The sequence below is a fragment of the Manacus vitellinus genome, unplaced genomic scaffold (assembly GCF_001715985.3).
Source record: "Manacus vitellinus isolate BGI_N305 unplaced genomic scaffold, ASM171598v3 scaffold_17_pilon, whole genome shotgun sequence".
Lineage (NCBI taxonomy): Eukaryota > Metazoa > Chordata > Aves > Passeriformes > Pipridae > Manacus > Manacus vitellinus.
Genome location: NW_021939256.1, coordinates 3,782,181 through 3,854,269, shown reverse-complemented (window position 1 = coordinate 3,854,269; position 72,089 = coordinate 3,782,181). Strand labels below are relative to the sequence as shown.

The 72,089-nt window shown below is 39.4% G+C and overlaps 1 protein-coding gene across 1 annotated transcript; it reads right to left on the bottom strand.

Moving 5' to 3' along the window:
- Nucleotides 1-27,346: 27,346 nt before the first annotated feature.
- ELP2 (elongator acetyltransferase complex subunit 2) lies at nt 27,347-65,098 on the bottom strand. The gene is made up of 22 exons (XM_029958895.1): nt 64,973-65,098; nt 64,842-64,914; nt 63,027-63,112; nt 61,151-61,301; nt 59,856-59,933; nt 55,195-55,259; nt 49,379-49,445; nt 48,338-48,472; nt 47,301-47,396; nt 45,422-45,522; nt 44,151-44,282; nt 43,523-43,672; nt 40,085-40,273; nt 37,948-38,014; nt 35,629-35,724; nt 35,443-35,500; nt 32,281-32,353; nt 31,660-31,846; nt 29,920-30,041; nt 29,277-29,419; nt 28,623-28,736; nt 27,347-27,654 (listed from the first exon to the last, which is right to left on the bottom strand). Exons 1-22 carry the CDS (start codon nt 65,096-65,098, stop codon nt 27,498-27,500), a joined length of 2,466 nt encoding a protein of 821 aa, XP_029814755.1. The 3' UTR covers nt 27,347-27,497.
- Nucleotides 65,099-72,089: the final 6,991 nt, after the last annotated feature.

Sequence of the window (72,089 nt, the reverse complement as noted above, 5' to 3'; positions counted from 1 at the left end):
CCCAGCCAGTTCTTAACCCAGTGGGGAGTGTACCTGTCCAAGCCATGGGCTGCCAGCTTTTCCAGAAGTATGCTGAGTAATGAAGGTTTTACTGAAGTCCAGGTAGACTACACCCACAGCCTTTCCCTCATCCACCAGACAGGTCACTTGGTGATAAAAGGAGATCAGATTGGTCAAGCAGGAACTGCCTTTCCTAAACCCATGCTGGCTAGACCTGATCCTGTGGTTTTCCTGTACATGCCATGTGATCACACTCAAGATGATCTATTCCACAACCTACCCCAGCACTGAGATCAGGCTGACAGACCTGTACTTCCTCAGATCCTTTTTCCAACCCTTGCAGATGGATGTGACATTTACTAACCTCCAGTTGTCTGGGACCCCCTCATTTAACCAGGACCGATTATAAATTATGCAGAAAGGCTTGGCAAGCAATTCTGGCAGCTTCTTCAGCACCTTAGATGAATCTCATATGGTCCCATAGACTTATGTGTGTCTAATTGGCTCAGCAGGTCATCAGGTCACTAACTACTTCCTCATGGGTTGCAGTGAGTCTATTCTGCTCCCTATCCCTGTCTACTAAACCAGGGACTGGTTGCCCTGAGGATAACCAGTCTTTCTGTTAAAGACTAAGACAAAGAAGGCATTTAATACCTCAGCTTTTTCTCCATCCTTGGCGACAACGTTCCTCCCTGCGTCCAATAAAGGATGGAGATTTTCCTTGGCCTTCTGTTTATTGTTAATGTATTTATAAAACCCCTTTTATTATCTTCCACTGCAGTGTTCAGATTGAGTTCTAGCTGAGCTTTCACCTTTCTAATTTTCCCTCTACATGACCTTATGACATCCTTGTACTCTTCCTCAGTTGTGTGCTCCTTCTTCCATAGGTCATAAATTTTGGGGGTTTTCCTGAGTTCCAGCAAAAGCACAGTGTTCAAGCAGGTTTGTCTTCTTCCCCACCAGCTTACCTTTCTGCACAGAGGGATGGCATGCTTCTGCGCCTTTAAGATTTCCTTCCAAAAGTATGTCCAGTCTTCCTGGACCCCTTTGTTATTAAGAACTGTTTCCGAAGGGACTTTCTGAACCAGTGTCCTGAGCAACCCAAAGTCTACTCTCTAAATGCCTTTCCTTACTTCACCAAGAATCAAAAACTATCATTTTGTGGTTGCTGTGCCCAAGATGGCCTCCAACCACCAAACCTTCCACCAGCCCTTCTCTGTTTGTAAACAGCAGATCTAGCAGGATACCACCCCAGGCTCACCAGTTGTATCAGGAATTTATTTCACACACTCCAGGAACTCCTAGATTGCCTCCTCTCTGCTGTGTTCAGTTTCCATCAGGCATCCAGCAAGTTTAAGGTTTCAATCACCCTGTATTCTTGAGCTGATAAGACATTTTGCAGTATTTATACTATTTTGATTTATCATGTAAGAAATTTTTGACAGGATGTTCTGGGCTCATACATTTTTTAAAAAGTTATTGCTGTTTTGGTAAAGCAGAAATGTGGGGTGAACAATGGCAGTAAGTGGCTACAATTTCCTGTATTGCTACTATGCATCGTACCAGGATTTATATCTAACTTCATCATTAGCTTTCATTGCCCTGCCTTTGTACATTTTCCTTACTTTGTTTTTGTTGGTGTTTTTTAATCATTAAGTTTAAATTGACACCCTTGGGCCAATCCAGTTTTAATTTAGGAGTGTGAAACAAAAATAACTTCATGAGTCAAGAATTGAACAAATGAGAAATGAGCATATGGCAAAACCCAAGCACTTTTAACTGCTCTTTGAATGTAATATGATTTATAACAGTGAGGTTATGTGGTAAAGTTTAGAGTGCAAAGCTTACTAAATAATGAATACAGTGCTTCCATATAATTTTGTTGGCAATAGCCCTAAGCAATTTTAATTAGCTTCACCTCCCATTAACTGCAAGGACAGCTGTGGATGTGCAGCCTTCCTACAAGAGTTCTGCAAGTTCTCTTATCTAGATTTAATTTTTTTGCTATCAAAACACATTACTAACAAAAAGGAGCATGGAGGAGTGATGACAAGCAACCAAAGCCTAATATCCTAATCAGACAGAGAGGAGCACCTTGACCTGGCTATTGTTAGGCGCATCGCAGGAGGATGCTCAGTCCACTGTCCTGGTGGGAAACCCATCATCAAGATGAGTTTTTGTGGGAAATCCGCTCTGGATGGCCTTACAGACTGAGGATGTGTTACTACCTTAAGGGATGTGGGATTCATTGAGGAATGCATGGGAAGAACGCTTGAGGATTTTGTGAGACTTACTACAGGTTGTAAGGAAGGGACAGTGAGGGATTAATGTGGTTTTGGAGCAATAAGCATGGCAAAAAAGACAAGAAATGGGAAAAAAGTAACTGATGGTGTGTAAACATTGCTAAGCACGTTTCTGTGGCCACGCCATGTGCCTGACTGCAATAGCCTGTCCTGTCTTCTCATTAAACCCCATTTCTATTTTCCCGAGTGAGGGGCTCTCTGCTCTGTGTGCATGGAGGTCCAAGTATCAGCATTCAGGCTAGAGGACCATGAGTAAGAGAGCCCCTTTTTCTGTGGTGCCAGCAACTGGAGAAACTGGCACACATGGAGGCATGCATGGGTGTGCATAGTGCTGTGTAATCACTAGCAAACCTGGAGCCACACTAGCCAGTAAGCAGGGTGAGAGTCCTGGGAGCCAGATATTATAGCAGCCAGAACTATGGGTTGAGAAGTAGAGACCAGAAGGTCTGAGAGCTGGCTGCTGGAGGGACCAGGAGCCCAAAACCAGCTGTTGGAAAGATTTTGGCATCTGGAGGTTGGCTCAGACAAACCTTTGCATATTGTGTGCCTGAGGTACTGGAGAGCAGAGGATCCAGGGGCCATCTGCTGGGTAGGCTGAGGGTCTAAGGCCAGTGGCTGAAGAGACCTACAGTGTGCCTCTGTTTGTCATAGCAACTGGAGTGGGGTTGGAGGTCTCAGGGGCTTGGATGTCCAGGTGTCAGCAATCAGGCAGTGTCCAGGGACACTGAGTGTCAAAGTCCAGCTACTTTAGGGGTTCATATTGTCTATGTGCATATGTATATATATGTATGTGTATATATACATATATATACATATATATATGGGGGTTTTTCCACTAAAGAACTTTCATCCTGATCAGCCGGAAGAGGAAATAGGATGAAGCCACTGGTACACTCCGTGTTTTTGCAAATGCTGTGTTTTCTGCCCATGCTGATGTGTGCAGCCAGCTGTGTTTGTACATGCCTGTTATGGTCTGATTATTGAGATATGCCTCTGCCCAAACTAAGGTGTAAACAAGACCATATGCCGAAGTCAATAACAAGGCTTTTATTTAACAATGAATATGAAGGAAAGAGACAGAAAGAAATAGAAAAGAGGTGCGGAAGAGAGAGAGATCAAGTGGAAGATAGCCATCACCCATGGATCCAGCAGCATCCCATTGCTCCTTCACCCTGGGATTCTCAGTAGTGGGAGTCTCGAGATCATTCAAGACTTTTCACTATTTATACATTTTAGCAAACAAAGGAATTAATGCTCATTGGCTAAACAGTTCTCTAATGCTAATTATTCTGCATGCTGACTCTTTCTTTCCTTTTGAGTCAGTGGGTTTCTTGGGTCAGTGGGCTGTGAGTCAGTGGCCACAATCTCCCTCTGCCAGAATTACCTTTTACCCAGCTGGAACTGGTTTCAGCACAGTTGCTGAGTTGGCTTTCTCTGTGGTGTGTAAATTCTGCATTCTTCATGCGAATATTCAGTGATATATTCTCCCCCAGCTTTGTTTACTTCCCACTAGGTCTAATATAACACCCAGACAACAGTACCATCTTATCTCAGTGTCTCACTGTGGGGGTTTATCCATGGAGGCATATTTGGGGGACTTCAGGGGTCGTTGGTGGTTCTAGATGCCATCTGTCCCATAACTCGGGGTGATATTTATTTGACCAGTGATATGCGTACAAGCTGTTGCTTCTTTACATAGTTTACCACAGTGTGGATTTTTGTCTGGATCCCTTATCCAGGATGTGCTAACCAGACTTATCTCTGCTGGGCCTGGACTTAGCACCATCCTGTCGCTCCATTCTGTGCTTACATCATGGCAAATTCCTTCTGTGGCCTTAACAGTGTTTAACACAGGCAACTGTGCTCTTTAAGTCCTTACAATGTCCCTGTGTGCCTGTGGGGCCTACCTGCTCAGCCTGGCTGCTGGCTGCAGCAGCCTCACCTCTGCCTACCTGCCTGATATGGCAGCTCCTAACAATTTTCTCACCAGCTTGCAGCTGAAGGGTGCAAACAGCCTCCCATAGAATTTCCTCAAGGAAGGGTTAACAGAACATCTTGCTGCTACCTCAAGGTCAGACAGCAGCTGTCTGTCACCTGAGACAGCAACATCCAGATGCACTTATGTCTGTTGCTACTGTCTGCTTTCTGAAGCCTTGTGTTCACCTACGCCATTGGCCTCAGATACAGTCTCAAAAAGGCATGGCTTAAGGAACCAGACATGGGTTTGGTACTCTTTGGTTTTAACCACTTAGCTGCTGCCATATGAAGGAATTGCATCATTTATGTTCCTCTGCCCATTTTTTTCCTCTGCCCCACTAGCCAGCTTCTGGCTTGATTTGTTTTCCTTTCTCTGCTGAAGCCTTCTGGCAAATCATTTCAATGAGTTCAAGAAATTGTTGTAACACCCAGAGAGCAGCATACCACTAGGAGCCCCTTGCCTCTTCGCTGCCTCTGCCTGCCATGCTGATGGCTGGAAAGCAGACCTCCTCCTCACTTATGGGGCACAGATCCCTACCTACTTCGTAACAACAGGAAAATTTGGAAAGACAGCAGTAAACAGAGGTATCTTGCCTCAGGACCAGAGGCCTGGTGATTAGATGATGACTATGTCTAGGTTTGCCCAAAGAGTTTTAAACCTTCCCTTCCTTGAAGCTCAAGCACTTTCCATCCTCAACAGCAGATATAACGAATTTCTCTAGTGTGTGTGTGAATAACCCAGCAAACAAACATATTCCAAAATGCAAGGTGGATAACCTGTTCCCTGCACGTACCAATTTTCACTTACATTAAAGAAGGAAAAATTAATAGGGTTGGTTTTTGTTGTTTTTTAAATAAAATCTAATGTGATGTTTGTATCATTACCAGAGAAGTGTTACAAGGAACATAAATCTGACCACATAGTACTTTATCTTCTGTTGTCTAGTAGCAATTCTTTGGAGTTTTTATTCCAGTTAAAAAAGGAATAAGAAAATTGGACCTATTCTGTTTCACTGTACCAATTTGCTACAAAAAGTTGATAATCTTAGACAGCAGATGCTTGGAGTCTTGCCAAATGGGAGAAGAAAATCGACACAGGTTTTCGGTTGTTATTACAAAGAGTACTGTGTATTTATTGGTCTATAACATATCCTCACCTCTGTAACAACCTGTCAGACAGCTGGAAGGTTTCTAAATTACATGAAAATACCAGTTTTAGTTTCTGTCACTATAGATACTTAGAGCGACCGAATCCAGAGAACGGAGCAGAAGTCTACACCAAAAGGATAAGCCAGATGGGAGGTCTCTGTATGACGGCAGACCCCACAAAACAGTCTGACTGCTCAGTGAAAGCTGAATGAATTACTGGAAAAGTTTTTCCTTGACATCCATTCATGTTTGCTGTGGTACATGTGAGCCCAGATGTCTTCTCCTGTTGTGTTTTAAAAGAACTCTTACTGCAATGGATATAACAGCATATATGTTTTAATTCCTTTAGCATCTGTTGGTGAAGAGTGCAATGGCTCCAGCTACTCTGTTGAGGATGAGAAACGGCCAGTGAAACTAATGAAGAAGAAAGACCAAGTGGGAAAGAGACTTAGAGATGAATTAGTGCCTTGTACCCTTTGTTTTCCATAACATTTTCCCCCCCAACCAAACCCACCATCAAATCAAGAAGTGTTAGCCAGCAGGAGATGCTCAGGTGATGTCTTCACAGCCGACACTTTCTCCCCATAATTACAATGCTGCTGGAGCACACATGCATGAGGCAGCTTTGGCAGCACCAGACATCCTCAGAGCTACGTGCAGCAATACCAGGAGGAGAGGTAACCAGGTCTTAGAGCTGGTTCATTTGATGATGTCTCTGCTATTTCACTGCTGACTGTACACAGCAGGTTGCTTGAGCCTTTAGAAAAGTAGCATTCTGGAGTAGCAGGCTAGTTTTTGCAATATCACAGAGGTCGTCTTTATTTAGGGTACTTTTGAAACCTGAGGTAAGAAGTAGACTATTCCCCAGTAGACAGAATTAGCAAAAAGGACAGAGCACATTCTTGGAGCAAGTGAATTACTCAGTACAAGACAAAAGCTAATAGCCATGAGAAAAGCTGTTGAAGGGGCTGACTGATCAAAGTATTTAAGGGATTTCCATTTTCAAAAACACTTGGCCCTCAAAGTAGTCTGTAATCTGCATCTGTAACATGCAAAACAGAGGTGTCTAAAATCACTGAATTTCTGAAAACCTAAGGCAGGAGGACTTCCGCTCGAGAAAGGGAGGATGTGCCATCTCTAAATAGGTTTCTAATTTAGGAAAATAAGTTCTCTTTACACGAAGATGTTGGCAGTCCTACCTAGCTCTTATCAACTCTGCTTAGGCTCATAACAAGTCACCACATGGTGTCTTTACAGAGTTAAGAGAGTTTCTAGCTAAATGGCTCACTGACAAAGATATCTGTTTTTAAACTACACATAAAAATAGGTAAAGCCTTTGGGCTCAGAGGTAAAATACACTAAAAGAAAACAATCACACATTCATGAACCCCACTCTCACCCATTGGCTTCTCCTGACCCACCCCACTCTTCTCACCCAGGAAATTTTGCAGCAAAACCTCCAGATGCACAAGTATAGACCCTGGAGAACAAGCACAAAAGCCATTTTCAAGGTCAAGGTCTCTTCTGTTCAAAATACCATGTGTCTCACCTTCCTTCAGCTAAGCTGCCAGTTTTAATGCTTCAGGCAATTGTAGCTGCTGCCAAATGACTCAAGAGGAAGTTGGCCTTTAAGATATTTGAGAACTTTAACTGCTTTCTGGAGTACTTCAATTTGCAACAACAAGAAGTGAACTCAAGGTCAATATGCAATGCAGAACATGGGTTAATCATAATTTTACTGATGGGCTCATTCACACAAGGAAAACCAGTGCATTTGGAGAAACAGGGTAAGTAATGGCTTCTAGAAAGACCAAAGCTCTCATACTGGGTACTGGTTGGCAGAAATAGGGCTGGCTCTATTCCAAGAGGTCTTCACCAAAAGGTTTACACTTAGATATTTGGAATTTAAAATGTGCTTTCTGGGGGCTCGAGAGAAAGCTGAATGCAGAAGTGGTATTTTATAAATGAGTTTTAAGCTATCAGAAAGAGAGAATAGGAGGGACAACACATTGGTATGGAAAAACTGAATCAATCCTAAAACCCAGAGCCATTGCTATCCTCTTCCCATTACTACTTTACAAGCAAACAGTTGCCTCATCTTCCTCTTCATAAAACAGTCAAAGTGGGAAGCAACATCTGGAAGTCATCTAGTCCAACCTTCCTGCTCAAGCAGGGCCATCTAGAGCCACTCACCCAGGAGGAGGTGCAGATCACTTGTGAATATCTGCAAGAAGAGAGATTCCACAATCTCTGTCTGGGTCCTCTTATGCCTATGTTTGATCACCCTCACCATAAAGAAGATCCTCCTGACATATAAGTGGAATTTTCAATATTTCAGTTTCTGCCCGTTGCCCCTCATCTTTCCACTGGAAACCACCATCCTACTTCCAGAGATTACATTGAGTCAAGGCCTTTGCTGTGTCGAAGATACTTTTTTGAGTCTCTACAAGAGACCATGTCATGCAGAGCAACACCTGCCCATGGCCCCAAGCAGATTCTGTTGGCTGCCTCCATCAGTGCCACTCCTACTGTCCCCCTGCATTTTCAGCTTCTCTTAAACAGAGAGAAAAAAGCCAGTATACAGGTGCCTCCCCACATCCAATTTTCCCTTCCCCAGTCTCCTTCCCTGTCACATTGCCTGGATTATTCCTGCTCAATGCCTGTCCCCACTCTGCTACACTTTCCTCCCTACACCCTACCACTTGGACCTCTGCACTGTCTCTTCTCCATTACTACCTGCATCCTCACATCAGCCCCTCCATCTCTTACCAACTGTTCTAGGCAACCAGAGGTGAACTTACCCTTGCTTCCAGGCAACCCAGGTCTTCACAGATCTTTAGGGAATTCAAGAGGATTATACTGAGCAGTCCAGTCTTACCCACCACGCTGATACACATTTATGAGAGAGGACTCAGGCACAAAGTCACACTAACATTTCTGTTTGTCATTTTTACTGCCTGTCCACTAATTCTCTTACTTTTATAGTTCCTATTAGTTTTCCCATGGAAGTGTCAAAATTACCATCAAACTGGTTTTAGACAGGAGTTTGTAAGCTGCTGCATGCAGATCAGCTCTTTCATCCTTACATTCTCCTTTAGGAGACTTGAGTGAATGTCTTCCAGTCCTGGTGATCTGATAATACTCATTTTGTCTATTCCTTCCACAGTCTGTTCTGCAGTCACTTAGGACTGGGCAACTCTGCGTGACTTCTTTATGATGCACTAATCAAAGATGAACTCTGCTGTCAGGATCCTTTCCCCTGAAACATCCACCCTTTTTGAGATGGTGGGAAAGGAGTGCAAACACTTTGCTCTCTCACACACCCACTCCCTGCCTACTGAAAATGTATTTTTTAATGCCCACACTCAGAAGGAAGAAATGCTGCAAATTTAGTACACTCATTTTGCTGAGAATTTATACAACCTGCTTGCTTTCTGCTTCCCCCACCCCAAAGGCTCAGAGAGCCAAGCAAGATGCTTTCAGCTGCTGCTGGTAGCTGACCCCAGTCACCAGCATCGGTCCTGCATTCCCCTGATGCTGCTCAGCCTGGACCAAGTGTGACGTGGGCTGGTGGTACAGTGTAGTTAAGTCCTCTTTACCAAAGAGTAAACCTTAGCTGTCACATAAAATACATGGATTTCCTCTCCCTTGCCAAAGATGTCTTTGTTTAGCTCTGATTCCTGCCCTGGAGGATTGCACAAATGAGATGTAAATCCATTCTTGTTGCACCAGCAGAAGAGGTGGATCCTGCCAGCTCTCTGTTTCAGAGGACTAGCTCTCACATGCCTTTACACACTTGCAATTGGGGGTGGGTGGGGGTGAGGTGTCTGCCTCCCTCACGTCACTGCAGCTTACATCTCTCTCCTTCCTTAGAGGGCTGTTACAGTTTTGAAAAGACCTAGCTCTGCTCCACTGGCTTTGACAGGAGAAAAAACCTCTTTTCCCGAGCCTCATGCTTACAGGAAAGCCCATGTAGACTTTTAAAATATGTATAATCCCACTGTCTTTTATCAAGGAGGATTGCTGTGGATTTCCATTGCTTCATTATGCAAAAAAATATATAATCAAATATTCTGCCAACCAAACTGGCTGTGAAAATTAAATGTTACAAGTGACCCAAATAAAATTTAACCACTATGTTTCTCAGTCACTCCAAGCAAAGGTACAGCCATCACCAACTCTAATCCCTAACTACAGATAATGGAAGCAAAATTCCCCATGTACTTCGTCTGTTTATGTATTTTTAAAGAAAAGCAAAACAATTAATTTGGTGTAAAGTGATTCAGATACAGCATTCTAATCTGCATTTCTATAATCTTTGAGAGAAACACTTGTTCCCGCCTAAATGGGTATAGATTTGCCACCTGGATGATAATCCTGATGCAATTTCACACTGATTATCAAGGACTTTTACTGTGGCATAGCTGACTGGAGGAGAAGTGGGGTCATAGGTAATTCTGTAGCTGTCTAGATGGTCTGTAAAAGCATCTTACTTCCTTACTTCTTTATTTTTAATACTAACCATAATTGTTACATATAACATGGTGAAACAGAATAAAGAAATAAGAATATTAAAAATTGGTTTATGTAGTATAAGCAGCGAGGTGGTGAAGGTGGTGATGAGATCTGAGAGGAGCCTGCTGATCGATTCTGTTGTCAGAGAGTAAGACAATTTCATTGCCAGGAAGCACTGCTTAGGAGGGGGGAATTCCTAATAGCACAGCAGTTCCACATAGCATCCATCACTTCTGCTTAGCCATGTGCTTGGGCAGACGTACATGTAGCAAAGCATAGAGACATCACTGGTGTCCCCAAGATCAGCTGATGGTAAAGTCACTATATCCACAATAACCATGAGGGTTACTGGAGTACAGGATTTAAATTACATAGAACAAAATTTTGTCAGGAAACCCTTATTTTGAAAAGCAGTGGTTGCAGTTACTTTTCCTAGACCTAATCCCTCAACGCAGGGAGGGATTCTGCTACAGACAGGGAGTCTGTGGTCAGCTTTGTATCAGCCTGCTGTGGTCAGATTTGGGTGCTTTAAGTCCTCACTTTGAGATGATTTCTGTCAGCTCTGATCCCACCACAAGTGGAGAGTTGTAGAGACGATCACAGCGAGTTCCCCACCAGTCATTAGCCTCTGCCTCCATCAGACCTTCCCCCCTTGCTCAGAGTGCCTGGTGCACGGCCACTGCTGTGGCTTCTCTCTCTTGTCAGCAGCTGTCCCAGCAAGAGGCAGGTTTATTTCCCTTTCCTTACTCTTTTCTCCCAGAGTGGAATCCCGGGCCGTTTCTCTTCTCTCTAAACACAAAGAACTTTCCTGAGCACTGTAGAAATGAAGCTGATGATTTTCACCCTGCACACTTGGGACTTCAGCTTCATGCCAAACATTGTCTACTAGGACTTACAAGTGCCCACCCAATGCATCTGTTTAAGTCAAATAAAATCTAGGTACTTGTTCCATCATTAAAATGGAAACACTTTTTTGTACTTTCCTACAAGAGCATCAGCTGTTTCATAAACTCAATATTCAGCTTCTTTCCTCAGTCAGTTAACAACGTTTCCAGAAATGCTCATTCACAGAACCATCAAATAATAAAGGTTGGAAAAGACCTCTAAGATCATTAAGTCCAACCATTAACCCAGCACTGCAAAGTCCACCACTAAGCTGTGTCCCTAAGTGCCACATCTATACATCTCTCAAATACCTCCAGAAATAGTGACTCCACTGCTTCCCTGGGCAGCTTGTTCCAACGCTTGACAATCCCTTCAGTGAAGAAATTCTTCCTAATATCCATTCTAAACTTCTCCTGGTGCAACTTGAGGCCATTTACACCTGTTCTGTTGCTTTTTATCTGGGAGAAGAGACTGACATGTACCTCGTTTCATCATCCATCAGCTGGTTTTGAGGGACAGCTAAAACACAGCAGCAGTGGCAGTCAGGAAGCACCAACCTTCAACCAAAAATAGGACACCCTCCTAGCAGTAAATTTTCTTTTTTGCTTAATTTTGCAGTTACACTGATTTATTTTTTTAAAACAGTTTGGGCCACTGCTTGCATAAAAGATGTTTTAGAAAGTTACATTGTATTGGTTTTCAAATAATTTGGCAATGCACGCCCATATCTACTTCTGCTATCTTTGCAGTCTGTCCCTCTATGTAAGTGTGTCAGGGGTTAATTATGCTGGTCTGTGTTTGGCCCCGCCACCTGTGAAAATTTTGCTCTTTCCCTGCCAAGTTATGGGAAAACAAGCACTAATAAACGGGAAAGTTGTCCTTGAAGAGAGCTTCTTGTATAAACTGTTTTAACTGGTATTCTGTGATTGGCTACTTGTCCTCCAAGGTCGCTTGAAGGAGAGATTGAGGAGGAGGAGGATGAAGTAGCGCCCCCAGACTCAATTAAGAAAGACCTCCAAAGCATACTGCACGTGCGTGAGGGGATTTCCAAAGTTCTCATGGATGCGCAGAAGAGATGTGCTTACATAACCGGGAGGTGGGACTGAGGGCCTCTGGCTGGTCGGTGCTGGCCACACCTGGGAGGTCGTGGTCACTCAGTTAACTGTATAAAAGCAGATAGTGCTTTCTTGAGGGGAGCTAGCTTTACCACAAGGACAATGTTGCCTTTTGGCAGGGATGCCTGCCAGTTTGTGAACTTACTGATTCTCCAAGGATTCAGCTTCTGCTGTGGGTAATTATAGGCATGCTAGGTCGGTAAGATAACTTTATGGGCAACAGCTGGGTAACTGTTGAGGTCATGCTGGGGGCTTATTTCTCTCCTCCTTTCTCCCTTTTGGGTTTGTTCATTTTTGTTGGCCACCTCTTGGTAATAAATATTGGGTTTTGTTAAGCTTTTAACAGTGTCATGGTTTCAAGATTCGGTATGTTTCAAACCCTCCCTAATACAATAAGGAAGGGACTTTAACAATTATTCTAATTCTAGAACAAATAAGATAAGAATGTCAAGATGTATTCCTTCTGTCCACTCCTGACATTCTCAAAATCACTGAATTGTCCAAATTCATTGCTGCAATATTTTTTCAAAATCTCATTTCACAGTTTCCATTGGGTTTCTCAGATGCACGAGTGACTTTCTAGTCAATGCTTAGGCACAGAAAAACATTCAGCAAGAACACCCTACTCATCCTGTGCTCCTAATGAACACACAGCTTTTTACCTGTCCTCTGGTAGGTAGATAAACAAGACTCAGTAGATAAACAAGACTTCTCCTCTTTCAAAGCCCACTGCAGGCCCCAGAGTCTTCCCAGGAAAGCAACACCACCACAGCCACCCTGCAGCCAGGTAATCCAACTCTGTGCAGAACTGCAAGATAATTACAGCCGAATTTCCACAGCAGGTGCACTCAGCCCACAGACCTTGCCATCCTCTGGGGAGCAGAGGCAACTACTCCTCACTAGAGAGAGAGGCCCTGTAGGGACAGCTCTGTGAAGAGCTGAGCCTGGGGAAGGTGTTTCAGCCACATGTCAGGTTTTGTTGCCTTTACGTCTGTTCTTTTTCCTGTGCGTTCTGTCTCTCCCCACAGCCAGGCATCCTCAGATCTGCTGGTTGCAGTTCGGTACCTGAGTCATCCTCAGGTTTTCTTCACCTAGGTAGGCAGGTTGGTGGCAGGTGGGCAGGCAGGCTGCTGGCCAAACATGGTCAGGTGGCACTTGGCATCCTTGCAGTCAGGCTGCTGAGCGCCCAAACCACAGCCTCCCTTACGAATGTTCTGCATCACAGCCTTATCCCTTTCTCGATCACCCTGGTGCTGCATTTAAATGTCTGCCATGCTCTATATGCCACTCATCCATCAGGCACGTACACCTGGCCCTTTCTGGAGTTATCCCCCGTGTCAAGGACCCTTGTCAGCAAATCATGGTGTGTATGTAGCAAGGTTTGCTGCCAGCCTGGGCCAGGTCCCTTTGTTTTCATACATCTGCTGCCATTAACATTATTCCGCCCATGACAGAAACGTGACATTGTCACCTGTGTTTTTGTGATTAGGTTTTAGTTACTAATAAAACCAAGCCAGCCTTGAAAATATACTTTTTCACATGACTGGAAATTGAATGGAGACTAGCTGCTTAACCAGCAAGAAAGCTATTTTATTCTTTCAGGTGCTTTTTCCTTAGCCTAATTGCTAAGGTCTGGTTTATATTTTAATTATTGTTACTTGGTTTATTCAGGCAGTTTTAACATGCTTGTTCATCCCCTCTGCAGGTTAGAGCTGTCCTTTGTGAATACAATCCAGTCTGTTTCTAAGAAAAACAGCAAGGAAAACTTATAGGTTTTTAATAAAGCATCTTATAATCATTTAGAAAATAAATTTATAGAGTGCTTTGAAATTGCAATCAGCTAGTCCCTTTATTGAGGTAGAAATCTGATGGAGAAACAGGGAAACTGTCTGACGGAAACTGGAACAGAAGTTCAGTGGCATGCTGAAAATTTCTGATGGAAAAAAGAAAAATAAAGCAAAGTTGTGATATGTATTCAATTCGGCCTACCAGAGGTCTGCATGTATTATCCTCTACATGTCCTTCCCTTTTCAGTTATCTTCCCAGCTTCAGTGGCTATCAATCTCAGGGTCACCAAAGCTACTTGCTAGTAACCTAATTGCCAAGAACAACAAAAGACTCAGAATTCCCTATTTTGACTATTGTTTAATTTCCATTCAGTTAAGTCAGCCCAGAGTGAGAAGGGCTTCTTAATGTCTGTCTCATGATCTGGAAACTCAGACCAGTGAGTGAAAATAGCTGTCACTTAGAAGGGATTCAAAGTCCAGAGCTATTGGTCACTCAAGGACACCCAAACATCAACAGGAGCTATTTCCTCCTAAAAGTGCCTGTCCCAGCTGTGCACTTATTCCCCCTTTTCCATCACCCTTAGGTGATACTTCAGCTTCTTCTGGTGAAGCTGACTGAAAAATACTTGCTGTGCAAAGATCAAAGAGAAGTAACAATTAAAAATAGGTGAGGGCGTTGCTGAAGTTTAAAGGAGAAATACTGGAAGACGTTCACAGAGAGAAATGTAGAAATGACGGGAATGTCATTTTGCAGCACCGGAGCTCTTTCTGATCTGTGATTTCACACGGCCTTAACTGGCAGAAAATTTTCAGAAGACCTTTTCAAAACAAAGTAAGTTTTGGAAATACTCTGAACTTCTTTAGGCAAAGCTCTATCAGCCTTGAGTGGAGGGAAGAGAAGGGGAAAATTAAAAAAAAATAATGGAACACTGGCCAGTATCCCCCCCTTTGCTTTCTATCTTTTCACTACCCACCTGTCAGGTAATATGAATGCTAAGACTGCTGCTATTGCAAGCATCCAGTTTTCCCTTGGCCCTCTAGATCTGGTTGGGATGATAGCCTTACACAACAAAGCTGCAGGAGCCTGTGAAGAAAACATCATCAACGTTGAATTGGCAGCTCAGTGGAGGAGGCAGAGCTGTCAGTGATTTAATTTTGTCTTCCTCACACAGGATCTTCTTCGCTACAGCCACCACTGAGATCCCTTGAAGAAGGGCTGTAAGGGAGGAGTGCATGTGAGAAAAAAGCAAGATTTTGATAGCTGGCCAGTACCTAATGCTCCTCTTGAAATATTCAGGTAAAGAAAAAGGTATATTCCTTCAACTGCCTCCTCTCTTTTGCTTCTTGAAACTTGATCTCTGTGGTTTTCTTGTGTTAGGAGCACCAGCTATCTAGTAATGACTTCAAGATATTTAAGATCTCACCCTTGTGACATAAACATAAGAAGAACATTGATAGTTTCAAGGTGTTAGGGAGAATGAGGAGGTGAGATTGTTGTGTAGAAATGGTAATGATCTCATTCACAAGAACAGTGAGGGCCAGAGAGATATGCCATTTAATGAAATATATAATAATACCACCAAACATCTGTAACATGACTCCAAAGACTCTCTCAGAGTGGCTTTTGAATAATTGAAGGGAGTTTAGGTGCTGCTGAATGATGATGCTCTGGCTTTCAGGTTAAGTTTTCTGAAGTTTACTACAGACTCCAAAGAAGGAGTGCATTCTAGCTTGAAAACAGAGCTGAGTGAGCATTGAGCTGCCCTGGGACCAAAGTTCGTTAATATTTTAATGTTTCTAACATGATGCAGAGCGCATGAGAAGTATAAGCCTTGGGGACCATCCTGCTTAATTTATGTAGTGAGTCACTACCAAAAAGCAAGGCTGTAGCTCTGCCTTCCTGATGGCAGATTAAATTCTGGCTATTCTCAATAGTCCAATATTGAGGACTAAAACAACCTCTTGTTCCCCCTCTACATTTTTAACAAAGAAAATAGGAAATTAAACTGGTTCAGGACAATAATAGGCAATCAGGAAAAGATGTTGGAGCTGACTGTCATTAGCTATACCACTTTTCAAGCTGCTATAGCGATAAATCAGATCAGCATTTGGCAAACAAAACAGTCATGCTGGTGCTAGAATAATTGCATGCATTGTCAGAAATGCAAGTAAAGGCCCTTCAAATGTTCTGACTACTTACCATCAACTCTGGCTTATTTAAAATAGACATCTATGGAGCAAACATGATCTAGTAAAAAGCAACACTGTGAGGCACAAATGAGTAACAGTAATCACAAAATGCTGGTATTAGCCGAGAACTTGTGAAGAACCCCACCATGGGACAAGCAGTAGCAGGCTGGCTGCCCAACAGCAGGACACGCAGGGGGATTGGGGAGAAGAGACACCACTCAGGGCTCTTCTTTGCCCCTAACAATCACACATACAAAGAGGCAAAGCACCCAGCTCCATAGGCAGAGAGGTTAGGACATGTATCTTCCCAGTGAGAGAGTGATGTTGCACAGATCTCTTCTCTGTGTAGGAAAAAAGTTTGATGCTTTAGCCTGCAACCGTTATCTCTGTGGTGAGCAGAATGAAGAAGAGTCCCAAGCTGCAGATAGCTTTGGACACTGAAAACCACTGTGCCATCACCAATGCATTTTAGCTCTCCTGCTGCTTCAGCTGCCTCTCGTAATTCCACTTTGCTCAGAGCAGAATGCCAAGGTGAAACCCAGGTCAAGTAATTTGTGGCTACTCAAATAGTAAGACAGTGGGTCAGAAGGAACCTGTCCTCCTGACAACAAACTTCCTGAAAGTCATACATGTCTTGGGAGGTGTCTCCGCTCCAAGGAAATCCATCTGAACCACAGTGCATTACAATTGCTACTGCTTTCTTCCTCCCAGTATACAACACAGGGCATTACAAGATCATCTGTGCAGGGGACATTTGAGTTTAGTTCCAGTTTCTGGTCTCCCAGAGCAATGAGCTGTCTCGTTCTGTATGGCTGCTGCCCTGCAGTGGAAGCGCTGGGTTTCCATGGTTAGGGTGAGAGCTTGTCATTTTCTGAACTGACATGAATGAAAGCAAAGGCTATGAGTTTGACTTGGGTCAGCCCCTGACCCATCTCAATTTGACTGCTGCTGCTAGCCAAGCTGTAAACTGAATTCAGCTATTTTAGGTGAGCTTTAATCTTCAAAGAAGAAAAAGGGCAAGCAGATTGATGTTCTCCTCTATCTGACAAAGCAACAGACCTCAATATATCATGCAGTATTTTAACCTGACAAACAAAGAAGCAAAAATTATAGAGTTCCATGTATACCAGTATGAGCGGCTTTTACATCATTATAGATGACTGTATACAGTGGTACAAGTTTTAACTCCAGTTGGAAAAGACAGAAGAATCTGATGATTTTGTTACTTTTCATCCCATCACAACATGATTCCCCAGCAGGTTTCACTAAGAATGATGAACCACTCTGTTTGTGTCATGAAAAACGGTCACATCTCAGAGATGTTGCAACATGACATTGGTTTGGTATTTGTAAAGGACTCCACAACAGCTAGACAAGCCAAGGGCTTTAGGAAGCAGAACGACACTGTGTAGGGGCCAGCTAATCCTGTGGCAACCTGGAGAGTGCTTTTGCCTAAAGCTGTTAAAGAAGCACCAATCATTGATCTGGGCCTGCAGTGGATCTCCCAAAATAGCCTGGTACTGACTATCCTACTGGAAAAGAGAATAGCACAGCCAAAACCCTGCAAGCATCTGGCACCAACATGCCTCCACATGTCGTGAATGCCTGCTAGCAAAGCTTCATATGGCCATTATCCTATGAAAGGTTCATTTGCATATCTGTGCCACTTGGGAAGTGAATATTGTTTATATTAGCCAAGAGCTGATGACAAAAAAGAGAACGTCTGCCTGGAACACGGTGTGCTTTCAGAAGCTGAGGTGAATTGGTTGTCTGCCGACACACTGCCATGAGACATGGCAAACAGCTTCAAGATTTGAACATGGGAATGGCATCATAGCCAAAGTCATAACTGGCCAGTTTCAGATGCCACCCTTTTGCGAAAATATTGTACATACCTAAAAAAGGGCTTCCACCAGGCTGCAGAACAAAGTGGGAAGATGTCTGTAAGAAAAAGACCCCAAAGAGGAATGATCCCAAGCCCCTGCAGCTCACCTGTAGGAAGACTAGGCTTGTCACCACTGCTAGCTGAAGGGATGGTGTAGAATATGAATCTCAGATCCAAAAGCACATCAACCTCTACATTGACCTCAGAGCCCACTGCACCAGCAGCGCTGTCAAGAGCTACTCCTATCACAGGGTAAACTACGTCCTGGTGACTCAGAGAGCCACATATGGCACCTTCAGAAGGAAACAGGGATACGACAGCTTCTTCAAAAGCATATGTTCACCTTTCTCCCACACCTACGCAGAAGCACAAGGTGCAGAACAGGCTCCACGCAGACATCATCGTCATCACCATGGCAGAGTACAGTCTGCTCCCAGGAGGGGCAGGGGTTTTGCAAACATTGCACTCTTAGGCAAATCTCAAAACTCTCCAATGTCTTTGTTTGTTGCAATTCTGCCATGCTGAAGTTATGCTCGGGATGAAATCAGGCATTTTTGCCTGCTTTGGGCTGGCTCATTGCCTGTGTCTGGGGCACTAGTTCTAACCCTCAACCAAACAGCCATCAGAGGAGGGGATAGGGGCAAGTCTGGGTAAAATTTTTCTGACATTTGTTTCCTCTTAGAGGCATATCAAACCCAAATTTTTATTTGTTTCTTCAATACATATGGAGAAAAGCGGATAGTACTCTTTTACATGACTTCTCTCACCTCATTTTGATGATCAGTTAACCCCACCACCACTGTAACAGAACAAGACCCTAAGACCAACAGCACAACCTTGCAAGCCCTTCCTTGCTTTTGGAGCACCTCTTTTAGCCTCACGTTACACTGAGTTTTAGCCTCACATTATAATGAACGAGTTGTGGAGGAGTAAGGAGATGTTTCCAAATTCTTTTGCTTTTTTAAAGATCTTCTTGGATAACCTGGTTAACCACAAGTCACTGCATCAATAGGATACAATAATTCCCTCCTATGTTATGCAAAAGGACAAGCTGAGCAGCAATGGCACTTTCCTCTAGACTTAAAAAAATCAATTATTTCTTTGTTTTTAAATCTGTAAAATCCTATGGAGACTTTTCTCTCTCTGCTAATTTTGTTGGCAAGGTCAACTGGAAAAGGTTTCTGGCATCTGCCACGTCTGTTGGGAGGCCTTCCACACAGTGTGAAAACCCCTTTCCTGACGTGGCTGGAAAGTCACTCAGCAGCCTCCTCTATTTTTACTGAGTCAATAAATGAAATTCTCACCACCGTGATTGACTGATTCTTTGATGGAGCTGCAAAGACGCAGGAGGTATAATATCAGCTGCTGCACAGACGTCCCAAACATATGCTGCCAGTACCTTCAGTCTTGGGTTGCAGCTACCCTGTTATTTTAGTATTAGGTTTATCCTTTAGCAGCAAGTGCTAATCGTTCCACACCGTGCTGTGATTCTGAGGCCTCTGCAACTTGTCACTGCAGAGCAGAATGATACTAGAAAAATCAATTTATGACTTAAACGACGTAAGAACAAAACAGTCCAAAGATAAGATACTACACTCTGTCACAAATACCCAAAAGACAGCATCATGCACCTTAAATGCTTCAAATAAGAAAGTTTTGACTTGTTTCAAAAAAAAAAAAAAACATAACAAAACAAAAAAAAAAGAAAATTATTTGCCAGCACAAACAGTATTGTTGACTAGGCTCCCAGATAAACATGAATAAATAAAAAGGTGTAAAATCAGTAATAAATATTTCCTTATTGGTAGAAATTTTGTAGCACTGAGGAAGAGGAAATAAGTTCAATGAAAGGAAGAGTACAGCTGCCATGAAAGGAACACTTAATTACAACAGGACTCTTCAGACTGGAAAAGAAATCCATGGGTGAGAAATATACTAAAGGTCTATAAAATCAGGAATAACAAGAAGACAGTGAAAAACAACTAATCCTTTTCTAGTATAAAACCAAGGAGGCATTAAATGTTCAAAACAAACAAGACATGCATCTTCTTACTGGTAGAGACTGAGGATTTCCCTCTAGTTTCCCTGAGGATTTCTCACTAATCACTAGGGGAATTATGGGTTTGCATGGATTCAAAAAGCAGTTAGACAAATACATGGAAGGAAAAGGAAATTCTTCAATAGCTAATAGGCATTAGGGCTCTTCCTCTGGTTGAAAATGTTCCTGAAACATAAGTCACTGGAATCTGGGAGAGTTTCATCATATAATCCAATATGGTGACTCTTTACTTACAAATTATAGAATCATGGAACGGTTTGGCTTGGAAGGGACCTTAAAGACCTTCAAGTTCCAACCCCCCTGCCACACACAGGGACACCTCTCACTGGGTCACACTCCTCAAAGCCCCATCTGACCCGGCCTTGAAGACTCCTAGGGATGGGTCACACACAACTTCTATGGGCAACCTGTTCTAGAGCCTCACCACCCTCAAAGTAAAGAATTTCTTCCTAATATCTCATCTAAATCTGCCCTCAAATCTAATCACAGCTGTCTACAGGAGGTGCATGAGACTTCATTAGCTTAAACCCTTCCCAGGGGCATCCACATGGTTAGACAGCCTTTTAGAATACAAAACACAGACAACAAAACACACATAGGAAAAAAAGTCCCATTTTACACTTCAACAAAGTAAAGTAAGAAAATTACCATTTTAAAAAATCTTCTTCAAATTGATACGTTGCAGTGAGGGAGAATATCTATAGCAGACAATAAGACCCTTTGTGATTCAGAGGTGCTCATCATTTTCTGAAGTTTACAGTCAGTTTCCTGACTGCAGTACAAAAACAGAAGAAAGAATGCTTTCAAAATCAGTATGTCATGAGAAATGCTTATCACTGAAACACTGCATTTAAACATCTCAGAGGATACCAAATACCTGTGTTTGACTGATAAATTTCTAATTTATTTTGATTTTTTGGGTATATATGACAGGTGCTGGAAATTCGCACTTATCTTTTTTCTTATATTGCCACCTGGTGGTCCTCGGCATGTGGAAGCAATCAACTCACTGATTTTTCAGTGAAATGACCACAGTTTAGGCATTTAAAATAGCATCAATTTCTTCTCCTCTGAGACAGACAATAAGTAATTTTTTTAATATAGAATTTTTAGGGGTGAGGGGCTGTTTGGGTTTACAACCAACATGACAGCTCCTGTCTGTAGTGCAGTCAGCTCTTAGTTACCTAAACACATGGCTGCTCTGGCCACCCCAGGTCACAGGGAAACAATTAATATGGATTGCAGCTCTGCTGTGGGCTCTGGACAAAAACTTGGGCTGGGTGCCTTGCTCCCTACTGGCAGACTCCCCATGCTCAGATGGAGGCAGGAGACAAACAGAGCTTCCAGCCAGACCCAAACCATCTTATCTTTCTTCTGCCCTTTCCACCGTGCCAGTGGTGGAAACGTGGCGTAAGGACACTCAGTAGTGTGACGGGGGCTCTTTTGTTCCCAGAAGCTGTGTTGCCACATGGTCAGAGCAATGTCTGAATTCACATCTGGCGGAGATGTTGGAGCACACTGCAGAGTGGATACAGGAAAGGCCCAGCTCTGCAGACACAATGTTAAAATCTGCTGCTCTTGGTCACGGGATTGCATTACCACCACACACAGTCAAGTGCATGCAAAGGAATAGTGTAGGAAAGGGACATGATAAGTTTAAAGAAGAGAGAGTTATAGATTTAAACTTCGTAGGGGAGGAAACTGTACAACAGACTTTAGACACAACATTGTAATAAGATGCTACTGTAATGAGACCATGGGTACCTGTCCAGTTGGGAGTTTCCCAATACAGGAAAGGTGATGTAAACTGTTGCAAGTGCGGCAGAGGGCCACCAAGGTGGAGGGAGCAGGGAGCAGTTGCCCTGTAGGGGGAGGCAGAAGAATGGGGCAGGTTCAGCTGGGGAAGAGGGGTCTTTGTAGGCACCTGGTAGCAGCCTTTTAACACTTAGGAGGAGACTGTGAAGATGATGGAGCCCAGCTCTACACAGTGGTGAGCTGAAGGAAGGTAAGAGAGGGCATAAACTGAAACAAGAGAGGTTCAGAACTGAGAGAAGAACAGTTTTCACCATGAAGACAGTAAGCAGTCAAACAGGTTGCTCAGAGAAACTGTGCAGTCGCCACTCTGAGATTTTCAAGATCAGATCGGAAGAAGCTCTGAGCAATCTGGTGTGATTTCATACCTGACCCTGCCTGGAGCAGAAGCATGGAATACAGATTTCCTGAGCTCCCTTCCAATTTTAATAATCCTGTGATCCTATTGCTCTGTGAAACACAATCTTTTTTTATTTCAGGTCTGAGCTAAAAATTTTCAGTACTATTAACCTGTGGAAATGCACTTTTGCACAATTAAGAGGAATTGCAGAATTTCACATCACAGAGCTATGTTTTGAGCTATGACAATACTTTTTACATGAAAAAACACACCAGATTTCTTTTCAATGGGTAGAAAAAGTTGAAGCAGGCCTTTGTTTAGCAGTAGCTAAGCAAACCCGACATTTATACCTTTTTATTAGCTTTAATATTAGCTTTAATATTAGCTTTTATATTATAGTTACAGGTACATTTCATGTACCTGTAACTATAGGGGAGGTCCACCAGCCTGAATCAATGGTCACCAGCTGTAAAGGGGCTCTCACCTTGACTAGTCCCATAGGGTTTAGTGAACCAGAACTGTTACTGAAGGCACAGCAATGTTTGCGATATAAAGAGACTGTATGCACACACCACAGAAGCAGAAGTTTGACCAAAGGATCCCTGGCAGGCTTCTACATTGCACCTTTAGCAACTGTGTCGGTCAGACTGACCCATCCTGAAGACCCACACAGAGCAACCTACAGGCATCTCAGGCACTTCCCTGAACTGCAGCTGTTTCAACCTCGCTGGCTGAACCTCTTCTGCAGAGAAAGAGAAATGTGTGGCACAGCTCAGTGCTCTCTGTGGACACTGGTGAAAACTAGTAGCATCCAGAAATACGAATATAGAAATGCCTGCCATGTCAAAGCAAAGAACTTAAACAGCAGAAAGCTCCCATGCTCTAAGAAGTCCATCTACGCAGCACAGATATTCTCTCAGAAGTACATCTTTATATGATAACTCATAGGAAGGAGACTCTCCAAGATTATGAAATGGAAAGACAAACATAACTATTGTTTCATCTTGAAAAGCACTTGGAAAGCTTCCCTTGAGGGAACTGCAGTCAATTCATTTTTGTGGAGGAGAAAAGTTCTCCCCACTGGCAGGTAGATAGCTTATGCTTCAGCAAGAGAGGAAGGGCGTGCTGCTCACACGTATGCCAGCAATTTGCCGTCAGGGAGAAAGTAGGTAATGAGACTGGACAGACTGTGTAAATACCAAAAGCCCAAAACATAGCAAAGGAAGAATCAGGGACATAGAAGGTAGAACAGAAAATACCAAGAGGATGTTATACTATATATGAATTCTCTTAGGATCCTGTATTAGAAAGGATAGGATTATCTTACAAGAACAATAGGAAGAGAGACGAGGCTGTTGAGAAAATAAGGATTGATTAAGTGAGGATTTAGGGGCCAGCAAGAATGGAGAAGGGACTAAGAAGGCAAAACATCTCAGAAGAAGGGTGGGTGAGAGAAAAGAGAGAAAAGGCTTAGAAAAAAACCAAAATGACGCAAGACAACAAGATCTGTGTTTGCACAAGTTCTTGATTCAAGGGGAATAGCTCCTCTGCAGTAAAAAATCTCTTTGCTGCATCCCTCATTATTTCACTTGGGATCTGCTGGAGTCTATGCTGAAGTCTATCGTAACATGGTGATTACCCTGGGCATAGCACCTCCTCTCATCTGTACAGCAGTAATGTTGGCTGAATCATGCAAACACCATATACATGGTGCAGCTTTCTTAGAGGACTTCAAGTCCAGGGCACATGTGGTTGGCACAGCTACCCCAGGGTACTGGAGCTAACCCCATTATTATGGTACAGCATTGGGCTTTGTCACATGGTCTACCCTTTTCCCTCCAGAAAGAGCAAGTGATCATTTCTAGTTTTATTATTGCATTATTTATTATTTTATTATTGCATTACAGCATAGATCAGTTACTGCAGAAAATAAAATGATGCTGCTAACAACGTTTGTATGTGCCATTGAGGACAAACTGCTTGCATACCATCACTAGAGCTAGTCACACAAGGTGAGAGCAGGAGCCGTGCTTGAGTGAGAGTCTCAGGGGCTGGCAAATGGGGCCCACAGCCCTCCAGGCTCTCTACCAGCAAAGGCAGAAGCAGGATAAGAAAATCGGTTGGTTGGCACGGGCAAAAAGGCAGACCCTGGCTGGGGAAAAGAAGCGTATGAAGGGACGTCCCAGAAGTCTCTGAGGATGTGCCAGTACACAGGGCAAAACCAGGAATGGTTGGAGGGTCAAGGGCTGGGAAAGTCATGGGGTAAACATGCTACCCTGCCATCCCAAAACTATCACTGTAGATCCTGATACAGTACTGCTGCTAAAATAGCAGTAGTAGAGCATCATTAAAATGTGCTCAACAACTCCCACCTCCACCAGCTTCCTAAGGCACTAAAGGCAAATTCTGATTTCTGTCCTGTCAGTGATTTTGTCTCATCTTTTGTACAGCTCCAGATGCTCCCTAAAACAGAGCAAGTAATATTTTTGCTTCCCATTTCAGTTATTTTAAAGTTTCCTTATTTGCAACAGCCACTTCTTTAAAGATTCGATTCTAAATGAGGACACAGCTGCTGCCTCCTCTTTTCTCATCTCTGCATTAGCTGCAATTGGCAGTGAGCCTCAGAGCATTCTCATTTTTTCCCCATTAAATATTTTGGAAAACAGAGATTACTCAGAGTTACCAAAGTGATGTTTTCAATAGCTGAGAGTTCAATAACTGACTTCCTTGAAATTTTCAACAGCTTCTAGTTACTTCTGAAGTCCCAGCCCACAAGACAGACAACAGCAGAAAATTATACTTTTTTTTTTAAGGCTTAGCATGATGTGTAACCTGCTTGTTCTTTCCCATTTCATAACGGAAAAAATTAACACAATCAATAGCAGTAGTGTGTAGGGAGCCTGCCATGTGGAGCCCACGCAGGAGTTCCTATGGCTGAATGTCAGTATCTCTCATCTTCCCAGTTTACACAAACAGCATATTTTGTCCTTCTAATCCAGTAGACACCACAGCATCCTCACCTCTAAAGTCAGTGTTTGCATGCCTTTTTGGTCCAACACTTGAGGATGCCTACATCCTGGACTGAAAGACTTAAGATTGCTTTGGATCACCTCAATAACCATTTGATTTTAGTTACAGATCTCAAATTATAAATAACAAGATCCATGCCATTTCTTGCTTGCTTTTTCATAGATATCTCTCCTGTAAGACAAGACAATCTTCCTCCTTTAAGTCTGACTACATGAAACAGTATGTTCATATCCTTGGCCACAAAGTCTTCTCAGAACAAGCATAAAGCCAGTAAAATACTTTTGATAATGTGCATTCAAAATATTAATGGAATGGTTTTACCTCAAATGTATCCAAAGATATTAGAATATTCTATGCAAAACTTTAGTTTATCCCATCAGTTTTCTCAACTCTACTTCCAATGGCACTGTACAACAAGCAGAGAATTTGAGTGCCACATACATGGCCAGCAGCTCATTTCTAAGTTTTTCTTAAAATGCTGATTTACATGCTAGTTTTAAAAGACTTTAGCGGACTTACTGAGAAGGTAAAGGTGTATGTAAAAGTCATGCCCACTAAATGCTTAGCAAAGATATATGCAAGCAAAGATAATATCATACATAAAATATTAATAATGTGTCAAGGTCTCTCTTGACAATCTCTAACTTAATCAAAAATTAAAAGTGTCTATTATAAACATTTAGACTTGTGAGACCAACAGACTAATCTGATGTATTTAAAGTTGGAACAACGAGGTATTTAATTTGATTGAGTCACAAAAGTTCCAGGGGTAATGGAAAGGATTACTAAATCATCTAACAGCTGATGCTTGTTTAATGACAGCATTTCAGCAAATAAAAGAGAGGGACAACTAATACGATGTTTCACTTTGAACTATACATAAGAATGGCCACATGGCAAGACATACTAGTATTGGAAAGAATTATCTGGTACAATCATCAAATTGGAGGTAAGACACCAAATGACAACTGTGACATAGAATGAAGTTCCACCTTTGGCAGCTTTTTGAAACTTCATGAGTGATAAGTTATATCTTTTGCTTGCCAGGACACGACTGCTTAGAAATTCCCAGACAAGTAAAATACACTGCTCAAATGCTTAAATGCTTAAAGCACACATGTAAGAAAAGCATTGGGTAAAGCACAAATAAAATATAGCAAATCACCTTTATTAACAAGTCATTTTTTATTTCCCTGCCCCCACATTAAAAGTTGATTTTTTAGTTGTTGAAAAATGAAACTGAAAATGAAAAGCTAAAATACAAAATTGTTTAAAATATAAACTATTATTATCTGGAAAGAGCATGGCCCACTCTGAAAGAACTGTACTCTTAATTTGAAGATGCAACACAGTAAAAAGTTAGACACAATTCCAATTACCTCTGCACTACCAGTTCTGGGTAGCAAGTGTTTCTGGAATAACAAGAATTTCATTCTCAAAGTTTAACAAATTTCTGAATTAGACTTTGGAATTAGACACAGACTTGCTGAGGTAAAGGCTTCTTTCTGAAGTACTCACTGTCTTAGTAACATTCTGCTTAAATTACAACACTACTGGACAACTAAGCTAATCTGTTTTCACCAGAGTAGATAAGGAGCCGTCAAAAGTCAGGAAGAGTCCAAAGGCAGTGGTAAGGAATGGCTGCCTCCTTTTAGCTCCTGCCTAGTGATATTTGTAAGTTTTTCCAGTCCAAACTGTAGAGGACAGCCCTCCAAGAGATTAAGAGGTGGCTCTTCTACAGCACTCTCTTCAGAGAGAGCTCACTGGTACACAGGGGAGACACCAGAAGATTTAAGTGGTCTGTGAGTTTGGCTTTAAGCCCCACGTGACCGAGAAGCACAAGCTCAGCACTCTGCACAGCAGAATAAAGGAATAAAATCAAACACAGGCCTGTCCAAGCATACAGACACAACTACTCCTTCTAACGTCAGGTGGCCCTAGACTTGGAACAAGACTGTAATACACATTCAGAAGGCAATCAGAGAAAGCTGTACATTTAACTCTGATCTGTTTGACTGCACATCCTGAAACACGTCAGCACTGGCAAGCCAATTGACAGTAAAAGTTTGATAGGAATAGGAGTTTAAAAAAAATTCAGTACTCCACTTGGAATCCCAAGTACATAACCCAAGTGTCACCAGCTTCCCACCCACCCTTGGAGCCAGTGATTAAAGCTGTCTCATTATCCTCCTCCTATACCCTACCCATCTCCCATGCCTCAGTTCCAGGATATCCACCAACCAAAACATATAAAATATTTCATATTCCCAGAACTGCAGGATTATAAAAATATTTGACATTTCAAACTTCCACCAAAGTTGCTTTAATAAGTTACATGTCAGATGTTTCACTCCCCCGAGCAGAAAACAGAAAATTCAATAATCAAAATGGCTAAAAGTTGACATAAAATATTGTGAATCTGTTTGGCACAGACAGGCCTGCTGTCTTTGCTAAAGAGCAAATCTGTTGACATTGAATACTTTAACACAGTGATCAGCTCCACAACTTGCAAGCTGCAACCACTCGCTGCTGTTCTGATCATTATGTCCAGCTCTGCCTGCATGATGTCTCCAACATAAACGTTTCACAGCAAGAGCATGACTTTGGCTGCAACAAAAAGAAATCCATACATAACTGCAAAATGTCAAACACAGTTGGGCATGTGACTGTAAACATCAACATTCATATAATTAGTACTCTTCAGTTAACACTACCAACTGAGGAAAAACTGATTTGTGACAACCAGCAGGTATTAAATTCTTAAAATAAGTAGGGCCATTAACACTAATGACATTTTATCCTCTCGCTCATCAATAATTCAAACAGCTATTGATTTCCAGTTTTACCACATTAAGCTACAGGTCTAGCATCTCAGTTACTGAGATATGACAGATTTTTGGCTTTTAGCCTACAATTTCCTGTTATCTGGTATCCCTTCCCAATTCACTTCACACACATACAGGCCAAAGTCACCGTCAGCTTTCATTTCTGTTACTATCAATGCCAGTATGTGACAGAAGAATCTAGGAGAGTGCTTCAAGTGAAACATTCAAAGTCTTTCTACAGAGTCTCTCTAGCTGTCACTGCAGCAGCACCGCATAGATCTTGTCATTCCTTTGGTTTCTGGTAGAAGCTGCTCTTGAAAGCTTGCTGTCATCCACTCCAAAATGTTTTGCTGATGTATATAGACAGGGATTCTTTCCCCCGTCTCTTCAGTGTTTTCTATCATCTTATTTTATGACTTTTTTATTTTTATTTCTTTTTAAGTAGGGCCAACAAAGAGAAATATTTCTCAAAGCATTTGCATAGCATGAAGTATTTATTTCGGGGTTTAACCCCCTCTTGTTTTTTGTTCACATTCATGGGTGAGTTTTTTAATACATCTAAATAACCAATATTTTTTTCCCGAGTTTCGCTTTAAGGTATCTTTAGACTGTCAGGGATCAAAGGATAACAATTTTGGTATACAAATAAACCAGTTTCATATCATTTTATATATTACAAGAACATAACTCCAGCACTATTAGTCTCAAGAATAATATTTCATTGCTCCTAACTTACTTCAAAAGACATACCTGTTACCTATCTCAACACATGTGGTCCAGTCAGCTACTGCCAGTTCTTGTCCACTTTGCTTCCATGTGTACAAGACAATCTTCCCATTCTCTAAGCCTACTGCAACAATATATCTATCAAGAGAATAACTGCATTAGTTAACAGAAATTACAGTAGGTAGCTCAGCAAGGCCTAGTTCTAATGCAGGATAGAAAGAAGTAGCACTCAAGTACTGTTTTGCACCTTGCCCTTCAAATCAGTATTTACTTTTCCACAAAAATTAATACATCACAATTGAAATCAAAGCCACTTCATTAAAAAAACCAGCAAAGCAGAAACCTGCAAAATATATTTGCTTAGGAAAAAGTAAGGAGCTTATTACAACATCAGATCAGTTAATACTGTTGGAAAAATTAATGCATTTCAGGTGTGTTCATGCCTTCCTCCCTCCCGCTCCCACTTCCTTTTTTTATTGTTACACTGTTTGGAGAAGTCACTATACAGCTGAAAAGGTGGCTAGGAAGGAAAAAAAAGTAGAGGTCATTCAGTTAAAGAATAGTTGAAATAATTGACAGGTAGATTTCAGGAGCTGTTTAGCCACAGAACATCAGTTGACTATGAAAATATTAATTTCGAATTAAATACAAAATGACATTACAGAAAACCAGCAATACCTTCCATCAGGAGTAAGCACACGGCTGATACTAACAGCAGTTACAGAATCCCCAGCATCTAGTACTGTTGAACAAGGCTTGACTAAATCCAGCATATTCCCTTCAGTATTCACAGATAAATCACACTGGCCCCAGATAACGACCTGTAAGAAAATAGAGTCATCTAGGAATTTTCACTTTGAACTTCTTGTAAATGCACTTACAAAACATAAGGAATAACTTAACTAAAGGAATTCTAGGACACAGAACAAAGTAGATGACCCTGAAAATAGTAAAAAATCTCTATCTACAAAGATTCGTCTTTGCAGACAGTCTGTCTGATATCATTAAAGTTACCGACAACAAAAACAGATTCTGTTATGAAAGTTGAAGAAAAACTTGAGACCCATAGAATTATGCAACATATGCTTGTCTTACTGCATGAAAGAAGAAGGGAGAAAGTCCAACTGGCAGCCCACAGTCTTGTATATACATATATTCAAGCACTTTATTTAGCTTATGAAAGTATCACTGATTTCTGCGCTAAAACACACAATAAGCCTTTTGTGTATTTATAGAAAAAGGGCTCATTAGAACAAAGCATTTGCTAATCTAAAATACATTAAAATAATTCTGGGCTTTCCAAACCTTTAATATTAATTACCTTTTTGTCTCGACTACCAGTAATAAAATACTTGCTATCTGGTGTCCAATCACAAGACCAAATGATTCGACTGTGAACAGCTGTATTTTTGTCTGTGTATGCACAGCAAGCGAAGACTGCTCCTGGAACAAAACATACAGAGCAAAACCCTTGCTTCAACTACTTTACATATTAAAAGTAATTGTTACTCTTACCTAACTTTATGTAAGAACTGCAGGAATACTTGGATATTATTCCATTCCTCTTTAAAGCAACTGGGAATACTTAGGACCATATGGGTATTTTTTGCAACACTTACTACTACTAGTGATAACGAGTAACTGTTCAAGACAGTATCAGTCAGCCCTTAGAGCCCTAAAACAGTAGGAACAGTTCAATCTTTTACACACATTTCTGTTTCAGAAGAATTTAAGTCCAAGTATAACACCTTCGGATTATTTCTATCAAGTTTTTTGTAAGAACACTGACTTCAGAAGTTTTTGAATAGTGCGACATTTACCATGTGTTCACATATTCCCAGTATTTCACCACAGTTCTTATTTACCAGTAAAGCCCCAAGAGCTGAAATTATAATGGTCTAATTGTAAAGATTCATGTGTTCCCAAAGAGACAGGCTGCCATTTCAGCATGTATACAATTAAGAACTAAATCTGATCAGCAGATCATTAAATGGAACTGCTTTTCCTAAGTAGGAAAGGTTGCCATTTTGGAGCACAGACTTTGAATAACCACTTCTGGGGATGCCAATACCAGCACTTTTTTCTTTACACTGATAATGATGTTATTTGTAGACAGAAGGGTTATTGATGAAGAGATGAAAAGAGGATTTCCTCTACTTGCTGTGAGTATTCATGATCCTTATTCTGAAACATTGTGTAACTACTGTGGACAATATGCCAGGCTTTAGAATAGAAGTCTGAATAGAACAGAAATTCAAGCCAGGATACAACTGGACACTGTCTGAAGGGGCCAAAACTCACTGCCAAGTCTCTAGGAACATTCTATAGAGCACAGCAGTGTTTATATGCTATTAAGCCAACAGAGCAACGATAATCACTTTCAGCACAAGCATCTGGTCTAGGATTCCATTAAAGCGTTCAACAGCAATCTCCTCATGATTTTGCAAGGCTCAAAGTCTTAATGAGAGGGTCAACTGAATCCTTACTATCAGCATTTTTTCCAGACAGAGACAGTCCTAGTCAAATTAATCAATTGTGTAGGATTATCAGAATGCCACACTAAAGACAGAGATTAATCCTGTCAAGAGTCTCAAAGTGCCATGTCCTGCAAACAGGGACAAGGCAGCTCTATGCAGGATACGGGTGTAGCAACGAACCCTCCAGCTATGCCTGCACAGAACACCGCGATGAAGGCTTTTCTTGACAGAATGCCAATTGGAAGTTCAGGCATTACACGCCAGCTTGTATACTTGATTTCAATAAGTCAAACATACAATCACATGCAGAAGGCAGAAGAGTAGACTTCATTACATCCATCAATTAAACAGCATTTAAAGCCTGATTATATTCTTCTCTGCATTTTAATTTAATTTCTAGCTTTCCATACATTATTAATTGCATTTCTTAAAACCACAAGAGTCTACAACAATTAATTCTTCAAAGTTGTAAGGAAAATGTCCATTAAAATATTACATCAATTCTCTTTCAAATATTCTGCAGCCAAAAATATTGAACAAACTGCAAAGTCTTCAAATGTGTATATCCACTTTGCATATCTTACCTGACTCAGAGGAGTCTTCTTTCCTCCACAGTGACCAATTCCTGTCTCTAGAAACTGCTAGTAAAAATCTGTCATCAGGAGAAAATGCCAGTTGAGTAACAGTCAGATTGTGAAAAGACAAACTCTGCAGTTTTTTCCAAGAAGTAGTGCTCCACAAAATAATTGCTGCATGTTCTTTTTTGGAAGCCTGTATAGATGGAAAAAAAATATCAGTGAGAATTAATGAAAGCAAATATAAAAATCACACATTTCAAAATACTAAGATGTTAGGGGGCTTGTTTTAAGGCTTGCAATCAAGTAAGATCCAGCTTTCCTCTGGGAATTTTCAAGATTGTTTCACTATTTTTTACTAATGTTGACAATATATCAGCAAGAAAATATTTCAGACCTATATTTGTTAGAATTTATCTTATTAGTATCTTCAAATGAATCATACATAATTTAGGAATAATTTATTTGCATTCACTCTCACCTCTGCAAGGCAACTGCCATCTATAAAAAATCTTTCACATTTATGTAAAAGAACAGAATTCAGCCCAAACTGAATTCTGATTCCTGCTCTGTCAGCCCTAGAAATCTGGTGGGCACTTTTCACTAGATGGTGCTAAAATCTTTTCTTACCTTACATGCTGAAGCAATTACAGTGTTTGAATTATTGCAAGCAACACAAAATATTTCATATCCATGTCCATATCTGAAATACATGTGAAAAGATATTTAACACATCATAGTCATTTTCAGTATTACATTCCAAATAATTCCTAATAATGTTCAGCATTCAGTTTAAACATCTGCATAAATTCTTTCAGAATTAGAAACTGACTACAAAAAAATCTCTCCAGCCCATTCCATAGTCCTGCAGAAGCTACACTAATGATTAACAAAGCAAACTAAAGCAGCATTTAATGTACCCTTATTTTCTTGAAAAACAATTTTAACACCACCAATAAAAATCAGAAGCCATATATTTGAATACCACTGAAGAAATATACCAGAAACACCCAGTGAGTTCTGTGAAATCCTGATTTTTGAACCAAAGGACAAGAATCATGTTGGAAAAGGAAAACACAATGATGAAAGTAGTACTGCATGGCTTACTCTTAACTTGCGACTAGCAGGAATTTTATCATAATGCTTAACTTTAAAGCACATTCCTGGAGATTATTTTGTAGTGGAAACCACTGAAAGTCAATTTTCTAAAACTAAAAAATATTTATTCCATCAAAAGTATAAATTTCCAGAAATTCCATGAAGGAAAAATAACCTGTGGAACAAGTCATGAAACAAGTCCTCGGTTGTTTTGGTTTTATCTCCTAAATGTAGTATTGAAGAGGACTTGACGGAAAGACTTCAAGCTTCTGCATGCAACTTTGTTTTTGCTAAATGGAAGCTCTAAAATGTAACATTTCTTGTTAAATTAACAGAAAATATAAAATATTGGCTTTGGCAAAGTCACATGAGCAGGACTGTCTTAGGTCAGACTGGCTGCCTGTACAGGCCAGTGCTGTCTCCAGTAAAGCAAATTAAGATAGCAGCAATAGGAGATGCTGTCTACATGAGTATATACGCCTTGCCAGTATAGGAGCTCTAGTACCACTCTTTTCCCTGATCCCATACACACAGTCTGATTTCTTCATTATGTAGTACACCACCAAATAAAGGTTCACAATGGAGAGAAGTAACTGCATGAAAGAATAATGAAATGATATTTTCAACCACAAACCGTTTTGCCTTAGCATTGTGCAGTTCATAGCATTTTTTTATGCACAGGTAAACTGACTGGACCTTCAAAGTGTCCAGACAAATGAATACAGTAATTTTCTAGTGTCAAAAAGGATCTCTTAGACTTTCAAGTGTATTACATGAAATGTACATACATATGCAGATAAACACATATATTTATGTCAACACTCACGCTTTAATCTCAGTAGGATGCCTACAAACTCTCTGCAGTAATTTTCGAAGAGGATAAAGATTAGCACATTCTCACAAGATTCACCATATTTTTAAGTTATTAGATTATGTAAAAAATTCAGCAAGTTCTTCATACTAAAACCTCTTCAAGCAAACATTTTGCAAAATCCAACACTAATCCTTCAAAATTTGGTGTCAAGTTAGAGCTAGGAATACACAAATGTCAATTACAAACAAGCTATTTTTAGCAAGTCAGTGCCTCACACTGGTTTTCTGCTGCTATGGCAACTTGAAATCTACATTATGAGTTTTCATGTTACTCCTTTCAAGATTATTCTGAGCAAAAAACCTCAAAGTCTACGAATGCTTTACATCTTCTTGCTCTTGCATAAAATAATCCCTATCATTAGCTGTGTCTCTGAAAACAGAAAAAAATTCTCAGATAAGTCATCTGAAGACCATAATAAAATGGAGTTATTTTAATGAATGCAGGATATACAGGAAGATAGGCAGTACTCCCATAGCAGAGTATCAAATATTAATGTCCCACTAGACTTGGCAAAATGTCAAAGGCAAATGAAGAAAAATCTTGCCCTTGGCTCTGCTTCACTACTTAAACATCCCTTATCAAACTTCTTACGTGCGTGCATTAGCAGCCATAGCATGCACAGAAGAAGCAGTTAATGTAACAGTTAGAATTACAAAGTGTGCAGATATTGTCTAACATCCACCAGCTTTCCTCTCAGGAAACCCTCCTTTGAGTACAAACATAGTAAAAGAGCTTAGAAGTAAGCAAAGGAGATTTACTGCCCAGTTGAAAGTAAAGATGAGCTCCCAGAGAACTTCCCCCTCAGTCAAATGAAAGCAAGCTGCAAAGTGTTTTTCCAAAGCTTTTTATTTCCTGACCCCCAACTGAAGTCACAAAACTAGTAACGTATAAAGGTAGCTGTAATCATCAGCAAAGGCCCAACATTCTTCTTGTTCCTGCCTGAGACCACTCTTTTAGGAGATTCAGATAAAAAAAACTCGTAAGAGATTGAGATTATTAATTTCTTCATGTTGTAGTTTTAAGATTGATACTAAAGCTTTGAAGACTGTGAAGGGATAGCCTCATGTTACTGGGATCCTTAGGGAACAAATTAGGTGACAACCTTCACCTGCAAATTGAGAATTTCAGAAAAGGAAGAAAACATAGCTGAAGAATTCTAAAACTCTGTAACCACAAACCAATTATTATGACCATATAAGTCCAATATCTGCAATCCACAACCACCCTGTCAGCATTTAGTACCCAAACTGGGTTTGTAACCATTTTACTCAACATTCATCACTTTGCTCTACCACTAGGCACATCCTATTTTAGCTGCTGCTTCCATCTATCACATCTTATAACTCTGTTAGGCTTTAGGGGGAAGCTCCTCTATTGATGCCTCAGCCTTTACTTCCATACCAGAAAGACAAACTTCATCTGCAAGCCTGTGCCATGAAGTGGAAAGAAAGCACAAAACTCCTTACAGAGAAGAGACCCTGAGCATAGGCAAGGTTTTAAGGAGAAACAACTAGTAAAATAAAATTGTGACACATCAGTTCTAAATGCCATTTGTGGCACTGTTTCCTAAGTTTTATATATAATTTCCTAATTTTATATACACATAATAACATATATGTTTTATATACATATAATAACATGCATACATGTATGTATTTTATATTTTCTAATTTTTATACACATATAATGTATTTATTTTACAAGTATTTGTAAAGACAAGGCAAATCAGATAGTAAATAGGAAGAGTTACAAGACCATACTACATTAATGTTACAATAGCGTTCTGGAAATTTTGTAATTTCAATAAGGAAAAAACTTACAACTTCTGAATTTCAGGCCATAAGGTATTCTGCAGCAAGTGATCCTCTGATGGAGGTTCTAAAAAACATTTGTACAGTGTATTCAAATTTGGTACTAAATAATCTAAAAATCAGCTAAATAATGCTTCAAGTTTATATCCAAAGAACTTCATTCTCTATTTCCTACAACAGAAATGAATCTCATACCTGTAAGGATCATGGGTTGAAAATAAATCTCAGGATACTGATTCGAAATTGTATTAAATGATTCTTCATCCTCTGCTGGTTGAAGAGCCATATCTCCTATTCAAAGTAAGGACTCCATTAGCTAGAGAACATACTTGAAAGGAGGGAAAACATGAGGACTTATTATACGCATAGAAAGCATGTATTGTTTCTACAATACAAGTAACTGAAACCAGGTTTCCCTGCTTGCAGTTAAAATAATATGATTATTAGAAGCTAGTTATTCTGATGAATGTGAGAATGAGATTTCTAAAAAAGATAAAATCTAACCTTCGAGAATGACCTCTCTCCATCAGCACAGATTCTTTTAGATATTCTTAAAGAAAATTTGATTTGACTGAACAAAGCAGTCACCGGGAGTTCAACCTGTGTTTCCTCAATGTTAAACCTTTCCTTCTGTACTTGAAAATGTTTAAGACAAAAATCTCTGACAAAAGTGATGAGTTCCTAAATTTAATGTAGATCCCTAAATGAAAAGCCATGCTTGAGCATCTACAAAAAAAGCCATGCAAGAGTATCTACACCTTGCAAACTGCAGCAAAACTGCTGAAGGCTCAGTCCTTAGCTTTAGGCAAAAGTACCAGAAGTAACTGAAAGTAGTTAATTTTAAGTTAAAATTCAACTCTGTTCTTCACTCTGACAGTATTAAGAAAAAGGTACAGAGCTGGGCAACAGTTTCTCTCAGACGTAAACTACCTTTTTGCCAAATGTACATCTCAAATACAGCAGTTTCAAAAAGTAGGTATAGAAAAAGAAAAAAAAAAAAATATTATTTTCTCTTTCACACTGTCTTCTCTCTCCTTGAAAATGAAATGAGCAACATTTATCTGAGACCACTATCTGATCATTGGTCACCATGAAGATTCCTCTGTGGTGTGAGAACAGAGGTCTGTGGTGCTTTACCCCAAGCCATTAGTGCTGACAGCATTGGGTGAGCAATGGTGGACAAGGCAGGAAAATTCTATTCATAGGGCTGCTTCTGGGTGGGCCATGTGAAATCAGTGGATATTAGTTATTCTCTGTGAGACGATAGAGAAGGAGGGGGTTTTCTCCTCTCGCAGCAGAAGAGCTCATTAGAAAGCATGGGAAAAAAACCTTTGCCAAAATATATTTTATGAGTTATTTCGAGTATGAGTTGTATTTCAAGTACAACAAAGCTGGTTTTTCTCTCACAAATGGCTTAGGAAAATTTGGCTTATTGCCACCAGAGACCCTGGAGACAAAGCTTATTAAAATGCTTCCCTTTTTAGATCACACCTTCTGAAAAAGCTTTAAGCAGACAAAAACCAGGTCTGACCTAATTTGTAGATTCCACTATAGTGCATTTTTACCAGAGACTTTATCAAAAACCAGACTACCAGTCTCATCCTCACTCTCAAGAAAATATTTTTTATCGCCCTACACAGGTGCTTGTCCCTCCTTCCTTGTTCCCCCACAATGTCATTTCCAATGCCTCTCCAAGAAATTCACCTGGTGCCCCACCAGTCTTTACAGACACAACATTACTTACTGTTGGCTAACTAATTCTTCCCTCCCAATACTTTCTACAAAGCATCATTTACCTGGAGAAACGGCTATTTTCACTGTAAGAGAAAATCTGACTGATTCCCCTCAAAGAAGCATTACTTCTATAAGCTTCTACAAAGGTGATAACATTTGAGGAGAGTGTGAAAAGGACTCAAGAATGTAGCTAGGTATTTTACAGAGTAACTGCAAGTAGTAACAGGTAGTTTTGCTTTAATAACTCTGAACCTAGTTTTCACAGTATGCTATTCAATACTAATTTTTTGACTATAAGTCATTAGTCTTCTTAGGGCAGGGAGGTGGTGGGGGGCAGTGAGCATGGAAAAAAGAAGAAAAATGGCAGGTGAGGAATTCTTATAGTATCCTGCCCTGGCTACTCCCAGATGCATCACAGAAGAGCAATGAGGCTCTCAGGAGCCCTGTTCAGACTGAGTAGGGCTAATTCCTACAGAGGTGCAGGACACAATATGGAGAGCAGAGAAAGCATTTTGGGCTTGCACGAGACATTTGGGAATGTTTAGGGGGAAAAAACAAAGGCAGAGAAAGGGAGAAAAGATCCTCACTCGTGCTTTTATTTTTAAGCACCACATTTAGGTGCTACCAGAGAACTAAACACTTTGCACAATTTTATTTCTAGACTCTGAACTTGCAGTAACACCTGCACTTACAGACCCACAAAAAATATGTACACTAAAACAATCACTTAAAAAACGTTTCCAGATGAAACATCATAACAATTATTTCTCACTGCCATACCTTCAAAAACAGCTTTATTGGATAATCCCAACGCTGGCACAGTTGCACCTTCTGGAAGATCAGATGACTGTTGAATTAAAAAAAAAAAGGTTACACACAGATTGTTATGTAGGTTTGGATTTCAAAGGCCACAGTTTAAGAAATATCTGAGAGTTACTTTCCTAGAGAAGTGAAAGGGGAAACTTTGAAAAACTTCCAATCCTGGACAAAACAAAGACCAGTACTCCACCAGAAAAAAAAGAAAAAAAAAAAAACCAACAAAACAAAACCAACCAACCAACAAAAAACCCACATATCTTTTCTTAGGCCTCAGGTCAAGAGTTTTCTTCATCCCTAATTACAGGTTTTCTTCGACAATTTTATTTATTCCAGCACATACATGACAATTAATCTATTACTGAGAGCACTGCAGATTTTAACACAATAGAACTGGGAATAGTTGTTCTGAGGTGAAATAATAAAGCAGCATTTTGGAAAAGAGAGGGGGGGTTGAGTGCCTGTGACCACAACTTCAAACACAACTCAGTAAATAGCACAGAGATGTGGCTGGAATACGTGCCTGTTTAAAGCAGCACAGGGGAAAGACAAATCATCAGTCAGAAATTACTTTTATAATGGTATAGAGAAAAAAGTAAAAATTTAGAAAGGGTAAGTGAACTTGCGGACCTTTGTGCAGAGATGAAAAAGATTTAATAGCTGTAAAATCCCTTCCTTACAGTGTCTGAAAAGTTCAAAGACTGTTTTACAAAATTAAATCAATAATTTAGGTGACAGCTTAAAATTTATTTATATGTTCATAGTTAGATGAGAAAACATATGACAGACACATACAAGTCTAAGGCCCCTAAAACAAAAATGGTTCTTCATTACAACCCTAAGTATAATACAATCCAATGGATTTGAACTGAATATAATCCTATTCAATCCTTTTTGAACATAAAGGTGGCTTTGTTGGTTTTAAGTACTTTTTGGGGGAAGGCATGTGAGCCAAATTACAAAAAAGCTTACCCACTTTAACGATAAAAAGCTTTCACAGAAAACAATTTCAATAAAGCTACTTAAGAGTAGCTGTATCATTAGAGCTCACAAAGCCTTCCTCTTTAACCAAAGCCCATGTGAACACTTTGAGATATCATGAATCAAAAAACAGCACTCAGACGAAGAGCCGATAAGAAAAGTCTACGTAAAAGTAAAACAATGGTATCTGCCAGCATTATAAGAGCACAGTTTTTTGTACAATGGTCATTAATGCAAATGCTTACAAAGTCTTGTAGAACTAAAGCACTAAACAGCTACTTGTGTGACTTCTTGGTATCAAAAATGATTATACTTGTTTCCCAGATATTTCAGTTGTTAAATTAAATTGAAAGGCCAATCCATCTCCAAGACACTGCACAGAAAACACTGCTTTTGAGCAAGAAATCCAAAGAGAATGCAAGGCACTGTACAGAGGCATCTATCTTGAACAAGGTCTACTCTACAAAATGCAGGGAAAACCAGAATTAGATCTTAATGCAAATGGGGAGCAAAGAAAGGACAGCAATGCAGGACAGCATAGGTACCAACACCTAAGAATTGGAATGTAGAGGCCTCAAAAAAATTTTCAGTGTCAAGAGGAAATTAAGCATGAGCAAGTACATCTTTATAAATATTTATATATAAGAACTAACAACAGTGCTGAAAGCTTTATGCTATTTCCAAGTATACAATTAAAAAAAAACAACTAATAATACCAACAGATAACTACACAACAATAATTACATCCAGCCAGGACTACTACACCCATAAATTAAGGAGAAGCACATTCTCAAGCTTTATTGTTTGCTTAATCCCCAAGTGTGTACAGTGGTCTACATGATCTGACTTACTTAAAATTCACCCACACTCTTTACCATCTTTTGACACTAGGTCTTGCTTGGTTTCAAATAGAACCTGTTTCATATGACAACACCACAAAAGTACATATGCAACAACACACATGGAAGTAAGCAGAAGGGAAAGGAAAAACAAGGTTAAGGTTTAAGAATGATTAAAGGAATTTTTACAGAGTTTAGTGTGATCCGAAATTTTCTAAAGCATTAACTTTATTTACATCTAAGAGGGTCGTCTTCATTTAGCATTGCTTTAGCACACTTACATGGGAGCACAGCTTCTCCATTGAAATACCAGTGATGTTACTGAAATTTTCTATAAAATTCCTGGGAGCACGAAAAACTCGAAGCACTTTTTCATCTGCTCCTGACACAAACTGAAACCGGCCAACCATTGCCAGACAACGCATGTCATATCCATGTACTTGAGGCCTTGCAATTTCATGCCAGGTTACCTAAATGAACATACACAAAGTTAAAACACAATCCTTAACCAGAGAAGCAGTAAGATTTCAAGTTTGAAAAAAGTACTAATCCTTTACTTGCTAACTTCATTAACATAAAGCAGCCTTCTACTGATGTGCATAAAACTGATGTATGATCACATAACATTAGCTGAATACTAGTTTTCCACCACACAATTCCTGTAATTAGTAAACTGTGTCCCTGCACAGATGTGTTTAAGGCACTTACTGTGACTTCTTTATGCTAGACAGTCAGGAATAGAACATAAATTGCCTAAGCAAAAGGAGGATTGGATGCTACTACTTTAGAAACTGTAGCTCTGAAAGACCTAAGAAAGGTAGTGATAATTACCTTGCTTCCTTCATCTGTCTTTCACAAAGCACAGCAGCACTGCTGTTATCAGGATAAAGGTTCCTACTTCCCTCTTTTCTTTAAATACTTGATTTTAGTGAGACCATTTAATATAAGTTCTGAAAAAAAGCTGTCAAAACCAAAATAGTTTCTTGTAGAAAAAATATCTGGAAAATTATAGAAGTGTTTTCATTTGAAGTATTAGTTTTTCCTACTTTTCTATATTCATATCCACTCTTCAAGTTTTAACACAAAAAAACGAGAATTAACAGCTAATCAAAATAGATAGACAAGGTAGTTTTACAGTCATACTAAACAAAGAATATTAGTAAAAAATATATTAAATTATTTAAATTGCTTTTCTAAAAATCTGATTTATTCTACACATGAGAAAATTTTTTTTTCAAAAAACATCTTTGTTTTCTAGCAAATACACTTTCATGAAGAGATTTTTCCGAAGTGTCATTTGTTACTGCTCCTATATGATACTTTAGTTGGAAAAATACAGTGTGCACTTTAGAGTTAACAGCTAACAGAATTAGAATTAATTTCATCAATTAAAATTAATTTAGACTACTTCAGTATTACAATGCCTGTAGCCAAGACAGAATCTACATTGTACTAGATACCATATGAATATAAACAAAGACATGTTATTGACTGTAAACTGCCTCACCCTAAAAATTCAATTGAGCTTTGAATGCTCAAGTTTCTGACAGGACCTAAATGGGAATTTGAGACATCCTACAAAAACCTCATGATTTCACAAGGACTTGATTACTTCCCAATGCAAAAAAAAGCATTCATTCTTAAAAAAAAATAAAATCAAACAGTGCAGAAAGCCCTTCTTACCCTTTACATACTTTAGATCACAGCACATAACAGGAATGAAAAAAAAAACCAACAAAAAACTCAAACCCCAAAACAAAGAGACAGCTGCATAAGTCACACGATCAGCTTCTTCCAGAAAAATCAGGATGCAAATTTGCATGACAAATTGAAGCTGACCATTATCCCCCATTTCTGATATTCTGTTATCAGAATTGAGATTTTAAGAAGGGATAATTATTTGCACTTAACACTTAGCTTCCTTTTTATAAAGAAAAACATGAATTTTGAGCTGTAATACTAACTCTTCATAGATATATGAACCATTCATTGTGTCTTGTTAAGATAAATATCTGATGTCACCTGTTTTAATTTTTCAGATACTAAACTCAGTAAAAAAACTAAGGCATTTTAAAGGCCTGTGTTACCCAAGTTCATAAGCAGCAAAACTAAATGCCTGGTTTTCAGGGTTCAGAAGTCCTGAACAGACTCCTTCAAATGACCCATTTCTATGTCAACCCTCCACTTCATCTCACCAAAAGAATACTATAGCTTTCTCCCATACCCCATGCAGCAAATGCTGACACTACTTGGATGCAAGGTGGCTGCTCTGTGTCAGAACAGAAAGTATAAGAATTCAGTTCACACCAGATTTAGATATGAAGACCACAATCTGTCTGCTAAATCAATTGATTCAACAGTTTCAGGGAGAGCTGATCAGGTAAATCATACAAAGCTCAGTTCTTTCAGAAATAGGATTAAAATTTAGCAAGCAGCATATATAACAAAGAGTGGTACTTCAGTAGGTCACAGAGAAAGTGATACTGACAATTCTTGAAGGCTGCCAACTTACATCATGTGCTAGCCCCGGACTCTGCTTCACTATGTCAAATCCAACGTACTATCTTTTCCACACACAAATACTGAGGCCATGTTGCTGAGAACACAGCTGCGCTGGGCAGGGCATGTCTCCAGGATGAAGGACCACCACCTCCCTAAGATCCTGCTCTATGGTGAACTTGCCACTGGCTGCCACAAGAGAGGAGCCCCGAAGAGAAGATACAAGGACTCCCTGAAACAACATCTCAGCCTTGACCATATTGATTAACATAACTGGTCTACTCTGGCCTCCAGTTGGGAGGTTTGGAGACACACCATCTATAACACTGCTGATGCCTTTGAGAACGCACGCAGGATCACTCTCGAGGAGAAAAGACAATGCAGAAAGAACCATGCCTTGCAGAATATACCACCTAAGGAGTCTTTCTGTTGTGCCTTTTGCAATCAGACATGTCTATCTCGTACTGGCCTTATTAGCCACCAGCGCGCTTGTAACAAATGTGGATAGAGCCCTTCCCAAATCTTCATTCGCGAAGCCTGGCCATGATGATGATCTTTTCCACAAAGCTGCTGTACCCTCCAGATTGGAGATTAAGGAAAAAAGCAGAGAAGGAAACTGGAAATGCCCTTCCTCCAACACAACACTTCTGCACTCCTAGACAGGATTCCCCCCAGCCCAATGCAGGAGGTGTGAGCAAGCACCTGTGCGGTCCTTAGTTTCTGACTGCACTCATGTAGTTCAGATAACCATTCTAGTAAAACAGTCAGTCATAAACAAACTAGTGTAAAAAAAAACATAGTGAGAACTTTTTTTAGATTAACCTTGTGTAAAAAAACCACAAAGTTGAGTTTCTTTATGATTACCTGCAGCAGTGTTTAGCCAATTGTTAAACAACGGCAATAGATGGTTGTTAGAATCAGCCATATATTCCTCCTTCTGAAATACTGCAGAGCCTTTTCCAAGACCCTGGAAGAAGACTAACTGAAGGTAATCTGGAGGTGAACTCAGGATTAAACAGCAGTCATATGTGATTGCAAAAACTCTGCCATTTAATATTTTTACAGTGAAAACAGGACACATTGAATGGTCAAACCAAGCAATTTTAAACAGATCACCTCCTGGGGATATTTAAGGTTTGAGTTATATTCAGGCGACTTATTCCAAACTCAGGACAGACAAGCCCTCTTAACCAAACTCACAAAATCTTTGAAGATCATACCTGTGTCTCTTCTTTTCTTTTCCATGGAGCAAAGAGTCTAGTAGTTTGATCAGAGCCCACACTGATGATAAACTCTCCTTCTGGATCCCACTTTACATCCTCTACACTGTTAAAATGTCCTGAAATCACAACTTCTGGAGTCCATTCTTTCTATTAAAAAAGTCACCCAAAGAAGCAAGGAGTTTTCACTTGACTGATTGGCATATTCTAACCAAAATAAAAGAATTGATGTACTTTCTAAGAAAGCAAGAAAAAGACATTTGTAAACAGCAAATTATTAGAACTCAAGAGTGACTAAAGAGATACAAATACTGATTTATTGCTCCAATCTAAGAGAAACTTGTGTTATTGGTTCAGTTGTAAACTAAGCAAACCACAAATGAGTTCAGTCTATTCAACTGACTTCATGATTCCCATAGGTAAGAAACAGGTTTTAGAGCCTGGGAGATTTCAATCTCCCTTCTGTGCAGGAGTGAGATTCCTACAATATTATGTTCAGAGAAGGACTATTTCAATCATTAATTTTAAATTGTACTGTTACACTTTTCTATTAATAACAGAAACTTACCTCAAGTGACATAAAAGCATAATTCTTTTAAGTAATACTACTAACAAAAAACCAACATACCTTATTAACTGTAGCCTGTTTCCAAAGATGTAGTGCTCCATGAAAAGCATGAGCAACGATCATCGAACCATCTGGACTAAAGTGGCAGTCAAAAAATCCAAGAGTATTGCCACCCACTTCACCTACCCGTACCTGAATCAGAAGTGAAATATCTATGAAAATGGTCTTCCACTCATAGGAAATCATTCTTATTTCATGAGATGAAAATTTACCTACAGACAGAAGTTCACATTATGCACACAAATACATTTAAAAAATATTTTAATTGCAAAGTTAAGAACTGATCTGAACTTCAAGCTGCACACTTGTGGTCAAACCAATGGAAATAGAACGTAAAATGAAAGAATAAAAGAATAACAACTTGCTACAAGCTTTACTGCACAACCCATTTTTAGAAGCCTGTAAATTTAGCCACAACTAAGCATTACAACTAAAGACATCAAATGGCATCTCCATGTGATCACTTGATTATGAACTAATTTCTACTTCAGTACAAAGGCACAAGAACTTTTCAGTGAAACAGAGGAAAAATAAATACACTACTGTAATTCTCTCTTTTTCACCCAAGAGAGGATTAGAACTTCCTTTGTGACAGGAAAGATCACAAACAATGGTTGGCATAACCCAACACAAACAATTTCAGCTGAACTACTGTAATTTGGAAAAGCAGGTCAACTGAAAACAAAGACATCAATCAAAGCACTAGAGAAATCTTGTCATACCACTTGTTTATTTAGGATGCTCCACATTAGAACACCTTTCAAAATACTACAGTGACATGAGTATTCAGCTCGAATGGAAGACAAACCTAATGACACAGCCCATGAACAAGTTATTGTGAGTAAAACCAAGCTTATGAATTTCATGTCAGCTGCTCTGCAGTAACTGCTTGGGTCACATTCCCACAAGGATTAACTGCAAATAGTTCAGGAAAGTTTCTTCCTCCTCTTACCAGGACTGCAGAGCATGTGTAACTATGCAGCACCTTTTTTGCTATACTATGAATGACAGTTGAGCACAAATACACCTTATAAACTCTCCAATACAGTAATAAGAAAGCAAAGAAGCGATAAAAATCATTTTGTATCACATTACTTTTTTTTAAATATAGTTTTATTTGCAACACAGCATCAGAGTGAGTATTTTTGCATGAAACTGCTTTTGCCTTTCTCTGTCAGAATTTTATAAAGCTTTTGTTCCCTGCAGTACACACACTATACTGAAAACACAAGTTGAATACAGTACATATTGTGAGAAAGACTGACACTTGCCTGTTCTAGCCAGACTCCAGATTCCTTATCAGGCTCCCAGATGATCACAGTTTTGTCCATTGATGCAGACAATATCCTCATTGGTTGTTGCATGCTGCCATCTACAGTACAAGGAAAATTATTACCCTACAACCTAGGAGAATATTTGCTAAAAAAATTAGGTCATACTGTAATCCAAACATGATAAGAAAATTGCTCAGTATCAGAGATGTGCAATGCAGTACCTATATGCCAGACTTAAAGCCATTGCATTCTTGCCAGGCGTTCATTAGGAGGTATTCTATTCTTCAGCCATAATCGCCCAAAGAAAATGCAAAACATGTACATGAGAACAACCGTATTCCACAGTTTACTCACTCCAAACTGATATTGAATTAAATATAATTTGGAGGATAAGCTGGAGCTTCACAAAGAGAATGCATAGCAGTTCTCAGTTCCATTCCTTAAGTAATTTTTTACTGAGAGGTTTACAGTTTAAAACAAAACAATCTCCTAGTATTCCCTGGTTGTTTTTTTTTCCAAACTTTTAGATTCACTACAAATTTCAATACACTGTAGCACCTTGTAATACATAAAGCAGTCAGGACTGCTTCCAAAAATACAGTGAAACACTCCAGAAAAATGCTGAACACAACTAGAATGGGAAAGATGAAACTGGCTGTGAAACCTGTAGGAGAATGACTGCGGAACTTTTCTTGATAATAGAGATGTTGGTGGGCATCTCATAATGAGGTGATATCTTATGCCAGCACCAGACCTACCTTCAGCACTGAGAATATGTCTCTCAGATCAGTCTGCCTCTACTGACAATGTGTTTTGGGGAACCCAAGATTGGGCAGGCCACAGAATGCAAGCAGCTGCACATATGCAGAAGCCTGATGTAAGACACTTGGAAAACTTCATGGTCTGACAGGACAGTTTTCAAACTGCAGTACAAGACTGACAGGCCTACATTGTGCTATAAGAGGAAAAATCTTTTACTGGAGTCTAATTAAAAAAAAAAAAAAAAGTTTAAGGACCAGATAACTAAGCCAAAATTTTTAAAGCAAGTCCTGTGTCTTTCACTACAGTTATTTTGGCATTCTAACGGCACTCTGCTGTTCAAGTGTTGCATATACACCAATAAAGATGTTGTTCATACCACTGCAGTCAGCTGCCATCAGTAATTCTAAAATATATCAGAAAAAAAGGCAACTTTGTCAGTACAAATACACAAGGGCATTCTGACTGTGCAAGCATGTCAAACCAAGAATCTCCTTCTGTTATACACCAGGCAGACACCTAACAGCAAATCAGTATTGCAAACCAGGCTGTCAAAATTTAAGGATTTTAAAAGAAAGGTAAATACTAGAATAAAATACAAAATTCAATTTAAAATAACACTTTTTCAATGAGAATCTGCACTAATGCTTTATGGCTACAGAAAATCAATACTCCAGGAACCCCTGCCATGTTATCTTAATGCATGGAAGACTGAAGATTAATCTTCTGAATGTTGCTATTTTTTTCTTTCTACTCCACAAAAAAGAAAGGAGTGCTCTTGAGGTAATGTTTACCTTCTGAAGAACAGACATTTCAAATACATATATAGAAATAAACTATTAGAGCTATTAATTCATACTGATTAATTAATTTGTACACCATAATCAATAAATCAATTACAGTAAAGTCATTACAGCTCAGTTATTTTATTTCATTTTTTAAAGAAAACCTGAGTAAAAGGCAACATCCATTTATTCATAAAACCTTATTTGCAGAATTAAAAGGTTTTCATAGTCTACAGTAACAAGTGAACATGCAAACACAATACAAAGACATGTGACTGTGCTCTGTGTATACAACACTTAACACAGTTGCTAGGTTTTTGGTATCTTTTTACCTTTGGAAAATGAAGGTTGCCAGTGAACTGCATACACCCAGTTTTCATGACCAGCCAATACTGACTCCAAAGTAATTGCATATGATGTGTCAGTATCTACCAGAAATCAGAGAAAAGCACATTGCTTTCTAAAAGCCACGACAAAACCAGATCATTTCTGGTATCTTCAGTGAGAATAATCAACTGCTTTCAACATCTTCCAGTATCTCAATAGCTTATTGACATTGAACAGCTCCTTGAAAACCTACTTTGCTACAAGTCCTGAGTACCAGGTTGAAGAGGTCAGTGTATTGCCTCAGAGTGGTATCACAGAATTCCTGGAGAACTCTCCCGCAATTTTGAAATAAATGCTCTGACACTGGTTCTACCCATAATCTTAAGCATATTTGCATCTCTGAATGACTCAAAATACAAGCATTAAGATATTTCAGACAATGAATCAGGATTTGCAGAAGTAGCAGGAGCATTTTTTACACATATCATACACACTTCATTATATTACCTATGTTGCCTGATAATTTATCCCACAACAGCAGCAACGCGAACCTCTGGTGTTACAGTGCTCAAACAGTACGTTAAACAACCATAAAGTAAGCTTGCACATAACTTATCTGTTCTCTCCAGTATGTTTCGAAAGTTTAAGTACTAGAAGTACCTTTTAATTAATTGCATTTGAAACAAAATTAAAGATATGCTATTAAACTGGAGGAGAACTGCACAACAGCTTACTTCCCACAGACAAACATATGTCCTACATACAGCATTTGGAATATACATAACAGTGCATGTTAATATTAAGCTCTCTCACTGCTTCACCATTGCTTGTAACACATCATTAACTTTACATAGTTACAGCTTTAAAACAGTAACTCCGCTTTTTCTAACAGCTAAAAATAAGGCAGTCAAATCCATCTCACAGTCTTTTTATACAAGAAACAAATCAAATTAGATGGCAACCACCTTGTTAGCTCGCCTAAAACCATGAAGAGATACACAAGTGAAAAGTTGTGCAAGAGAATTTTACAGTTGTTACCTACCTTTGACAGTAAAAACATTCTCTTTCAATCTTATGGAATCATCTTCAGTTTCTGGAAGTTGCTTTGATTTTGTACACACTTTCCAAATTCTTATCAAACAATCCTGAGCACAGCTTGCTAAAAAAAGGTCTTCCCCTGTTTGTTTTCAAAGAAAAAATTAGACCCACATTCTCATTGCTTTTTCATTCAGTCACTGCCATGATTAACCTACCCTCTTTCCAAAAACGCACCTACAGTGTTATCCAAATTTTCCTATTGTACACAATATCATACAAAACATATTGTGTACAATATCATACAACATACAACATCAAACAATATCATACAACATACGACAAGTTGTTGTTTTATTTCAACATCAACTCACTTTCTAATTTCAAACTCTCTATGAATTTATAACACACTGACTAGGAACATATCCCTGCTTATAAAATGTGGAAAACATGGTAAATACTGTACATATACTGTTCTACATATGCTTCCCTACTACTTATGGCTGTTGCTGTTGGATTTCTACCAATTAGTCTCAATACTTGTCAAGAACTCCTTTCCTCCTTTCTTTTCTTCAGGGTTGGAGTTCCTCTAATTCCATCTATTTTATTGGTGCCAGCTATTTGATTAGTTAACGTCTGAAAACATTATCCTCTTAATTTCTTATTCTTAAAAAAAAAAAAAAAAAGAGGGGGAAGCAGGAGAAGAAAAGAGAAAAGGACTATTTCCCCCTACTCTCCCCACTGAAAAAGCAGCCAACTCTTTCTCACTCAGATACAGATATCTGTTTATTGCTAAAACTCCAATTTGTTTGCATTTAGGTATCAGTCAGGCAAACATACTTGAAGCAAGCAAGAAAAATGTTTACATCTTAACAGGACACAAAGTTCCATCTTGATTGTTAATATTAGTACCACCACCTCAGGAAACCAAACATCACAACTGCAAGAGCTGAGGTGCTACAGTGCATCAAAGTCATCTACTGGAGGGGTAATACAAGTAGTACTGTCATTAAACCAGTATTCCACTTTATTCATCTTTCATACTGACCACAGACTGCCCACTCAACACCTCTTATCCAATCTTCATGTCCAGGGAGTATTAATGTTTTCTGAAACTGAACAAGAATTCCTGTTATATCACAGAAATGCACTTAATTACTATGCACATATCACCAACGAGCTTTGGTTTTTCAAGACTTTTATATTTACAGCTACACTACTTGAACTGGAAAAAATTCAGCTGCTACTAAACATTTGTGCTTACAGATAGATTCTCATAAGCCATTTTGGTTTTGCCACCATTAGATAAACACGTTACATTATGGCATTACCCATACATGAGTAGGAAAGAATGTGAATTTAAGGTGCACACCCTCAAGAGGCTACAGTCTCCCTACGATAAAGATAAAATTTTTTTTTATCTTTATCAGGTTTACTGCGGTACACAAAGAATGACATAATGCCAGAATGACCTGACAAATAATTTCTCTTATAATGTTACCATTTTATTTTGATTCAATTAAGTGTTTACTGCTTACTTAGCATTTAAACCATTTCTATTTTTCTTTGCCCAGAAACAGCTCTTTGACACTTTCATGACACTTTTTTATCTCAAGTTGACTTAAAATGTCTGAAATAACCATTACCGTTAAAACACTAGTGTAGTTTAGTATGAATAAATATCACATTATTTCTGGCATTTATATTCTGCTAAATCCCTTACCTAGGCCTACTAAGAGCTAAGATTAAATGATAGCCTCTGCTATCAGCACAACTCTGCAACTGAGCTCTTTCTCCCTATCTAGGAGTAAAAATAAGAGCCTTTCTCATTGCATGTCTGCTCTTTCTCAAAATCTCTCTCTTCTGCTACAGAGTTGATGGTAATCAACAGTAACTCAGCCAAAGGAAAAATCTGTAGTATGAAAAAACCATACTCAGAAATTGGTGCCTCTCTCATTCACCCAAAGTTTCTGATACTCTCCAAAATCACCTTCCCATCATTGTCATTGGCTTCTCCTTGTTCTACATTTGCAGTCACAGAATCATAGAATGGTTTGCTTTGGAAGAGACAATAAAGATCATCTAGTTCCAAAGCCCCTGCCATGGGCAGGGTCACCTTCCATTAGATCAGGTTGCTGAAAGCCCCATCCAACCTGTCCTTGAACACTTCCGGGGATGGGGCATCCACAACTCTGGGCAATCTGTTCCAGTGCCTCGCCACCCTCACAGCAAAGAATTTCTTTCTAGTATCTACTGCAAACCTACCCTCTTTCAGTTTAAACCCATTGGCCCTTGTCCCATGACATGCCTTTGTAAAATGCCCCTAAAATTACAGAACAATCTATATATGAAATACCAAGCTAGAATAGCTGATCAGATGCTTCCAAATCAGAAAGTTTTGGTCTTAAGAATGTGTTCTCACGGTCATCTAAGCCTCATTTAGCTAGTCACTTCTGGACTCACTGGTACTTCTGGATGTGGCATTCCAGATCAATATTTATATTAAGCACCCAACATATTATGTGTAAGTAAAGGCAGGAACACTCCAGGAAGCAAGATCAAACAGCAACCTAAGATTTTTCCTCAAGACTACATGTTTCTGACAATACATTAAAAAAAAAAATTTAGCAATTCATATTTCAGACAGTAAACATGTATTTATTTATTCATTTACACCATCTTTGACATAATGCTCTGTATTTTATATTCACCAAGGTAAGTTGGTAAGGTTTTTTCCAAATGAAAGATTGGCTTCGGCTGAACTGTTGCTAAAATACTTCTCTTTTATGGTTCTGTTAATGTTAGTGTGCCCATCTCCTAAAACTTGACTTTAACATTAATCTAAACATACATCTAATAATTTTCCTTTTTTTAATTTCAAGGTGTTGTGGCATGTTTCTTCTCTAATCACCCTCATCGTCTCACATCAAAAAGAACTATTACAAAAAGCAGTCATTTGTTCTTTCTTTAAAGAGTAAAACTAATTACTTTGAGATTATTAATACCACCCCAGGTTTCTAAGTCATTTCCCAAATGGGCTTTTATGCACTACTTAGCTTTAAGTCAAGTACTCAGTTTCTTTGTGCTATAGAACAAGCACTCTTAACCAGTCAGCTAGAAGCCTATTAATTTTTATTTTTACATGCTTACATTGCATAGTCCCCTTGAACTTGGTGGCAATTCACCTGGTTTAAGGTGGAGGTTTCTGAATTTCATTACCTCATATTCACTCATCAGCAGTAATACTAGCACCAGATGGTGTATGTGGTCCCGTTGCTGAGGAGGGATATCCCCATACCTCTGTAAATACGTTCACTCCCTTAAATGAAAAACTCATGGTGCTGTCTTTCCCATTCCTATCACATCATCCTCAACTTTGCACCCATCTGAACAGTGTCAGTACAGTGGTTGGAAAACAGCGGTGAACACAAGGTCCTTTACCACATACAGAAGGAAGATGCCACGAAGCATGACTGTGACCATTCCTAGTCATACGATTTAATTTTAGGTAGTCTTGTGAGGAGCAAGGAGTTGGACTTCATGAACCTTATGGGTCCCTTCCAACTTGAGATATTCTATGATTGACCCAAAGTTTTCAAGATATTGTTTCCCATAAAAATAAAAATTGTCCACTGAATCTGAGCAAGCAGTAGTGCTGCTGTTATGCCTTCTGCTAGGGTTTCTTGTATTGTTTTTGCCCTTTTCTTTGAAGACTGTGTTTCTTAGTATCACATACTCAGTTTGTTAGATGTATTCTGTTCTAAAATTGAATCAATATAAAGCTCCTTGCAGATGCATATGGTCATTATTTTTAAGTGACTCAGTCAAAGTTTTTATTATTGTCTAGGTTACATTTACCAGTATTTTGAGCTGTCACTCTTCTCTTTTTTACAGATTTTGTTTCTATAGCTCATATTTCTCCTTCTCTATTTCAGTTTTCCACTTGGTCTTCACTGGTTACATAAGAAGTTAGAGTACCAACAGTTAAATTGAACAAAACCTCATGGTCTGACTCACCTACTTCACAGGCTTTCCCATGCCTCTTAACTAATCTCTGAACATTGCTGCTAAGCAACAATCTGGTCTCTTTTCTTTTAAGCAAAGAATAAAGCTGTTCTGTAGGTAGCAAAACTAATGAAGCCAGTTTGTCTGTGGACATGTTCAGCACACTCTGAACAACTAATTCTGCCCACACTTGGGGTACATCTTCTTCAGGACCAGGCTAGTAGCATTGTTTGGAAAATTTGGCAACACAGGTTCAAGTCTTCTCATTTTTTCTGCAGCAGATGCTAGATGTGATATCCCTCTTGCATCTGTCTATCTCATCAGATTAGAAAGAGCCTAAATTGTCTTTGAGTCTCTTACTCCACTTTTCAATTAGGCCAAATTATTTGGGTGAAACCCAGTCAAACACGCACTGCACCATCTTCTCGGAGTAACCAAGCTGAATACAGAAATGTTTTGGTTTAAAGTTCTATTTTGATCCCCTGGTTTACTTATTTCCCCTCCATAGGCCACATCCATAGATATTATACCTCAAGCAGGAAGACATATAATGGTTCCTGAAAGATTTTTCCCTGGATACTCTCATAAATCAATACCCTCTTTCAACAGACAGAAAAGCAAATAGTTTATTTTTCTCTCTACTACTTAACACAGGAAGGGATCTATGGGTAGGGAATCTTAAAAATATTTAAAGCCTGTCCATTCAATTTCAAAAACCAAGCAGTTGTTAATGAATAAATGTTTCAACCAAAAGGTAGCCTGAATTAGCTAACTGAAGATGCCTCATCCTCCCTCAGCATCTAACAGTGCCCTTTAAGTTTCGTTAGAATGCCCCGTCATGAATGTACATTCTACCTCTGGATTCATACAATTTTTTTTAGGATGTTAACTAAAGTAAGTGGTTTACAAGAGTCACAATTAACAGGACAGAGCCACAAATCCTTACCACTAAGGGAGTAACAGAGTTTAGATTCTAATGACTCTCCTATGCTAAGTTCTAGTAAAAAATAGCAGGACAACGGTAACACTTCCTTCAAATACCTTTGAGAGTACTACACTAGCCATCTAAAAAGGTGTCAGCAGATCTGAGAGAATCTAACTAAAGAGGAGAAACTGCCTTTAGCAGCTAGGAAGGAATTTATGTCAGAAGGCTTGCTAGGATGTTTTAATTCTGTTAGCAATGCACCACACAAGCACTTTTACAAGGAATCAGATTTGGTCTCTTCTCTTTGAGACCTACACAGTCCACTTAGTTAAAAGAGATGTTCTGGAAAGTTAAGATAGGCACCAACAAGAAGTCCCACCTCATTTAAGAGATACTCTGAACACCAACTCTGCCAGAACAGCTGGTGAAAACGCTTTCTAAAATTGAAGGTGCGAAAAATAACACATGTAAAATAAGAGAAAATTGCTCATCCCTTGTACAAATAAAGTTTTCTACTACTTCCAAAAAAAAAGAAAACACCACAAACTTGCTCATGAAAATGGAGATGAAACTTGAATAAACAAGTTACCTTTCTTTATCCTCCACAGACTGACTGCATTTAAGAATGGCTAAGACTATTGCTATACTCAAAAGTTTGGCCAACAATTGGCAAAATAAGTTATGTATCTCTGAACATTTTTGGCAGTCAAATCTATACAATTTGTTAATCTGAATCATACAAGAAAACAAGTTACAGACTCTGAATGAGAAAAATCAACTGCACAGCCCCTGAGATAAGTCTTTCTTTAGCACACTGAGAATCATGTGGCATTCTGCCATTGCTAATTCCCACAGAATTCACTAAATTAACTCATGAGCTAAATAAGAAAAATAAAAATTTTAAAATCTTAGACAGTACCCTTCTTTTCTGCTTAGTAGTCACGAAATCACTGAACATAGCAGACAAACAAGGAAGTACTTATTTTATTGATAACAACAGCAACCAAAATATCTTATTGCTGTATATGGCAACATGAACTGGCAAAATTATCCATAAAGTAGCTTTAATCTTTCTCAAAAAAAAAAAAAAAGAAAGAAAAAAGGAGTGTCTATTCTTTAATCTCCAAGGGCACTGGGCCTGAACAGAAGATCCAGAAGAATACAGATGCCAGTTTCAATGGGGGTTTCGTAGCTTCACTGGTGCATTGGGGCAGTGCTTGTGGTTTGAGGGGTTTTTTAAGGGAGTGAGAGAGAGAAAAAAAGTGACACTGACTTCTGTTTTGGAAAATAGTCATTCAACACATGCTTTAGAATCTAACAGATGCAAGGGAGGACATAATGTTTTTCTACTGCTCCAAAGGAACATTCGTCTGTATGAAAAATTAGAATTGCCAGCTTCCAAATAATACATGAAAAATGTGTGTGCTTTTAGAAGATCAGATACTCCTAAAATATGTTTTTTGATGTTCAAAAGCATTCAAACATCAAGAGCATACTTAGCATAAAATTATACTTAGCGTAAAATACTTAACAAAAAAACCCCATAAAATTCCTCAGATATAAATCATAACAGTTTTATTATAAGAATTTATAGACTGAAAGTAATATCATTTCCATATGAACCACTCAATGCATGGATACTTAATAAAGGACAGTTGCAGCTATTTTGTATCAGTGGGAATAGAAACACAGGCTATCTTCACACAGGGAAAAAAAGTTAAGAAAAACACTTTCATACACTGAAACCAACTTCAATATTCTGTATGTGCATTTCACCATTACTTAGAAAAATGGATGAACTATTTGAAAAGGGGCAGTTGTATGTGAGGGCTATCTAGACACAGTACTTAATGAAGAACTTAAACTATAGCACAAATGAAAAGAAGCAGAAGAAATGAGTAATGTTCTAAGCAAGAGACAAAAACTGCAATTACCTGACCATTCTGCTGTATGAACAAACTTATTTTGCAGTCGTCACCACCACAAGCCAGAATTGGTACTGGAAAGGAAAAGAAAGTCTTCATTTTTCATAAAATCTAATATTCTAAGATATGAAAAAAATATAAAGCTAATTTAAAAATTAATATAGTATTAAGAAATATATTACCATCTACAGACAGGCAAGTGTGATACCACTTTTTAATGTTTTCTACACTACATGCCTAACACTATTTGAAATAGGCTAGTATCTCAAGAACACAAAACTCAGAAGTTATTTCTGCATGCAAACAATATCTGCAAATATTTAAGATGCCAACAAGAGTAGTTCGCCTCACACTCCCATATCTGTAGGAAGTTCAAGGTTTTTAATTAAATATATTTTATTGATACCAACAGGTATTTGCTCTAAATAAAGAGGAAGCAAGGAGCAAAACAAAATGACTCAAAACTAATGCAGTTCAAGTTCCTAAATCAACTGAAGTAAGTTTAGATGAACTTAGTACAATTATTATACAGCAAATAAAAAGACAGACCAAAAAAGGAAGACAGATCACCACTATCTGTAACCAAGAATATGAAAGCAAAGAGCATTTTTACAAACGTACTCAAGTCTTGAGTAGTAGTTTACTTCCACCGGCTATCCTAGAAAGTGCATAAACCCCATAAGTCTATAGAATCAAACCAAGCAAAGTTACGTCTAAGGGTAAAAGAAGAGAAGTTTGGCAGTGTATTAGTTCATCTCTCCTATAAAAGATGATGGGGGGAAACAGGTAAGCCTTACTCTACTCTTTTTTTAGGACCTAAGGATGAAGTACTACTGCTAGGGACTGAAATAGTAAAAGAAAATGAATTCATTATAAAATTATGAAGAAATAAGTTCTCAGGGCTAGACATTTGCATTTCTCAAGTCTGAGTAGAAAACAACATACTAAATTTCACTAAAATCAACTATTTCCTTTAGTGTGGATAGACCAAAATCAACTTGAATATTCATAATACTTTTATGCTGTATGTTAATTTCCTCTTTCTGCTTGTACCAAATCTGTGCCTAGTTATCTGCTATTCTTCTTGCACTTTTAAGCTGCATTTCACATTCTTGTACCTCCATCATTTGCCGCTTTTTTCCAACATCTAAGTCACATTTCACCTCCATCTCCCCCTCATTTTACATAGGGCTAAAAAAAATCCCCCTTTGAACTGGAGGCAATGAGCTGTTGTGAAAGAAGACCTGGTTGTCGGGTCCACAGAAATTGGGCAAGGATGAGGTTTTCTTCCACAAAATACAACACAATGGATGTTCTTGGAAACAGTCCATTACTCTAACCATATATTTACTCCATGGAGTGAAACTTTAATAAAAACAAGGGCAGAGTTATGATCTAGTTGCTGTAGCAGACAAATGCAAATAGTTTCACTCAAAAGTTCTATCAAGAAATGTGTAACTGGCAAAAACAGACCAGTATACAGTTTCTTATATAAATGTTCTAGGTTATTAGAATCTTACTGAGATAAAAGTCCTACAAAGGAAATAAGAAAAGTTGGATCAGCAAAGCTTTTTCAAGTTCTCTTGCTCTTTTTCCATCTGTTGTAATTCAGTTCTGAGGAGACAATTATTTACTGTCAAAGGCCAAGCTACATCATGGCACTTATCCAAGTGGTAGGAAGAAACACAGAATGTGACAAAAGAGTTGATCAAGATTTGTAAAATAGTAAATCCTATTCCCAGCATTTTAGAAGCAGAGTTCTGCAGACAACCAACCAAAACAGCACAAAGCTCTTCTTCAAGACTCAGAAACAAATGTACAGAAACTCCTCAACTTAAGCAGTCAGTAAAGTGTTTAAGCTGTATTCCAGCTGCAAATGACTGGTCAGATTTTCATGAGAAGTCTATCAGCTTTCCCCATTTGACTTCTTCACAAAAATGGGCCAATTTTTTTTTAATAATTTATTTTTGAGGACAATCAGTTAAAATACTAGGCATCATGAACATCAATGCCTTCTGAAAGCTAAAGCATCCATTGTGTACGAATCAAATTTCAATGTAAGCTTTACATTTCTTTGCTTGGTGAAATTAGAGGTTACCGCAAATGCTTCTAGTTTAGAAGTGTAGTTTACGATTTTCAGAAAAATAATTCTGTATTTAATTCCTGACTTAAGAAATGAAGATTTTCCCCAAGAGAAAAGATTTTTTTAAATCTTAATACAGCTGACAACACAGCCTTCATAAAGATTTCAGAGCAACTCTTGAAGTTTTCATAGATCATTTTTCCCCGAAGCTCATAAAAATTCCAAATTGCCACTACAGATTAACGTTTCTGACAAAATGATCAGTAGAGATATTTTTAATAATATATTTTAAGCTACTTTATTTAGATTTCAGAATTAACATACTCCTCTGAATAAAAGCAGTTCTGTTGTATGGATGATTATGTCAGGTTTATAGAGAAAACAGAGAACTGCAATATGGCTATGCTATATTAAAAGCCCCTCTATAGATTTCTCCAAGAAACATTTCTAATAGTAAATTTGTGGTTCCAAATCTAAACTATTCTGTGACAATTATAGCAACACAGTTCATTGGCATGAAAAACACCAAAGTATAGGAATTTTTTTTCTAATTCCATACAAAACCTATGCAAATAACTTCTCATTCGAAAATAATTTCAGTTCTTCAGAAAAGTACTCTTTCTCATGTTATGAGCACTGTGTTACTTAGGATAATAATTTGAATGGGGATGGAAAGAGTCCATAGTAAAGGACTGTCAAGTTCTTAACATAACTTTCAGCAAAATTGTGTTTGGGGGACTCTGGGAGCTTTTCACAGCTAAAGAAAATGCTTACTACTCCACCATTTAAAGAAGCTCCAAGTACTCTATGCAATTTTGGTTTCAAAAGCATTTAGTTTTAAGAATTAATATGATAAATCTTAATTTAAGGTGTTTCCAAAGTGAATAATCACTTCTCTTATATACAACATTAAATAGATGCACTACTCTAGAGTGTTAGTGACTATTTCTTATCTGTACAGTATCATAAATGAAGAAATAATCCATTGCTTTGCAATATGAATGATATACTCATTAAGCTGGCATCACAGATGCTTCACTTCTAACAAAATTCATATTGGAGGTAATGATTTTAATTTATCCTCAAGCCTTTTAACTTCATCTAACAACCATCTGTTAACACATTCACAGGAGAAAAAGAGAGTGAGGTTTAAAAGCTCTTTACTGGTGCAGATGATGCTTTTGGTATCAGACACACCCTGAAAACAGACATTGGTATTTTCAAATGGGACAACATATCCTGATAGAGTTTTCATATCTCCCAGAATTATCACAAGCCAAAGAATAAAATAAGCTGGTGAATAACTACTCTGGAGGCATATAATCAAAACAACATATCAGTGTGAAATGCATTCAGCAAAGAGTTGAAAACTCTAGATACAGTAAGAAAATTTAGTACTTTTTCTCTTGGGACCCCAGCACATCTCCATCCACGTGAAAGACTGTAATGATACTTAAACAAAAACTTAACTTGTGTATCTGGCTTGAGGATACATGTAGCTTAAAAAAAAAAAAAAAGTTTCTACATATTTGCAACAAAAGAATGTGCCTGTGGCAGGCTACAAAATCTGAGCATTTATGTTAATAGAAAACTATATAAACCATACTGAACAGTCAGGTTAAACTAGTTCAGCATCTCAGGTTTTTTCACATTTAAGACTGAACAGGTGATAAGCACTGCTTGTTAATCTGTAATTTTCAATGCAGGCCTGAGAGTTCTTTTTCTGGCTCTTGCCCTTCAATTCAAGAACAAACATATACAGCAGCACAATAAGGAGTAGGTGCAACTACTGGTGCAGCCTCACCTTGGGTCCTATGTGCAGTTTTGGGCACCACAATACAAAAAAGACATTAAGCTTTTAGAGAGCATCCAAAGGAGGGCAACAAAGATGGTGAAGGGTCCAGAGGGGAAGCCATACGAGAGGCTGAGGTCACTTGGTCTGGAGAAGAGAAGACTGAGAGGAGACTTCCTCGTGAGGGGAAGAGGAGGGGCAGACACTGATCTCTTCACTCTCGTGACCAGTGACAGGACGCGAGGAAATGGCACGAAGCTGAGTCGGGGAGGTTTAGGCTGAATACTGGGAAAAGGTTTCTCTCTCAGAGGATGGTTGACAACTGGAACAGGTTCCCCTCAGAAGTGGTCACAGCACCAAGACTGACAGAGTTCAAGAAGCATTCGCACAACACTCTCAGGCACATGGTGTGACTCTTGGGAATGGTCCTGTGCAGGGCCAGGAGCTGAACTAAATGATCCTGATGGGTCCCTTCCAACTCAGTATATTCTATGATCATCCTATCCTATTCACATACAGCATTGTTACCTCCTTTTAAAGCTCTCAGTTTCAAGAGTTCAACTAAAAACTCCATTTCATTGTCATTTTGAAGACACTGTAATCAGTCGGTGTTTTTCTAATTACTAAGAAGAGTTCATTGAAAATCTTTAAATACAAACATCAGCTTAGGTTATTCCATAGAAAACAAAAACTGTGGCATAAGAGTCTGGAGTCAGTCAAGTGAAAATCTGTTTGGGGGATTTCTTAGATTTTATGTTTCCTGCATTGATATTCAAGACATGCAGCTGTACTTACCATTGCTGCCAGGCAAGAAGGATAAGCAGACATCCATAACAAATCCATTTCCAAACTGCAGAATTTCAATGCATTTAGCTGGAAAACAGGAACAGACAGTGTTGATCTTATTCACTGTAAGTATTACAGTTGCACTGTCCTTTCCTAATACATTATATAGTTAAAATTTCCCATCTATTTTTCTCTTAAGCAGCTAAAAATCTTCTACACTTTTTAGAAGCCTAAATAATAACATTATCTTCTGTGGGGCCATAGAAATACATCCAGAATCAGTTAGAAGATAAGTCACTATTCTCCATTGAGTATTAGATCTATACAGCTTCACTGTGATAACACATCAGAAGCAATAAATATTGCAAAATATATCCAGTGGCAACAACATTCACTACACAGGCAGCTACAACTGAATCCATTTGCTAGAAGAGCAGCTAGAGAGATGAAGAAAAACCTGCAAACACCTCTGAGATCTAGAAATGGTTAAACTGGTAAGCCATCCAGATCAAAATAAACAACAGGATAGCAAAAAAAACCTCTCTACAGCCGAAGAATTGGTCTCTCCATCTCTGGAAATCAAAACAGCAAAACAAAATGGAAAGGACAGGATTTCACAGTGTTTTCTAGGAACATGAGAAATGTCTTCCAGCACATGGGACTGAAGATTGGCACCTCCCACCTATCTCTCTCATGCAGGCAAGGGAATGCGAAATCTTCAAATACACCAGATAAGGAAGAAAGTACCTTAAGAGATGCAGTCACTACAACTCAACTAGCAAATAACACTTTAAATCTAGATTATCTACCCTATTTATTTCTTATGTATTTCAAAAAGCCGTTTTCCCATGTGTCCATGCAAGAGTCTAGTTCACAAAAAGGTCAAGATCCTGTTATCCTAAACTTCATTGGACTCAAATCAATAGTAACAAACAAGTGACACCTTTCTAATGCCAGCATTAATGACTGTACTACATAATTTTACTTCACATGCACATACAGCTAGTCTGCTCCCATGTTACAGGGCAAAATGATGGCTCATATCATCAGATTCTGAATACATATTAAAAAAAAGTAAATTTAGTCAACACATCACCGATGAAAAATAAAGGTAAATCATTCTGCAGAACAAATCTGACCCAAGGCTTTAAAAGAGCAATACAGTGTTTTGATGTACCAAAGTCTAAGAGAAATCAACATAGTTGCATTAAAAGATGTTAGTATTTAGTCTATTACTTAAATGGATAAACATTTATCACTTTCATCCAGCCAGTATGTTGTCCCTAATGTTACAAAAATGTTACCTTCTGAACCATGCCGAGACCAGATTCTCACAGTGGAGTCAGAAGCTGCAGAAGCTATTAGCAGGTTAAGGTCAGGTTCCTCTGACTGGTAGACAGCATCCACAGCACAAACAGCTTCCGTGTGGCCTTTGAGGGGAACACTTTTGACAGGCTGAACAGAAGAAAATTTTACAAATTTTTAAATTCCAGTAACTTATCTGAGAGAATTTAATACTGAAAATGAGTTGTGTACCTGCAATGGCAGAGCATCTACAAACTATGCTTAAGCTATAGCATATTCTAAGAAACCCAGAGAAAGGATACAGCACATAATGAACATTAACTTGATTTTGCTCAAAGCTGAACAGAATTAAATGTTGCTGTGTACACTATACAAACATCATCACTCCTTGAGGAAAGTTTGAAACAGCATAGAAATTAGGAAGAGCAGTTTTCCTTCCTTCTTCTACTTCTCTTATCCCTCACCCTAAGGAACATCTCACAAAAGTCTGGAGAACCTTGGTGAAGGAGAACAGAGAACACAATGAAATAGTAGCACTACAGCAGCTCTAGCAGCAATGTTTAGCATGTTCTCACAAATAAAACCAGCTTTTTATTCCTTCAAAATGACAACATGAAAAACAAAACCTCTAAGCCTAGACTTAAGCATCTACTTCCTAAATGAATAAATAAAGGTGATTCAATTTGCAATCTGTTCCTGATAAACATAAAGACCAAAATGACTTTAATTCTGCAACTACCAATCATCCAGCATTTATACAAATTTTATCACAAACATATCTGACATCTCTTTCCAAAATATAGCTTGGTATGCCCCAGCAAGAATCTTTGATCGGTCTGATATAGAATTTTGTCTGTTTTTAAGAGTTTACACTAGTCTAGAACTGTCATTAAAATGTGTATATTTAGCCACATTCTTTTGCAATGATTGCCATAAGGCTGTGCACCACATCAGCATAAAAAGTTAATAAGAAATCTGTATGTTATCTTAAATAAATGCATAAATAGTTACAGTGGATCAGGATCAGAAATAACTTACTTCCAAGAACGTTCCCACATCAATTACGTTCTCCCTACTATGCATTCTCATGCACTTTAAAGTGCCAAGCCTAATCTAGTTTGAGACAGCCAGTGAAACGAGTTACCTACACAGCCATTCAGAAAACAATGCCTAATAAGCAAGATTTTAAAAGTTAGATAATAGAGAGTTTTTTATCTAAATTTCAGTTCATTCTGAAGGCTCTATTACACAGTACTCCATCTTTTGCCTTATATTTTACAGTATGAATAATAAGTTAGCATGTCTCCTTTCTTTTCTCAATTTCTCTGACAAAACTCAATTGTTCCACGCATTTTTTAATTTTATTTTTGTTAAGCACCTACCCCAACTTGTATACCACCCTTCTAAGACTACCTACAAACAAACATTACACTGTTGCACAGATTGACTGGAAATCACTAGAAATGGACATAAGGAAATGAGGAAGGAGGGTACAGAAAATGTCAACACAGAATGGATCTCATAGTTTGAAGATTTTAAAGTTGCTTAAAGAAAGGAGCCACATGACGTCAGAAAGCTGATGAGTAAAGAAGAGACAATCAATATCTTTCAGACATGCTAAACAAATCCACCTGATGACTGATTAGTTAGTTAATTTTCTGATTTGAAAAAGATGAACTACAGAAAAGAGGAAACAACATTTATAGTAAAACACAGCACGACATAATACCAACAATTACAAGGATACACACATGGGATTCAACAGTCAAAGTAAAACAATGAGGTATGAACCAGAAATATAGACAAAACAGATAATTTGAGATTAGTGAGAAACTAGTGAAGAGGGAGCTTTGAAAAGGGGTTACTCTAGCTTACCTGATTATTCCATGTTTCTACACCATTCCAATCCCAAAGAATAAGTTGTTTATCAGATCCACCAGAAATTAACTCTGTTTCAGAAGCTAAAAAATACGTTTTGGTAAGTTTTGAGAACTCTTACTTTTGTAACAACAGACAACAAACATAAGCAGTTACATTGGTTACAAGTCAGATAATATCACTGGTAACCAAAGTTTCCATCAAAATAAAGTATGGCTAATAGGAATTGCACTGGGCAGAACAGCTTAAGAGCAAAAAAAAAAAAAATTACAGCATAAAGAGAAAAGCCACAGGAATATTTAAAGTTCTGGATGAATATGATAAAAATATCTTTCCAAAAGAATCTCAAATCCAACACTGTAAATTAATATTTTGGGCTTTTGTTTGGTCTTTTTGAAGGATAGGAAAACACAGCAAGAGAAATCTAATCAAACAGAATTCAAAGGTCCCACATGAAAATTTAACTCCCACGTTCCCTGAAAATAATTTCTTTTAATCAGTTTTAAGAAGAATGTGTTTTAGTGCAATCAGTTGAAGGATGGCAGGTCTTATCACCATTAAACACTAATGTTTTCACCTCAGTACATCTCCTCCAAAAAGGCAACCTGCACATTACATTAACAGTCTAATCAATGGCCCCATTTCTCTTTGTCAGTAATTTTCCATAAATGCCTAAGGGCAAGAATAAGTGCCTTTGAACAGTCTGCACTAAGCAACGCTAAATCTTGGAATTACTATCAAGCAAAAGCCTCCTAAGTATCTCAAAGATTCCTATCCATCTAAAGATCATAATTTTTCGTGGATATGAACTCTATGCAACTTAGAGCTGTATAGTCAGAGATTGCTCATAAGGCACTGAGAATCAGTTTACAAAGTTAAAACAGGTAAGACTCCAAACCCTTACTAAAGAGCCTGGTGGCAGCTCAAGCAGCACAGCCACCAACCTCTCAGGAACACCGCAGCTCCAGGCAATCATCCTCCCAGGGTGCCCTTGGCTGTGAGGCTGGAAGCAGACAGCCCAACCAAATCCCCACACTCACTGGGAAGCTCACCTGGGTTTGGCAAGTCACATTCCTGTGAGGAGTAATGTCAAATTGAGGCCACACCTCGAGTACTGTGTCCAGTTCTACGTCCCTCAATTTCAGAAGGACACTGAGGTGCTGGAGCAAGTTCAGAGAAGGGCAATGGAGCTGGTGAAAGGTCTGGAGCACAACTTTATGAGCAGCAGCTGAGGAAGCTGGGGTTGGGATTTTTTAGCCTGGAGAAGGCTCAGGGGGGACCTTAGCTCTCTCTCCAACCACCTGAAAGGAGACTGTAGCCAGGTGGGGGTCGGTCTCTTCTCCCAGACATCTAGTGACAGGATGAGAGGATACAGTCTTAAGCTGCATCAGGGGAGGTTCAGGTTGGGCATTAGGAAGAATTTCTCACAGAAAGGGTGATTAGACATTGGAATGGGCTGCCCAGGGAGGTGGTGGAGTCACCGTTCCTGGAGGTGTTTAATGAAAGACTGGACGTGGCACTCAGTGCCATGGTCTCGCTGACGTGGTAAGTGTTTGGTCATAGGTTGGACTCAATGATCTGAAAGGTCTCTTTCAGCCTCACTGATTTTGTTATTCTGTGAAATACCTACCGGAAAGCCTAGTTTAAGGCGAGAGGATAAGCTGCAACTCCCCATTTCCTTCAGTTTACAGCACAGCCCCTCTGTTGCCGGCCCGACCCTCCCCTACGAGGACAGCAGCTGCCCGGCCCCGAGGGGAACCAGCTCCGAGCCCCCCGCGGCATCCCACACCCGAAGGGACAAGGGCTACTCACCGCGGTCCCGCCGACGAACCCAGCGCACGCAGTTCAACCTGCCCGTGGGCCCCGGGGGGCGGCCAACCCCGCCCTACGGGACACAGAAGCACTGTGTGGGACCGCCTAACCCCGGCCCCAGACCCCCCCACCCTCCACACAGCCCCATCAGCTAACGCTGGTCGTAGAGGACGACGTCGTGGCAGCTGCCGAAGGCCGAAAGAGCGCCGCAAAGATACGGCCCCGCCACGGCCCGCGGTCTGCGCAGCAGGCGACATGTCAGACAGAGCGAACGGGCGCCGCCATCTTGCACCGGCCCGCGTGCGCGACCCCACACCGGCGGCTCCTGCAACGACTCCGCGAGGGCGGGCCCGGGGAGGAGCGGCCTGAGCGGCTCCGGGCGGGTCAGTGTGGGGTGATTGGGGTATTTCTGGGGGAGGTCTTAGTTTTAATCTTTATTGCACCTTTTGCCAAGCGCTCAGAGGTGTAAAATGTTTAAAACTTTTCTGTTTGGCTGGGGGAGGGGGTTTGTGTTTGTGTGTATGGAAGTTACAGAATCACAGAATCGGGAAGGAAAAGACTGAGGCCATGGAGTCCAACCTGTGACCTAACACCACCTTGTCAACTAGACCATGGCACTAAGTGCCATGTCCAGTCTTTCCTTAAACACCTCCAGGGATGATGACTCCACCACTTCCCTGGGTAGTTCATTCCAGTGTATAATCACTCTGTGAAGAAATTCCTCCTGACGTCCAATCTGAACCTCTCCTGGCACAGCTTAAGACTGTGTCCTCTCATCCTGTCACTAGTTGCCTGGGAGAAGAGGCCAATCCCCACCTCCTACAACCTCCTTTCAGGTAGTTGTAGAAAGTGATAAAGTCACCCCTGAGTCTCCTCCAGACTAAACAACCCTCGTTCCTGCAGCTGCCCCTCACAGGACTTAGCCTCTAGACCCTTCACCAAGCTGATTCCACAGGTACTAGGAAAGAGCTGAGTATCAGAGATCATGTCATTGTTAGCCATTTCCAGTCTGTTTCAGTCACTTGTGAAGCCACCTTCTGATAAGGAGTCATACTTAAATTAAGTCACTGACATCGGGATATGTTTATTGCCATGTATATGATGTCCTAAAATTAGTGTCACAGAAAGCAGGAGAATTCCCAATGAGCAATGGTCAGGGCCCAGACGGGGTGATCTGAATATGTTTGAATGCCTCTGTTTTTCAAGAAAGGATGTGCTTGAACTGCATCAACCATTTGGCTTCACAGGCTCAAGGGTTTTGCCAGTTCCCAGTAGCTACACGTGCAACCTGCTGCCCCACAGGCTGCGTAGGAGTCTCAGTAGGACCTTCAAGACCTCCACTCTGCCTCCAAATGCTCTGCACCACACATGCAGAAGGCCCTGGAGTAGAGGCCAGGATGAAGTATAAATGGAGAACTCTGCAATGAAAGTGTGGAAAGGCAGAGAAACAGAGATGTGCTTCCTGTCCCCAAATCGCATCTGGGATATCCTGAAATAATTAAAACTGAACTGAAAAGCTGGAAAGCCTGGGCTAGAGGTAGAAGTCATCTCTATGGGGCTGTGCAGGGAATGAGGCAGGGACCAGGAAGAGAAAGCAGAAAGCAAGCAGACATCCAGAAGAAACACTCTGCATACCATAGGGAACACTTTGGGCCCTGAAACTTTCCTGCCAGGCCTTCATCTCCGCATGTGCCTGTGTGTTCTTGAATGCTGGCTGTCAGCAGCGCTGTAACCTGACACAAAAACGTTCCAGCTAGGCACAGTTTTTTCCAGAGGGTATGAGAGGAAGGAAGCTGTGCCTGATCACACACAAGATACAGCCAGAAATGTTAGCTGCTAAGGGAACAAATGACTCCTTGCAGAAAAATGCATGGATCTAGTAATCAAAGCATGCTTTAACTGAGGAGTGCTGTCCTGAGGTGCCAAGGATGGCTGTACAGCAGTCAGGTTGCACAGCAACCCTCTTCTCAGCATGCCCTGCCAGGGTTGGAGTCAGGGCTCCGGCAGAAGGAGGTCGGGCACTGCCAAAAAGCTGGGTCATGTTATAGGAGTTGCCTCTGTTGCTGTGGGAACAAAGCTGGCTCTGACTGTGATTGTAGGCATAAGTGTAGGCTTTTCCAAGATGGACTGGGTAAGGGATTCCTCTGTGACACAAAAAGTTAGCTCAGCTGATAGATAACCCACTGCTGCTGCTGTCCTCTTGGAGAGGTTTGAGGTGCATGTTATGCCGGAGGGTGCAAGGGCACTGTGCCTCCATGCTGCAGGGTTTTGTGGCGCTGGTCCTCTCATTCTTAGGCCACCACCTCGAGGATGGTGCTTTCCCAGCCAATTTGAGAGAGCACATTGTAGAGGTCTGCTAGTGCCAAGTATTGCCACTGATTGCCTCCTTTCTCCAAATAAAGGTCTGTCACTACGACCTTGTGTCACTCTAATACTGCCCAGCACTGGGAGAACTGAGATAAATCAACGCAGATTATGGACTTGAAAGTACCATGAGGAATGCTGTAACAGCACCATGGCAGCATGGCCAAAAAGCGCAGGAAGCTGGATTTGTGTCAGGGCAGATCAGCCCAGACAAGCCTCATTTCTTACTTTTTGTAAGTATTATGTCTGACCAAGTCCTCATTCACACGAGACCCTGAGCCTTGGGTCTAACCCAAGAAAGTTTTTTTGTGAATTCTCTTGAAAACTGAAATATCTTGAGGATAGTATATGAGAAGTTCAGAATATTGGATAATTATAACAGAACCAATATGCCTTTTAGGAATGTGCTTTATAAGGAATTAATGGTGATGGTCAGTGATGTTACAGGAATGAAAAAGGACTAGTCAGCAACAGCCAGTCTTCATTCATAGCTAATGTCCTTACTGAATTAAAATCTGTCCTTGCTGTTTTCCTTCATAGTCCTAGAAAATAACTTCTTCACTTTTCAGAAATATACGTAAAAATAATCTTCTGCTTTTTGCCACCTTTGGTGTAATTTTTGAGGCATAGGAAGAGCTCAGTTCATTGAACATCAGAAATAGTTGCTGTGGTGCCTAAGCAGACTTCAAAAGTCACTCCATAGTTTTATTCACATCTTTTACATGTCCCAGTTTGGTTCTGCCAATGGAGTTACATCAACAAACTCCCATAAGAGAGTTTGTACTTACACTGACAAAAGGTTTCTTGAGCTTAAAATAAATTTGCCAGTTAGTTAGATGCTGGAGTAACTTCAGTTATTCCGTTATTGGAATACGTTTGTTCCAATAGTAAAATAGTAGCAAAATTTTGATGGTAAACTCATCTCTGCAAGACAGGTTTTGCAGGCAGAGGTGGCTTAGTGCTCTTCACATGCTCCCTACTCAACTCAGTTATGCTTACAGCTTTATGATAGAGACTGAAAAAATACACCAGTCAAAAAGTTATATATAGTATTTAATGTATTTATCTATGCCTAAACATTGAGATGAAAATATAATAACATTGCAAATGTGTTTTCATTTCCTGCAGAGTGTTTCCAAAGTATTATACAGCATGTTTAGCCTCATCTTTCTTTTCTTGTTTTCTGAGGAAAACATGGTGTTGGATATATATTGCATGTATTGTTAATTGAATACATGTTGAGAGGAACTCTAGTCTTTGCTAGGTTAAATCAAAGTGTTATGCTTTCTGTTATTGGGTGGAGTCTTGTTGATGTAGAGGAACATATATTAATAGACAGGACTCATCATACATGATACTATGAAAAGCAGCAATCGCATGTTAGGTTTAAAGTTATATATAGTTTAATTCTATAGAAGAATGTTCAAAAGTTGCTAAATGAGCAAAGTCAAGTACTCAGAGGTTGGGAGGCCTTGTTCTTGTAAGTTTTTGACCTTAGCCTATCTTTATGTGTCTTCATTGTATACGTGCCTTATGAAGTAGTTCCTAATGCAGTTGCCTCATATACAAGTTACTGCTTGCTATTTACTGTAGGTTGCTTGCCTCCAATATCAACCTGGACAAATAGTGTCTGGAGAATGAGACAGCTATTCAGTATTTTAATTTCTCCTCATTAGTTATATCATGGCTGTATAGTAGTCTTAGCCCAGAATTATCTTTTTCCTAGTAGCCTTCTTCTATGGCCACAGCACCTGAATGTCTCAGGAAAAAATTTACGAGTTACGTTTTTCTTTATAAGATAACTGTTAGGCAGAGGGGTATTATTATATTCATTTTCTGGGTGACAATTTTTTCATAGACCAGAATTCATAATAAAATCACAGACTCATACAATGGTTTGGGTTGGAAGGGACCTTAAAAATCATCTACTTCCAATACCCCTCCCATGGTCAGGGACACCTTTCACTAGACCAGGTTGGTCAGGGCCCCGTCCAACCAGGATTTGAACATTTACAGGGATGGGGCAGCCACAGCTTCTCAGGGAAACCCGTTTCTGTGCATCACCACCACCACAGTAAAGAATTTCTTCCTAATATCTAACCTAAACCTACTCTCTTTCAGTTTGAAGCCATTCCCTCTTGTCCTACCACTACACTCCTTGATACATAGTCCCTCCCTCTCTTTTCTGTAGAAATCCCCCTTTAGGTACAGGGAGGCTGCTCTAAGGTGAACCCAGAGACATCTCTTCTCCAGGCGGAACAACCCCAAATCTCTCAAGCACCATATATCTTCAGTGATGAAGTGCCTGTTGTGGAAGACAAAGAATAACATCCAGAAGAGGAGCAAACCACCCACAGCATCCATTGCCTCCAGCTTGGATTGCGAGGCTTGAATTGAAACTTGGAAATCAGATTCCAGCACTGGGGCACTTCTGATGGCTTGCTTGGGGCCAAGGTTTCATCTGTGGGATCAGAGCAGGAGCATTGTGAAAATAAGTAATAAAAAATAGTGACCAAAACCATAAAGACGAGTTTAAATTACTTCCAAGCTTCACAGAGGATACCCCATACAACACAGAGAGGCTAGGAACAACTCTCTTGCCTTTGACATGTTGAGTACAGATCCAGCCTCTTCCTTTTTGCCAACTGTGAGATCTACTTTGGAAGGCATTTCAGTGCATGAGAAATACTTATGGGCTTGCTGGGATAAAAAAAGCAGATATTGTCACTTGAATAGGTTTAATTTAAAATGTTTAGAATAAGTTTTTAGAAACAATTTCTCCTTTAATTCATCTCACTGAAGACTGAAATCTGAATGATGCTGGTGAAAGAAGTTGAACTGAACAAATCTTAACTATAGCTATTTCCATTTTTCTTGAAGGCTGTATTCTAATTATTTTATGAATAGCTTACATCCCCACTGCCAAAATGGGTTTCTGATTTTCTAAAGAAAAAATAAATTAATTATTTAGAAATATCATTCAAAATTAGTTCTCCAAACAATGACTGTAATTGCTGGCTGAAAGAAATTCCACAGAAAATCTCTCTGATTTTCTTTTTTTTTTTTTAAAGGAAGACCTAACGCAAACATGACCTAGAAAAGTGCTTAGGGGAAAAAAAAAGAGAGAAAAAGGATGAAACAGCTTGTCACATAATCCAATTGATTATGCATTATGTTTTTGAAGCAGAAGCTCTAAAAAGAGACATGATAATAGGCATTCATACCAGAGGGCGTACGTGTATAAACACACACACACACAAAAAAGAAAGAGTATGTGGAAATGCCATCTGGAATACTTAAAATCATATTTTACACTTGCATTCTGTATGTAGATTTGGTATGGCTTCTATAGGATATTCTTTCATACCATAGAATAATATCTTCCAAACCCAAAAATAAATTGGGTAATAATCTCCTGACACATTTCTTCATTTTGAAAAACCCAAGCTTAACATGTTGAATTATGGTCAATGGATTATTTTATTTGTACACACACACATATATATATACACACACATAAATATATATGTATGCAACCACATCCACTGCATATATATTTATAATGGATTTGATCATGAAAGGTTGTTGCACAAATTATATGATATTTAGTAATCTCCGGAAGGATAAGCCTGATCCAAAGCCTTCAGCAGTCAAACAGATTCCCAGTATTAGATGAGGCTGTGAGTCAGGGATCTGGTTACTGACACTAGGAACTGGCAACTTTTTTTAACTGTATGATAATGCCACATTTCCCTGTTCTTTTTCACTGTCTCACACCTGGTACCTTGGTGAGCACAGGTAGGAAAATTAATAACCTTCTAACCTTCCCATCTGGAGCTGTCATGGGTTTCAGCTAGGAGGAAGCACAAACAGCATTACAAATTTGTATGAGGAAATCCCCATTTCCAGTGCTAAGTTCTCAAAGGCAAACGTCTGCTGAGTCTCAGAGCTGCAGGGGAAAGAGGAACATGCCACAGCATATTCAATACTCATACAGCAGCCTGCTTGTGTTGGGTCATACTTCCTCTTCTAGGAAAGGTAACAAAAAACTCTAATTTCTGTCAAACTACAGTTTCCTTTTAAAAATTTGGGGGGGGAGGGGTGTTCTTTTTTTTTTTTTTCCTTTTGCTATTGGTGTGTATTGGTGTACGAAGTTTCTGTAGTAGACAACAGCTTCTCTGGAGTATTTGATAAACTGCTTTACCACAGGTTATAGATGAAGTTGTAAGAAAGGCTTGAACCTGTCCTGATGTAGTGGCCACAAAGCACCCTGTGCCATTTAAGTTGGAGTTGGCATCACAGGTGACTCTATTGTTTTTCCCCTGTCACCCACAGCAGGACACAGCTTGGACAAATGCCACAGGCAACAGAGGAGAAATAAAAACAACTTTATTTTGAAAGGGGGAAATATGCTTTCTGTTTAGTATGGCTCAGCTTATATAAGCGGCTCAGAAGAAGACTTCATACCACACTAGCATTAAGAAAACATTGTTAATAAGAAAGATGTTTCCTACAGAGATGTAAGGCTGAATAATAGTTGATGGGAAAGAAGTTCAGAAAGTAAAAAAATTGACTGAACACAAGCAAAAAAAAATCCCAATGGTAAATCAATCAAAGTATTCCAGATTAGGAAATTGCAGTGTACTGAACGTGAACTTGTAATACCTCTTCAGATTTAAGGTAGTGAGAGCTGCTTTGCACCTAAATCTAGAGTTCAACTTCCTTCTTCTAAATAACAATTCTAAAAAACATACTCTTTGGACTTTGAGTTAGTATTTTGATAGTTAAAATTGACTCAGTGGATAAAATGGAAAAAAATGAAAATTAGTTTGCATAAGGAAAACACCATGAAATGGAGAAAATATGAAAAGCTACATTAGTTTA

What these genes read in the sequence shown, in the direction of transcription:
- ELP2 (XM_029958895.1), bottom strand. Translation starts at nt 65,098, where the DNA reads ATGTCGCCTGCTGCGCAGACCGCGGGCCGTGGCGGGGCCGTATCTTTG. An exon ending in CTGGAGTCTGGCTAGAACAG is followed by an intron (nt 44,283 to 45,421) that starts GCAAGTGTCAGT and finishes CTTCTGATTCAG; the next exon opens with GTACGGGTAGGTGAAGTGGG. An exon ending in AGAAGACTCCTCTGAGTCAG is followed by an intron (nt 30,042 to 31,659) that starts GTAAGATATGCA and finishes GTTTTGTTCCAG; the next exon opens with GAGCAGTCTTCGCTTGCTGT.